Genomic DNA, 72,089 nt, shown 5'->3' on the forward strand with positions numbered 1-72,089 from the left:
TGAAGAGCAGTATCTCTTTCTCTTCAAACTTGTGTACTCCCAAGTGAATACTGGTTGCATTCTGACATATTTAGAAATATTGGAAAAAAACAAGAGATTGTGGACAGAAATGATGCTTTTTCTCCCCTCTTTAAAAATTCACAAAAATTACTGGTTTTGCAAACAAACATTTCTCCACTCAAGACACTCAAGACTTTCCCACCAACTTCATTAAACAGAGGTACATCACAATTAGACACCTGTTAAACAAAATAGTACATAAATACAACTGTTTCCTGCTGGTGGTGAGAAAAATGGTGCAAACCAAAATATTCTGTCATTTACTTCCTCCATTAGAAACTCTTACACAAATTAATCTTTTTTTTTTTTTTTCCAAGTTATTTTTAATACCCTTTCCCTTACATTTTAAAATTTCCAATAACTTATTTCGGGGCAACTACACTTTCATTATACCAATCAGTATTTCAGGACAATAACATTACACCATCTTTGTTCATGGCTTGTGTTAAATACAGTACAGAGAGACCAAATTATGGCCAGCCACATGCCTTTGGTAAAATTAAAATCTGGTGAGATCACATTTTCTTCAAACTCAGAAAGCCACATGTTGAACCCATGTCATGTTTTGAAGTTCAATTCTATACAAACTTCTTCTTCAAAGCAAAGTTAAACAGCTGTCACCCCACGCAAATGGCAATTTCTGAGCTGCTCCAGAAAAGAGATGAAAGGTTTGAACTTCAGAGAAGCTCTTCACATGCCTTGATCTCCATTAGATTTGTGTTTCAGTCGGGGGCAGAAAGTCTAGTAAATATTCACAACCCTACAAGTCAAAACAGTGATACCAGTGATAAATATTCTCAGTTTTTAAAAAACTTTCTGTAGTAACACATGTGGCTCATTTAAGCAACTGACGTTCTTCTCCTTTGAGGCGTTTTTTCCGGGGCTGTACAAAGTCATCATCTGAGTCATCACTAAGTTCTGGATTATCTTTTTCACTCTGGCTGTTTGGCTGTACAGGGAACTTCCTCTCAGGATAAAGGTTCCTTAGAAGATCTTCAAAGTAGGCTTCGAGTTTCATGCCAGCATCAGCCACTTCTGAATCAGGCTGTTGGGTGAATTAACAACATCAGTGCATCATGAAATAGCTTTGTACTTAGATCACATTAGGTCTTTTAGGTACAAACTACAAAAAACATCACTCAGCAGCAAGAATGACTATGGAGCACAGGACCCCAGAGAGCACAAAAACTCAGAGTAAGGGGAGGTGACCACAGAAGCCACTCACAAAAACCACCCAGTTTCTGAAAGCTACACAAAAATTCTAAGAACTCTTAAATCCTGACTGGGGTGGGAGCAGAGGGGCAGAGTTGTGTTGTGCTGTGAAACACATAGATACGCCCTCAGGGTGTTAGAAACTTCTCTAGCTTACAGATCTTTTTAGTAACAGTGAAAATACTACTTGGTAGACAATGACTGTAATGTGGAACACTGAGCAGTCCTAAAGTCACCACAGCCACCACAGCTATCGGTTTCCTGAGGCAGAGATCACCTGTTTAGGGATAATTCCTATCTAGGGTGACTGGATGAAAACACCACAGAGGCCACTGGGAGAAGCCTTTATTCACACTGTAATTCTCTCATTTTGTGGTCCATTCAGAACCTGCATCCCTATTTCACCACATGTTCCCTTATGTGCAGTAGGGGATAATAACAATTACTTAACATGTGACTTGAAATCATAAGGGTGAGTAAAGAGCTCTCAGAATGAAAATCCCACTGAATTTAAGATCTGATGCAAGAAGGACTAAAGCAATTTTTAGATCATAATGCCCACTCTTAACCTGTATGGTAAAAAATTTGTCCTTTTCTTTATCTGCTGTCCTGCCATTCAGCTATGTTTGTTACCATCCTCCTCCCTTCCATGAAAAGATTTCCACTGCAGAGTTATCTCAGACCACAGCAGTGTCAAATCTGATCTGTTTTCACTGTAGTCTCATCATCAAAGTAGGTTTAATACAGTAAGTTCTTGCGTTGTAAGTTCTACCCCCATTACAATCTTCCTGAAAGCAATGAAGCCAACAAAACCTGATAAAGTATCTACTTTTCTAACCTCATTAAATTCAGCACAGTTTTGGAAAATCAGTCTGAAATCAGCCACAAAATCTTCTGGTTTTGTGTAGAATGAATTGGTCACTTCAAGCCTTTTCTTGATGGTTGACAAGTCCATAGGCTTTTTGATTATTTTGTAGTAATCGGGGACCTAAGTGGAAAAAAAGAAGTCCAAAATGCAATCGTGTTCATAATTTATTGTTTTCTAAACCTTTAGATTTGAGACAGTGGGGAAGATTTAGTCTCATCTTCAAAGTACAACTCAAAGATACAAGAATTGCAGTTTTAATATACATGCAGACTGTTTCTGGAATAACAGTGATGTATGACAATTTGTTGGCTAAAACATATTCTTTCTAATGCCTATTTTAAAATCAAAGAGAAACACATAGAACTTCCACTAACTGCATATAATAGAGCCAAAGAGTTGGACATTATTTTCAGGTGTAGTCAAATAAGCTATCTATTAAGTTTCATTCTCAAGACCACCATATGAAATAAGTCCTTTGAAATGGTGGCATATTCCAGAGATCTCAATGGTTTTCAAAACCAAACTGTGGCTGTAGGATTAAGATTTTTTTTTCTTTAGGAAGAAAAAGTAAATAAGAATGAAAACCAGTGGTAATATATTTACATTTTTTCCTACTTTCTCGTAACAAGATTCACATTTTTAATACCTGAATTTAGTAACACATGACCATAATATGAATAATTAGTTAATCTCTTGCACCACTTATTATTAAACTCTGTGGAATGTTCTTCAGAATTGGAATGAAGGCTGCATAAGAATGTACTACTTTTTGGTGAACTCTTTCCCCACTGTCCTTCTCCACAGACTCACTACTGATCTTTTCATCTGATCATGGTGGTAGCTCTTTGTATCCTTGGACTTCTAATGCACCTAGGTACTGCTTATCATTTTAAAGTAACAAATTTCAAATCACTAAGAAACTCAATTTCATATTACTACTATAAAGTACCCCAATTCTCAAAACTAGGTAATGTTTAAAATCCCCAAATATATCCCAATTTACCTTCTCAGTGATGTAACTCAGGATAAGAAGTTAGCAAAGTTAGAACTTACTTTTTGTAACCATTTTTAAAGTACGAAGTAAAATCGTTATTGTGGAATTTTACTTGTAAATCCCCTGCCAACCCAATGCTTCAACTTTTAACTTTCCCCTTCAGCCAGTTTGAATAAAACTACACACGTTTAATGCATTGAATGTCTGTGGAATGTGACTTATGATAATGGACTTTAGAATGCCATTAGAAACACGGCAAATATGCTGCTAACATAAAATAGAAACAAGTGAGGTACATACTGTGGGAGGAACTGGATCTTGAAAGGCAGGACTCATTTCGTGACAGTAGAGGTATAGTAGTAGTCTTTCACACTTCTGTGGCAAGAAAAACAGATACCAAGTAATTCAGAAGTCCTGTACAGCTTATTCTAAAATCACAAACTACAGGAAATACAGAACTCAGTCTTCCACCTTTTTCTTTGTGTATATAAATATGTTAAAATGGATCTTGAGCCTTGAAAGAGATTCTAAAAATCCTTCTGTGTGATTTTATGCTTGCTGATCCCTTATCAGAACCTTTACAGAGCTTATAACTTACATTTGATACAAATAGAGCTCCTCCACACACATACACTCACGCTACTCTTGATGGGCAATATGATCTGTCCAAAGATAAGAACACCAGGTGGGAATTGCAGGAGGAACTGTCTGGATGCTTGCATAATTAATGTATTCCAGAGATGGGGGAGTGGTGATGGTTTCAATTGATCTTGGTATACATGGGCCTGCAAAAGGGTACAAAATGCTCCTGGAGCCTGGGCCAGCTGGGCAAACTGACCTCCAGGGGCTGCAGGGCAGCCTCCAGGTGGATCCCACACCTCTACATCCAGCCCGAGGATGGGAACGCTCACTTTTGGACAGGTGAGTGACAGTGGAGATAAAATCCTAAAGTAGCTCCATGAGTGCTTTACAATTGTGCTTTCTGCAAACCTGCACATTTCCAGCTGAACCTGTCTGTGTTAAAGCCCTTCAGACCTGCTTCTATTATAGACTGCATTGGCAATATTTAGATACTGTGTTAGCAATAAATCTCATCATAATCACCCACATAATCAGTGTCATACTTCTTGCACCTGACTGAGTCTTCTCTCAACTACTCTTCCATAAATGGTTCTACATGTAGACCAAGACCCCCAAATAAAATACTAATTTCAGCAGATTTACATAAGTTGCTAACTGAAAACAGGTGGCAAACACTGACAAAAGTTTCTAACACAGTTCAAAACTGCTTCAGCTTAAAAGTTTTAAATAATAATTTTATCCTTACCCTACGGTCTATGGGTGCCAAACCCATGGTGTCTTCCAATTTTCTTTTTTCAGAGCTGTTAGCAGGTTTATCACAGTCATATTCAACTTCTGGCTTGGACAAATCCCGACAGAATGTACAAATCCACTCTCCACTGAAGAAGACAAACAGACACACTGATCTCAGTGAGAGCCCTCCTTTGCCAGAAGGCTTTCCACATATTCTGGGTAAATCCCTCATCTGTGGGGTGGGTTTTCTCTGCATCTCTGTTGTTTTCTTCCTGGTGGTACAAAAGGCTGCAACAGCTGGCAAAAATGCTTTACTACAACTTTGTTTCCTTTAAGTGGCACTGGCGTCATTAATGGTGTCCTAGCAGAAACATAGACAGATGGTCTCTACCTTTGTCAATACTGAAATTTTTTCACTTGAGCTCACACGATTTAAGGATAGCACTGTGAAGAGCCCTGTACAACCATGACTACTGAGAGACTGAAGGAGTCATCTGGGCTGAACAGAAGGAAAAGTGTTGGTATTATATGGTGAGAACTACATACCCTCTACAAGCTTGATCTACAGCACATTACTAATCTACAGAGATTACCATAGACCAGATTCTTTGTAAAATTGAAAATATTTCACTCCCTAAAACTTTCAAATTTTCATGATTTTACCAGTTTGTGTAAGACAATACTGGAGATTTAAAAGTCAGCATAAGATTATAAGATAATTAGTTCTGCAAGCTACATCCACTGATTGTTGAACACAATTTATGAACTTGAAAGTTTTGAAAAAAACTGTGAAGAATTTATGTTTTTAATACAGCTCTCTACAAAAGAAAATAAACCTGCATGCTTGCATATAACCACCAGAGGGCTGAATCATCACACAATAGACAGAATCCAGCAATAATCAGTTATGAGCTCAACTGCGTGTATTTACCCAGAGGTGTGTTATTATAAACAGTGTCTTCATAAATGGAAAATAGTTTCTGCAGTACCCTTTATTTCATTTCAATAGTAAGGCAGAAGACTTCACAAATTTAAAAAGAAAATCTTACTGTTTTCTATTCAGAGTGATACAAAGGTTTTCACCATCTTCCAGTTTTAACATGCAGTGGTGAATGATGGACATTTTGCTTCAAGAAGTTTTACTTTCTGCTACCTTAAATTCACAGAGTGATTTATGACAGTGTCACCTCTGTGCCTGGACTAGCCTTACAGAAATGATGTGGCAGATACACAAAAATTCATACAGGCCATGACCTAAAGATCTTGTGACACAAGAAAACAAGGAACAAATTAAAGATAGAGGAATGATGCATTAAAATATTCAACAATCAGGAAGAATGTGGTAGGCTGGAATGAAGGAAAAAAGATGCCGTGGCCTTACGAATCTACGTGGGGACATTATGTTAAACTGAAAGAGGGTAGATTCAGAGTGGATACAAGGAAAAAGTTTTTTATAGTGAGGACTGTGAAACACTGGCACAGGTTGCCCAGAGAGGTGGTGGATGCCCTGTCCCTGGAAACATTCAAGGGCAGCTTGGACTGGGCTCTGAGCAACCTGATCTAGTTGAAGATGTCCCTGAGCATTGCAGGGGGATTCAAATTAGAGGGCCTTTAAAGGTGCCTTCCAACCCAGAACACCCTGTGACTCTCTGAACCTATGAAATTACCCGATCCACCTGAAACAGGAACAAAAAGCAACCATGAAAGCAGCAGACTGACACCGCTGACACCAAAATAACAAAATTATTTTGTGCATTTGAAGGAACTAAGACTAAGAGACTGAAGTTTGTTTAGCAGACTTACAGCTGGGGAAAAAAATGCAAGCAACCCCACAAATATGAGAACAAAAACCTGATACATCAGAAGTCAGCGAACTGCGCTCACAATGCACCTGTAGTAATATGCACCTTTTCAGATCTGAACACCTGCCATCAAAGTGGCTTTTGGCTCCCTTGCCCTCAGACATCATTACTTCAGTTTCCACTGAATGATCCAGTAAAAATGAAATTACAAACTTGTTACTTGTTATTGAAGATTTAATTTTAATAGAAACCAAGTCTTGTAATGCACTGTTATCTACCTGCTTCAAGATTACTTTTTGTTTTCTTGCCAGAAAGAATATTTATTAATTTAAGTGCTTATTGTAAACTTACTGTGTTTTCCTTATGGCATAAAGCTTTGTTTTAATAAAAAAAACCAAACACTGAAATCTGAAGTTTCAAAAAGTAACAGAAACATTTTAATGTTCCATTTCTAGTGACATTTAAAAGAATGATATACTTTCAGAAGTATGCCTGTGCAGAGTAGCACAGAGATGATCAACGTGCTAATCTAAGTTGCTATCTAAATGTTTTACACCAGTAAACTCTGCTGATATTTAATCAGAAAACCTAATATTTATAAAAGCATTAACCAATGAGCATGTTATGACCAATGTTTTTATCCTTCAATACAAACAAGCTTATTGCATGACATTTCCAAGCTGGGGCATTGCAAAATGCCGTTTATTTTAATCAAAGACGCTAATTCCACAGGCAAACGCCGGTAATGCTTATAACAATAATCTATTTAAGACTCTATTTTGAAAGTCAAGAAACTGAGCAATGGTTTTGTAACAGCCATTCAAGAAAGCTTAATGCTTGTTTCAACACTGACTGTTATAAAATATGTCAGTCACTACACATCCCATGCTGGGAATGTAGCCATGTTTAGCACTGCAGTAATATATTTAATATTATGTTAATCCAGATTTTTCCTGTAGACATTTCTTAATTTTTCTTTTAAATCATTATTATTGAGAAATATAACTATTTTCAGTCACCCTTAAAACAATTTATGACAGATTGGTAATGTAATTCTGTGTCCCAGTTTTAATAATAGATGCCCTAGATGTGATCTTGCTTAATTGTCAAATAAGTGAAGAGTTTTACTAGATTTTGTAGAAAAATATGCAATTAAGATGAAGTTTCATGAAAATTCAGGTTTTCTCCAACTAATAAAACTGCTGGATACAAGACAAGAAGACACTGCTCTGAGACTGAAATGTCTTATCCTGGATTTCACAATACAAGTCTAATGTCTTTTAGTGCAATTTTAGAGGCAACTGAAATAGTTAATTACCTTGGAAAGCTCATCAATGTTGGGACATGACAAGAAAGATGGAATACTTTGGGACACTTCTCACAGCAAAGGAGCTTCCCTCCATTTTGACATACAGCACACCAGTCTTCATTGGGATCATCCTCTTTTCTGCCCTCGCCAGCATGGGAGGAGCCCATCCATCCTGTTTTCCCAGGGAATGTGCTCTCCTGCAGTACCCGTGGCTGGTCATCCGTGCTGTCTGGTGCAGCTGTTCTTAGCATAGCTTCGTCAGAAGTAGAATTGTGATTGGTATCCAGCAGCAAGGAAGTAAGTATGGACTGCAGGAAGAAACAAAGGAAGTCAGATTGAGTATTTATGTGAATTTACATGACCCTAACAATGTGCAAATTGACCTGAATAACAGATCTACGTGCCAGCAGCCATACAACTTGAAACGTGCATGCAGAAATTACTAACACACTGTAACACAGGCAAATTAACACAAGAAATTAACTATGAAAGGCTATTTACTGCTCCACCAATAAAAAAAACTAATCTCTGATGGCCCAAAACTCTAGTGCCTTGTTTATGGATATTCCTGCACTATGACTGGAAACACTTCCTAGCAGCACCTGAAAATTTCATCTCTGCAAGTTACTTCTGGATTTCCCAGGTTTTCAGTGGATAAAAGCAGTCTGATCACACCAGTTAATTTAATTGGCAGTAGGGCTAGCTTGATTTTGAATTTCACCTCTTCCTTTTGTTTAGCTTTTTAGTTTTCCCCTGAAACAGTTCCCAGCAGAATACGAGTAAATGATTTTATTCCCTGTAAATACAAAATACCCTCCAATGAGAAAGGCAATCTTTCTAGCTGTAAATATTACATTCCGAGGCCGGGATTCCTCCTCCATCTCTTGCTTCACTACAACAATTGGGAAATCGAAGTTCTCGTCTGATGCACTTGACTCCTGTTTAATTTTGATCGGCTCCAACATAACAACAGGGACTTTGTGTGTGGAATCAGCTCCTGGTGGCCTGCTGGACGAGCCAGAACTGTAAATGACAGGAAAAGGAAGGAAAAAAGGGAAATTAGGCATCAGAACCGGGAGCTTTTTGTACACTGATGCTTTCTAAGACCTCGCGATGTTAATCAACTTTGTTTCTTTGAATCCTGAGCAGTATTCCCTTTATGGAATGAACATCCAAGCTTATTTCCTTTGATGTATACCGAAAAAGCATTACCAAATGGGAAAATTTGGATAGTGCAGTCCCAAAATTAGAGAATTACTCATAATTTGACCCATTAGTGCAAAACTTGCAAATAATCTCAGTTTCTTTCAATCATACATGAAAGAGTACCTCCACTGAACACTGTAAACCATACAACTGACTAAGGCAGATAAAACATGTATTTCCATTATCTTGGAAAACTTTCTTAGAACCTTGCAGCTCTACCAAAACTTGGACCCTACTTTCAGAACTAGATTTGTCTTTTTTCATGTATTTAGTCCTAACAGGATGAGAATAGACAATTAAACTTTAGAATACCTTATCTTTTAAAATAAAGAATTTAAATCTAACACAATTAATTCAAGCAGCAGCATATTAAATCAAAATTTTAAATGCAAGTAAAGATTCTTCAAACACCCATTTAAACTGTTCATTTAAACTATTCATAAGAGTCCTTCACAGAATTTACCATGTAAATGGAATAGAGCAAAAGGTATTCCAGATTAAAAGGCACCTGCATTTGCAGCTCAAGTAGGATGAATGTCATCTGACTTTCCTCTGCATGAAAAATTAATTTCATGTCAGATATATGCTCTAATTTATTGCAACACATTAACAGATCTGCACTCTTCAAACAACACTGTGTAAATATATTTGTTCATTAATATTCCATCAGTAAGGGAAAAAAACATTTGTGTAGACTCTCAGTAGATATCTAGTGCTCACTTAACTGTATTGCAGCAGAAAATTCTTAATAACCCTCTTTGTAACATCAGCTCCTTAAATCTGAAGTAATTTACAGTTCCATAAGGGCTTTCAATATGCAGGTTTTTCCTTTAGCTGATTTTTCTGAAGTTAAAACCTAATTTATAAATGGTATTCTTTTAATAACGCCAACCTAACCATCATTTACAGAGTCAATACATCTTTAGATGTTCTATTAATACATTACAAATGAAATTACTGCTTTTAGAATGCGAAGAGTGCTGTAACAACCATCAGGCCTGACCTGTCAACAGAGAAAGTGAGACAAATCGACATCTTTATGCATTAAAGAAAGAAAGAGACTGAGGCATGTTCTGTGGAGGAGGAAGTTACATTTTCTTCTCTCACATTCTTTCCTTACCTCTCTCTGCTCCCAACACTGGAGGCACTGGGTGAACGAATTGGAGGGTGTACATTTGTCACACTGATTCCTCCTAGGACAGAAGGATCAGATTAGAACAGAACACAGGTCTGTGCCAAATCTGAGATACAACTCAGAAGTACACATGTTTTGGGGAAAATTTCTCCTGCAGTGAGAAATATCTCATTTAATACATTTTCATGAAAGGATGAGAGGCATGAGATAGCAGAGGGAAAGAGAGGGCTAAGAAAGGGTCCATTACATGCAAGCAGGCTGATAGGTGAGTACCTTTGCCTGGCTGACCTCTCCACCTAATCACTGCAGGCTGTTTTGTCTTATTCAGGAGAACTGCCAGGAAACTTCGAGCTGGTGAGCAGGAAGAAGTCTGGGGGACAGATACGAGGGAGACCAAGGTCTGGGGCTCCAAAAGCCTTGTGAAGCAGACTCCTGAGCAGCAGCCCTGAGGAGCCTGAATGGGCTGTCTGTGCTGCCTGTGAATGCATTACCCACTGTCTCTGCCACCACGCGAGCGCATGAGCCTTGCACGAGTGCTTCCTGGGAATTCCCACTCACACGGCCTTCCCACAGCTCAGGTCAGAAAATGGGAGCGAGGAACAGCTGCTGTGGGCCACCAGCATGGTGACAGGAATCCCCTGGATCCTCCAGGACAACCACATTCAGCCACCCATCACAGTAACTTCTCTGGTCATCCTGTGTCAGTGCTGCACTACCCACCCATTTCTAGTCTGCTGTTACATCCTATCTCACTTGCTCAAATACTCGTCTCTTACCACAGGTGCTAGATCTTAATCTGGTATACACCTGAGAGTGCCACTTTTCTGTGGATTTCTATCCAATTTGCTCAAATCTACCCCTTTTTCCCCCCATCCCTGTTTTTAAGATCTGGATGCTTAACTTTGGATCACAATGCTAAAATATTATCTCAACTCTACCTTCTACAAGGGTTTCTACAACTTTGCCTTCATTTTCTAATTTCTCATCTTTCATATAAAACATTAATCTAATGTGTTAACACTGCCACATTAGATTTTTCAATTGCACTACTTTAAGAGAAAATTGAACCACATTCAATTACCTGAGAGGCCTGGGGATGGTACCGAGGAATTTGGTGACTGCACAGTCCTGTTTGAAGGGGGTTTTGGCTGATTCTGCTCTACAGTGCCATCCTTCCTTACAGCATTATCCAGTGTGATGTTTCCTGAACAATCAATCTAAAAGGTGGGGAAGCAAAGGGAAGCAGTTAGTGTTGGGAAGGGAAAAAAAACCCTCCAAAGCAACAAAAACTGAACAAAATGAAAAAGCCTCTGCTATGCTGTTATTTTGAAAGCAAAGACCAAAATGCATTTCACCAAAGTTTACCTATCCAAAAGTGAAATGGTTACTTTATAACATATCATCTTGCTTTCCCTAAAAAGAAAATGAAACAGCCAAATCCAGACAGTGCTTCATTTTAAGAGCAGATGACTCTGTAATGCCAATTTTTCTCCAAAGGCCACAGAGAAGGCTTAAATCAAACAGGGAGCTTTCACACATTGAAGTAAGTTTATCTCCATACCTTCTTTGGACATGCTCACATTACATACTCTTGAAAAGGTAATAACACTATTCACAAACTACCCCTTAATCCACCATTGTTTCACAGGACTGGAAGAAACTCAAAGGACACTCAATCCCATCTGTCTCACATACCCTCTGAACAACAACCATGCATTATTGACTCAAAAAGGAAATAGCAAACTAACACCTGTTCTTTCCACTGTGGCTCAGACCAGATAACTGAACTTTATTCTAGGAACCCCCAATGCAGCACTTCCATAAAAACCACACGTTCTGGCTTGATAAGGAGGAATGACTTTTTGAAATGTTTGGTTTCTCTCAATATGTAAAATAATGTTCGATAAGATGTATCCAAAGTGGGTGCAGCAGCTTTGGCAAGGTCAGCCAAATAGTGATTTGGGCCATGTATCTTAAAAGCATAAACTCAATCACACACAAATAGAAGAGTTCATACTGTGCACAGAAATAAATATGCTAAAATGTCTCACAGACTCAGTAGTTTTATGACCATGTTGTGTAGTTCCCCCTTTAATTCTGACAGATACTGTAATTCCGCAGTCTATGTACTCCATTTTAATAAAGAAAACACATAGTATATAGGTAAAAACAAAGCACAGATGGGAGATAAAGGAAGTAACAGCAAGCTGTAACTAGAAAACCATGACACTTCAGATATCTACAAATCTTAGACAACAAAAACCAGGTTAGGCAGTTATGTGGAAAAATAAAGTCACCTGACTAAAAGTAACTACAACATGGACCTCTGGCAAACACATACCATTCAAAAGAAAGTATAAAAGAGAAGCTTAGAAGGTTAAGAAATTATGATCTTACTATGCTATTTCAATCACCACCTCACAGGCATGATAGAAAATATATGAAAAAGATGTATGAAAAGAAGTACCAAAAGGAAAAGATGTAAGGAATATAGCCAGTATGCTGACCATTAATACCTACCCATGATAGCTCTTTCAATAAGTTAAAAATAGATTTTAAAAATGTTAAAAAACTACCAGAAATGCCGTCAGTAAACCACTGCTATCTATGGACACTGGTAAACGAAAGCTAAACTAACACATTTTTGTAAGAATCGTTATGAGGGCTTCAGAAAAATATGCAGCACACGAATCAACAAGTCCAATTACAATTACAGCTTGTAATCCTATTTTTCTTAGTTGTTCTAACAGCTGTCTCCCAGAACGGTTCTGAATACTTCCAGCAACATGCAGGCAACTCTGAATTGTTTATTTCCTAGAACTGTTCTCGTTCTGACAAACAGAATTTCTGTCTAAAAGGTTTTTATTTCTCACAAACATTGAGACTTCAAAATAGAATCCATAAAACATTGCCTCTATGTTACACTTACATCAGGGAGAGATGGCAGATTATAGGAGCTACCCACTGGGGAACTCAAATCTATCACAGGGGGACCATAATTCTTCCCATCACACCCAGCAGCACTGGTGACTGTGGGGCTGGATGGAGTCGATGTTGTGCTGCTTGCAGTTGAAGGGGTGGTTGAAGTTTGTCCACTACTGATCTGCCACTAAAAAGAAGAGACAAAAATCTGAAATTCAGCATTTTTTTTCTCTGCAACAGGTCACATCTACTGAATACACTGACAAAAGCAGAAGCTTAGTTTAGGAAGCTGAATTCAAACATTAAATCCTGATTTACTCTGAAGTTATCTCATTTCAAGAACCAATCTCACAAGACAACGTAAGATGACAAGTAGTTGAAAACTATGAATAGAAGAAATGAATGCAAATTCTTAAATCCAAAACTCTACCTCAGTGTTAAAATATCTATTAATATTTCATGCTGCATTGACAGTGTTGTGGAAGAAATGTAACAGTTTTTGTGAAATAAAAGCATTAGAGGTAATCAGCTGAATGCACAACTACTCCAGTGCTTTACCAAATAAATGGCTACAGTGTCACCTGGATGCCTTGAAGTCTTTGATGTTGTGCTTCCCTTAAAAACATACAGTCATTAAGAATTTGAAATGCTGACTGGATCTCCATCCACATAAACATTTAACACCATGATATGAAGTGCACAGTCAAGTCAGACCAAATTTCCTTCTCATTTACATGTATACAGTTTTCAATGACTTTAATGGAATTTCCTGGCAACTGCAGGCAAAATCTGACTCTCTCAATCCCTTTTTAGTCAGTCCTTCTATTTATTGGCCTCTTGTTTCAGAAAGACATTACTGAATTATGAGGTATCTTGAAAGAAAGGCTTGTAAGATGGGCCAGTCTTCTTTTCACAGGCACAGAATAGAAGTGACTTACTTTTTATTTGCACAAATTCTCTTAGATACTGTACAGCTTTCTTCCATTTAGCTGAAATTAGTTCTCTGATATCGTAAGCACTGGAAGCATAACTGGTATTACATCACTTTTCAGGTGACAGATTTGTTTGATTCTTTTCTGCTTACCTGCACCCAGCGACTCGTGTGTAATAATATGCTTTTTAATAAAGATGAGCCTTCCTAAACATCCAGAACACACATGATGTGTTTGCTTCTGCCCCAGTTCAGCTGCTGATCAGTTGGGCACTGATCAGTCTCACTCAGCAGAGGTCCCACAATTGTGGACTCTCTTTTCTCCCCTGACCTGTAAGAGTTCAGGTTTGCCATACTCTGAGGAACCTAGCAGCTCTAGATTTTTAGTCAAGGTTTTACCTGGTTCCTGGTGAAGTCACTATCATCAAGCTAAAATGGGATTTTCTGATTTGTCTACTCACTGACTGCAGTGTGCAGACAATGGCCACGCTAAGCTTTGTGTAAGCGGCCAGAAAACACAGCAAGAGAATGAAACACCAACACAGCACACACAGTGGCTAACCTCCCTAATGCTTCAGCTGCTTAGAACTGTCAAAATGAAAGCAACTTGACAGTTACCTCATTTAGAAAACTATATGTATCTTGTCACAGAAAAAAAATGCAGTCTGTTTTAACTGAAAATCACTCAAGTAGTATAAAATATAAGGCACATTTCATGCTTAATTTCTAAATGGAGAGTGAAAAGGTAAAGATAATCTACCTGTTTTATAGCTTGCTGTGCCAAGAATGCCATTTGCAGTGGGTTTGGCTTTACTGCTGGCCTTGGTAGGTTCTGATTTTGGGGAAATCTCATCTGTTGTGCAGGAAGAGCTGAACCATTGGGCTTGGGACCATGATTCTGAAAATGAATCAAGCGTGGTGGTGCCTGAATAAAAACAGTAAAAATAGTTCTGCAAGTTAGCTGAGATCTTTTCTATATTCCACACATTTTTTACTAAACAGTCCTTTTAAACTTCTGAAACTCCTCATAAATTATATGCAAATAAATAGTACCACAGCATTTATCTGAAACAGCTGAATGAATTTATCTCATTGATCTGAATGAAAAGCATTGAATTCCAATGTTAAAAGTAGTAGTAGACAGTAGTAGACTAGCTGATAGTTTTGAGTTATTTTAATATATGAAGAGAGAGAACAAGAGCCAGTGAGAGTGTTTCCAACTTTGAAAGATATGTGAGAGAATCATTGGGTATTAGGCAAAATAGATGTAGCAAAAAAAAAAATTACACTAACTTTTTGATCACTTGACAAAAACACAAAAAATGTTGCTAAGCACTGTTATATGGCTGGATATAGCAAGATTTTATTTTTTTAAGAATAAATATAGGCTGGGTGCTACCACACATTGTGCAAGGCAAGTTTAAAATTCCCATTCATTTCTCAGTAAAGAAAATGTCCCCTAAACCATCTACATAACTACATGCTGAAGATGAAGATCTCCAAAGTACCTAGATTTAAGTTCTTTCCTTTTTTTCTCATCTTTACTTTCTCCTTCAGTGCCACAGGAAAAAGAGACTCTGAAAACAGTCCTAACTTACCTGATGAGAAGCAGGAGGCTGTTGCATGGCTCCTGGCATTCTTGTGTTTGGTAGCACTACTGGTCCTGCTCTGCGCTGAGCTTGCTGTCTCTGAGCCATGACCTGCTGCTGCATGTGCTGGAGGCGGAGCTGAGCTAGGCTGATCTGTGTTGGGAACTTGGAGAGCTGGTTGGGGGGTAAGCTGCCTGGTGGCTGCAAGTTTGGTTCCATCACAGGGCTCTTGGGCATGTGTGGTGGAGTTTCCTTATCTTCAATTACCAAGGAACCTATTTTAACCAAAATAAATTAAACCAGTACCAGAGTATGGCAGTTAGCAGAAACACCATCACACTGCCTGAGACATGCAGTCTGACTAGAACTCAAACAATTTCTGAAGTAACTTGTTGCTTTACTCAGACTTTATTTTATTTTTTCTTCACTGGTTCTTATATCTAGCTTATCTACAAAAATTGAACATGTCTGATCATAAACAAAATAGCCTAAAGGTTGTGATTTCTGAAACTAGATAGATAAACATTATTTGGTTTTATCTGTCACTTAAACTCCTGCAAGAACCCCAGTGCTGGTCTATACAGGTGCCATTTGTATTGTAGCACTTTTCAGAATGTAAGGGACCATATTTCAGAAGTTCATTAAATAAACATACACAAGAAAAAGAGCCCAGCAAACACAGGAAAAAGTCAGCTCATTACAAACATCTTATCTGAGCAGCAGTTCAGAGTTATCACCACATAACCTGACAGCTGGTTTCTGGAAATATATTTCAATTCTTGTCTATAAGAAAATTATTTATAAAGAAGGAACTTGGAAAATTTCCTTGCTACCATCCAATGTCATCATGAAAAAGGAGCTGCCATAGCACTTTCTTCCTCTGACATTGTAGAGAATCATACATTTCCACCTCTCTACACTGAGAGAGCGCTTTCTGATGAAAGGCAGAAAATGCCCCACAGATATCTCACCAAGCCTTCCGCACATGACAGAAAAACAAAAATGCCCACCAAGGTAACAGTGGAGAAAGGAAGCACAATAACAGTCAAAATCCTGAAAGACTTCTAAAACTTTCAAGTCCTCCTACCAAGCTGTTGAGTTCTTAGGGTGCTTATCATCGTGGCTGAAAGCTGTCCCATGGGAAAGGACCTGTGAGTGCTGGTTGACAGCAGGAACTCTTTCTTTTGATGTGAAATAGGGTTAAAAACTGTTCCTTGTTTCAGAAGCCAGAAGTTAGAAGTATTGACCAGCAAACTGAAAGTGCTATTTTCACCATCACATATACCATTCAAACAAGATAAGTCTGTTACTACTTTATCATAGTATTCATAAATAATACTTTTCCCCATGCAATGCACTTTGTTTTTCACAGCTAGGGAAATGCATTAACAGAGTAAATAAAGAAATGAATAGCACAGAGGCTATCATCACAAAAAGAAAGCTGCTTTCAAAATAGGATCAAGACACCAAAGGGCTAATAAAAATTTATCATACCTAGATTGAAAATATTCTGAGCCCAGAAGCTAGGATCACAGTGGAACTGGATGGTATTGTTAGTCATTGGGGAAGGATCACACCTTGCTCGGAGGAGATACCGTAGTCGATATGTAATCTAGAACAAGAACAAAAATAAGGGGTTTTTTTCCTCTGGGGCCAGAGCCATGTATCTGAACAGCATGAAAAACCCAAAACTACACACCCCCACACACAACAAAAAAAGCAACCAATCAAAATATCCTACCAACAAACCCCCCCCCTGAACAAGGCCCTAGAGAATTGAGGTTAAAGATAGAGAAACTTGTCCAAGCTACAAATAAAGAGGTATTTTTAACATCTTTCCCTTGTTCCTAAAGTAGTTTTTAAAAGAAGTTAACTACAGCCTAAACAAAAATAACAATTCTTCCCTGTAGAAATACACATCCTTCTAAAAACTTGGCCGTTATATTCAATGACTTTAACTACTTGCAAGTGAAGCTCCGATTTACATAACCATTGATGTTTTTTCCCCCCACAAATCTATTTTAGCCCATTCATTTTTCTTCCAAAGTATGCCATTCGTTTGGCAACAAGAATGATCACAGGGAATTTTCTTTTGTACTAAATTTAAGTTTTCTTCAGACAGCCAAAGAACAGATTTTTATAAACTGTCTTTGAAAACTCAGATTCAGAGATATTTTCAAATTTTTCCAATGACTTGGTTCCAAAGAACTGGATTGTGATTACACAAGAGAATATTCTACCAAATGCTCACAATTTATCTACTTCCTAGAAAGAAAATGTTGTCTTGAAGTTGTTTCACTAGAAATGTCAGGAACTGATATACCAAAATATAACAGGCACTAATTTTAGAATCACACACAGCAGAGATCCTGAAAAAAAGAACTTAAGGAGTTCAGTTCTTGTTTTTCTTAAGTGCTAGATTATTTCCTGGAAAAGAGAGATACTTGGTGAAATCATCTTAACTGTTTAAAATTATACAAGTTTGAGGGGGTTTTTGCTTGGTTTTTTTTCCTTTTACAGAGAAATTTTATAAGAGCATCCAGTGTACAAGTTTTTTCTTTCAATTTTCGGCGTGTCAGTTTAAGACCATACCCAAAAAACATTTTACATGACTCAAGATTTTCAAATGACCATGGAAAATTTTTAAGTACATTATTACTATTTTGGATAGAGATCTCCTTAGGATTTTCTTGTACATTATCAGAATCAAATAGATGACACTACAGAAATCCTAGACTTTTGTCCTGTTCCTAGTACTGGTCACACACAGTTCCTGCCAGTTTGCTCCACTATTTTCCTACTACTGTGCACATACATGTATTGTAGATAAACTCCTGACTGATTACCTCCTGTTAGCAGTAATGAAAAGTACAACCTGAGAGTACAACTCCCAAGCTCTAATGCTGCCTTTAAGTCTGATGGGCATTCCTTCCTCTCTCCTGGATTTGCTGGAGCAGAAGTTTCACATGCTCCTCTAAGCAAAACTGCTTGGAAGTAAGTTTTTCCAAATGCCCACTGATAAGTTATCTACTCAACTCCCAAGCAGCACCAACTTTCTAAAGCTCAATCTGTTCTTTTGAAAACTTCTTTTCATTTGCTGAGGCTTTTTGGGCTAGATGGTCCTTTCTTTCAGCTGCCTAATGTTTATATGATTAAGATGCCTGAAACTTGTTTTCTTACTCATGTAGCAGAGCCTTGGTGGCAACACTAAGCAATTATAAACAACATGACTCAGTCTGATGTCCTTTTTCTCTGTTCAATTAAAAAAAATATGACTGGCTGAGGCAGTATAAGGCAGACCAAATTAACTTAACTACTTGAAATTGATAAAAACAAGTAATATTCTGCTATAGCTTGCAGTATCAACAATGGCTGTTAAAAAAAAAAGAAAAAAGAAAAAGCCACCACCAAACACCAATAGCAAACCCAAACCAAAAAACCCCACTGAATACTCTGCTAGGTTCTCAACTAACCAATGAGAAAATAAAGAAAAAAGCTTTGTGAACCAGTTTCTAGAAACTGGAAAAAAAAAAAAAGTATCTAGCATCTTTCCTCAACATTGCCCCAGATTGCTGCTGTCAGGCAAGTACAGTCTGGCAACCTTTGGAAAAATAAAGGTAATCTTTTGATTTGTTTTTTTCCTTTAAAATTTTCTAGGATTGCTGTCCATCATGAACAGTCAGCTTAGTGCAACAGCATGCACTCAGATCTTCAGGGTCATTATAGCAATGAAATATTTAGCTTTGTAATCATTTGTAAGGATAAACAAAAGCCTTAGTTTAATTTTTATCGATTTTGAAAGACTTTTAGTGGGAAATGAACCTGACAAAGACATACAATAATATTTACATTAAAATGCTAGATACCAGACACTATGATATACAAAACACTGTTTTCCATGAACTCAGATGCTGTAGCAAGTATTGTAAAGAAGCACAATGATGATATAGGAAACAACATTTTTTTCTGTGTTTCATGGCTTCATGGTACATAACCCAGAGAAAAGGAGTTGTTCTTACTTCTGCAGATCTACAATAGTTCTGTAGTATTGTAAAAGGAGAGAACCATGGCAAAAGAGCTAAATTAATAGAAACATTTTGTATTTATGTTTAAGAAAAAACCATGAAAACTATATATAAATATTCTAATTAGTAGAAAATCATTACAAATTCTAATACCCTAGTACTCCTGACAAGCATGGGCATGCGTATCTGCAACTGTAGTCTCTAGATGAACAGAGAGAGCTGTCTTCCTAACCTTACCAAGCGTTTACTGTACAACAGTGCTGTGCTGCTCCCACTGGAAACTGCCCATTTGGAAAAATTCATGACATGTTCCAGCTGTTTAGAGAGACCTGCCACTTCCTGTTGTTGCTGCAGAAGTTTCATCCTATGCTCTTTGGCCAGAGTCTGCAAGTAGAAAAGCAGTTCCAGTCAAAAGGTTCAATTTAAAGGTTTAATTTAAAGTAAAAAAGGCTTTAGCTTTCATATTTGTAATTCACAATGATCAAGTGGTTTCACGTAGCTCCTCTAAAAAGGATCCCTGCTCCCTGATGTAGCTATCAAACAAAAGTCAGTACACATTTACTCAAGATATCAGGACTTCCTGTGCTAATGACAAATTTTTACATATATATATATATGTATGTGTGTACCTCTCTACATACACACACACTTTTTAAAACACAACTGGAGATATTTTTCCAGGTGCCCATTCTAGATAATTCTCTCCTGTGATTTGCTACTGGACTACTGAATTTATGAAAAATTCTAATGGAACACTTTTCATGCATGATGCATAGAATTATGAATTACAAAAGCATGGGGAAAGAAACTGGCCACCCCTCAAAAAACAAACTTTCCTTCATCAAAAACCCCACTTGCTCAAGTAGCCTGTATAGGGCATCTTTCCACTTTGGAATCATCATAGGACATGCACAGGGGACTAATGCTAGAAATTTACTTTAATGTGAATACATAGAAAAAATATGAAGACTGAAATTTACTTTCTTATGACAGAAATGAAATTACCTCCAACTGATGCAGCAGAGCTTTTCCCTTTTTATTTATTTCTACCATCAGTGTAAATATGGCAACTTTAATATCCTGTTCCACCTGCTTTTGATTCTGATTCACTTCAAGAATTCTGTAAGTAGACAGTATAGAAAATAATGTTCTTTAGCTCATAAATCCATCCTCTAAACAGTACTAAAAAAAAAAAATCTCTTGCTTAGAGTACAATACTTCTTGGTCATATGCACCAATTAATACACGTATCATCAGATACTTATAGTCAGGAAAATTACTGGGAAAAAAGAGCTGGTAAGAGTGACCTATGATTAAATTAATTAACTGGTGGCAAATTCTAATACTGTAACTCTGACTTCCATCACTGATAAAAATTAAATGCTCTTTGTAATTGAAATTGTCCATTTTTAGAGCTCCGTCACTTTTCTGGAATGGTTCATGCCAATCAAAACTGCTTAAGTCTAATTTCCATCTAAAGTAGAATGGCACTGACTGAGCCATTTCAACAACTGTGCTCAAACTCATAACAGCAGAGCTAAATGTTATATTGGGGAAACCTCTACTGCAAAGATGAAGGAAGAGTTCAAGTCCCACTTGGCTTCCCTGACTGTGCTGAATCTCCCTGGGTACTGCTGCCCCTGAACTCTGCTGAAGGAGCAGCCACAAAGGCTCACTGCAGATTGTGTTTTACAGATTTATTTTTCTCCTAGGTTTGTGGTACCCAGTGAATACAGCCCCAAGCATAAATGTACTACATAAATCTTCAAATACATGTCACAAACATTATGAAAACATGAGTCATAACCTTTCACTTTCAAAGAGGGATCTACAGTAAGAAAATTAATCTGCTGATGGTGGGGAAGCATTTAAGACTGTCTTCTACAGTCTCTATTTGGTAAGTTGTTTTGTTGCACCCAAACAACTGCTGCCCATTAAGTCCACAGGCTGAGCAGAATTATTACCTAACACAACCAAGCATACTGAACAGGCAACAGTCCCTACAGTGAACTTTAGGATTCTTCTTTCTGGAAGATTCAAAGGAAAGAGGTACATAATACACTAATTTAAACATTTCAAGAAACTATAGTATATGTTAAGTTGCCTTCTGTCAGTTTTAACCTCATAATCTGATACAAACCTGTTTTGGATCTGTTTCCCTGTATATTTTATGTACTTAGTCTTCTCCATCAATTTGGTGATCAGTGTCTCAATAATAACTTTCTGGTTCTGAAAAGCTTCTTCTATAAACTGATACCTGTAATAAAAAGCAGTGAGAATTTACACATGTAAAAGGTGTGATAAACTTGCTAAAAAGCAGGGGGACTTACAAAATAATACTTCTTCAGTTGAAGAAAGAGGCTGCTCAAATCCAAAATGTAACTGTCATTGTGGAAGCATATGTCAGCAAATGCTTATATGTTTAATTTATAGTGTATTTAATTTTATAGTATATTTCCTGTCATATTGGAGGAAAAAATTATGATTTTTCACAAATACAAAAGGACATTGTGTGACCATAGCCTAATTTTAGCAAAAGAAAAGTTAATGCTTTGAGGTAGTCATCACTTTGAATGTGGAAATGCAGGTACACTATTACTTCATGCAACACAACGATGTAGAAATAGAAGAGACGACTGACTGCTGAGTTGGTAGAAGTTGGCAACATTTTAAATCAAGGAACTGAAATCTTTAACAATCTGAAGAAAAAAGAGGTGGCACATTATAAAAGGGATATAAATCCTAAGAAAAGGAGAATAAAAGAGGAAGACTGCAACTCTGCAAGAGCAATCTTTAGCCTGTTCCAAGGAGTAACAGTAGCCAACACTTCTCCACCTACTGACATTCACCTGGTCAGGCAAGTAAGCTCTCTGGGTGGTTGCACCAGGTATAGCAAGCATATTAATATTTAACCAAAGTGCATCTGTCCCAAAACACTACTATATGTGTTAACCAGCAAGATTTTTGCCTTGTACTCAGAAGTTGTATATATTTCTGCTTTTCAGCTTCAGCGACCATAAGAGATGACCAAAAGAACAGTAACACAAATATTTAAATATTATAGTGTTGTCTAAATATAGTAATAGCCAAACTGTAGGTTAACTCTTCCTTTGAAAGGGCTCTTCACAGAAAAAAAATCCCCATTTGCTCCATTCTGAAGCTGTTTGGTAATGCTGTTATATAATCTTGTTGAAGGACAAACAGAGAAATTACACATAAGTGTACAGTTGCATAACACAGCCCCTGTGTTTTTTAAGGACTCTCTGAAGAGCTCCATAGCAACAAATGCTAACCAAATAACTTGACTGTAAAAAAGGTCTTGTGCTTAAGTCACCAGATTAACAACTGGAAGAAACAGGTTTTATTCTATATGTAACACACACTCATCTGTCACATTCTTTGGGATACAAATTGCGGTTTTTTTGTGAGTTTTATGTCTGAGCAGAAAATTTTAGTTTGCACTTTTTCCACCTGACTGTGTTCCATACAGCTAGAACTACAATCACCTTCATGCTACCTTCCTGTGAGATGGATAAAACATACACTTTGCTTTGATACCTGTGCTCTTTGTGCTCTAGCAACTGACAGTCTCGGCAGGTCAACTTGTCACAGGTTTCACAATACAACTTCAGCTGCTCCTTTTTGTGGTAAGGGCAGAACACTGGCCGCTGACTGGTCACACCAACTGCCTCTGTTGAATAAAGGAAGATGTTAGTACAGTCTATTGAACTTGTTCAAGTTTGCATTCTCCTGTTTTTCCTTCTATGTACAAGTGTGTATCGGGTCACTCATTGAGACTGCAACAGCCATATCTCAAACTGCAATGTCTCACTGTTGTTGCTCAAGCATGGAGCTAGCACCTTGTCTTAATGGAAAATGTCTAGAACCTATTTTAACATAATCTCTTATGGCCTCACAAAACTATTTACAAAAGGAGTAGCCAGTACTGTGGAGGCTGCAAAAGACATTTCATAATCAGCAAGCTCCTTTCTTAAATTGAGATGAGGAGGTGATTGACTTAATTCATTCTCTGTCCTCTTTCTCAGCTGACCTGGTGGAAAGGGGTTTGAGGATATCAAGACATGGACATTCAAAGTGTAGAACATACAGAATGTAATAATGTAAATAAGGAGATATGAACTTCATTTCAGGACCCCATTCTTAATGGGTGAAGGGTCTTACTTCAGTTTCTAGTGAGCAGATATCAAAGGGTAAAGAAAACACCACCAGATCATAGAAATTAAATCTGTTTCTTTAAACAGTTTAACTGACAAAGCCTGATTTCCAAGAGGTTAGGCTGGACACTAAGTTCATAAGCATTATAGAGCCTGCAATGAAAACTGGCTTCTCACTGCAGCCCATCCTTCACTGCAGATCAATAAGGTCTCTTTTTCATACCCATTCATTTACTGTTTTCAAGAAATCTGGAAGAAGCTATTTTCAGATCTGTATCCTTCAGTCAAAATTCTTTCCAGCTCACCAACAAACTGCCTCCCAAAGAGGCCTAAGTGCACTGAGATCACTCCTCCCACCAAGTCATGTTCTGCCTAACAGTCCACCAGCCACTTCTACCCACTTTTGTCCTCTCTTGGAAGTACACCCAGGACTCACTTTTGATTAACCATATGTTAAAGTGGGATACAGCATACAGTGCATATCCTCAAAGTATCGTGGTGGAAGATACACTTTGAGCAATAGATTACCTCATAATACTAAACAGGGTGGAATGAAAATAAATATCTATTCTAATACATATATTTAAAGTAACATGTAACAATTGCTAAAAATAAAATTAAAATTATATATTTACAAGAAAAACAATGCAAGTCCAATAGATGTATTAGAACCAGTAGAATGTCAGCATCGTATAATGTTTATTATTCTCCTATAATGACACTAAAAGACAAGACACAGTGGGAAAAAAACTGAAACAAAAGAAGTTCTCAATGAATAGAAATACAACCTTTTCTACCACAGAGTAGCCAAGATTTCTCAGAGTACTGTATACAGATAAAGCCTCAGCAATTATAACTCAGAACTGAATGCCTGAAGCAGGAGACTGGACTAGATCAAGTCACTTCTAGCCTGAATTATCCTAGATCCTCCTGAGGAAAAATGCCCCAATTCATAATATACTTCCCTTACATTTCTGAGACAAAACATTTCAAGCTCAAAAGACACATAGCTAAAACATGAATTTTGGCTGTCTTTTTATCAGAATGCTGAAAAAATATAACCCATTAGTGCCCCTTTTCCTGCTGTATACAACAATAAAGCTCATATTAACGATTTGTTAGACCCCTAGTAAAACGAGAGAAGCCAAATGCCCGAAGAAATATTTTCTGCAGCTGATCTCTAAAGTCTAGACAATAGTTTGCCATCAATCCATATAAAAGATAAAATCTATGTGTATTTATTGGTAAAACATGTTACATAAAAAAAAAACACAACAAGAAAAGCAATCTGTACCACTATTCAACTTATCTGAGACAAAAAACTGACAGAAACCAGCTTTCAATTTATCACTTTTTTTAAAAAATGTGTGTTGGTACAATACAATTTTCCATTGCAGACACAAATTCTTTGTGAAATTATAAATACGTCACCTGGAGATACTTCCTCTTTCTGCCTCACAGTATGATCCTTTGTGAATTTAACCCTCTGGTGAGCTCTGATACAGGTCTTGCACAACCACTCTACACACTCCACACAAAACCCATGAGCTTCTGCATTGTCTTCACAGCTTGTGCAGACCTGGCAAGAGGAAGAAAAGGTAGCTGTTAAAATAAGTTTGGAATATACACACAGGTTATTTTTCATACATCATCAGTGCACTTTCATAGTTTTCTGAAAACCATGAAATCAGAACGGAAAACTGCCTGAGGTACAGGAACATTATAAATAACAGCACAGAAGTAACTGAATGTGACTTTTCAAAGAAACAGGTCATTTTGTCAGTGTTACCCTAAAATCTTTGCTGGACATGATGAAAGACAGACCACTACTTTCTGCCATTTCCTGCACACTTAGAAGCAATACAATGTTTACTATATACAAGATGCTGTTGTGAAATATTAACTAATGACAGAACGCAACCAGCACTACTCTGATTTTAGAAGCCTCCCTCAGTTCAAACAGCAACTTTAATTTTAACTTCCAGTCACCTGCTTCGTTTCAGGAAGCACACACCATACTGAGCAGTAAAGTTGCTCTCAAGAATCTTAGCATCATCTGTTAAAGACAGTATGCCAGTTATGTTTGTTAAAGAAGATACCCCAGAACAGATTTGCAACCAATGCATAAGAATTTTCCAACTGTGGCCTGTTAATCCCTGGGGCTCTTTGGGCTATACCAAACAGACCTGGGGGGGGAAAAAAAAAAAAGTAAGGAAAACAAACACGTCATCTGACCAAAACCTCTCTGCACTGACTAAACACATATACAATAAAAAATTGCTACAGTACCACAATCTGAACAACAGGCTGAAAACTCTGAATGATGGACAACACCATTTCACACATTCGTACTATCATTTCATTTTTACTCCCTTACATCTTTACAATGCCTTCAATGTCCTGCCTTCAGTAGGGTTTTGGTAGTAAAAAATAATGAACTTGCTTATGTAGATCCTTGTTTAGTTAACTACCACTCATTGCTGGCAATGTTTAGCACTGCTACAAACCAAAGCCTCAAGGTGTCTGAAGATTGCTACATCCTACAGACAACAGTGACAGATTTCTGCTTGCAGGAGCAACAAGGAGGAAATGTTAGGTTTTAGTTTTGTTTTCAGTTTGATTAAAGAAACCCAACCAAATGACTTCTGCACCCACACAAGGTAAATATAGATAAAGTTAAAGAGGAAGGAAATATTTCTATCTCATGCAGATAAAAATATATATATACAGAACTATGTTCCAGTTTCCCCTTCAGGAAAGAGAGGAAAATTAGCACAAAACTTGCCTTAGGCCAGATAGCAAGTTACTGACAGAACTGGAACTGGAGTTCCAGGCTTATTCTTCTGCACCATGTTATCTCTCAAAGTGAGTATCTTCTGAGAAATGAAGTTACAACACAAGGGCTGTTGACCCCTCAAACTTGGGAGTTTGAAGCAGTTTCTTTTCATTAAAGATGACCTGCAAAGGAGAAAAAATTGGGCTTGTGCCCCTTTTTCTGCTTCTTTACAAAAATGAGGCCTGGATTTTCTTTTTCTTCCCCTCCTTCTCTTAACAATAAAAATTTTTATTCCTATCCAAACCAGTAGACTAGGGAGAAATACCAGAACATCATTAAAAATCTAGAAATTGGAAGGAAATACAGCAATTAAACGAAGTAAACTGTAATCAGGAAACTGACTTTTCTTCCTTTCTGTCCTGATTTCAGCTGGGATAGAGTGGGGGGTTTTCCTTAGTAGCTGGCACAGTGCTGTGGTTTTGGATTTAGAATGAAAATAATGATAGCAACAACCAGAACATCAGTGTGTTAATGAGTGCTTATACACTCAAGGACTTTTCAGCTTCCCATGCTCTCTGCTAGTTCACACATGCACAAGGAGGGAGTGTGGCCAGCTGAGCTGAACTTCCCACAGGGGTATTCCATACCACAGAATATCATGTTCAGCATATAAACCATAGGGAGTTGGGTGGGAGGCACCAATCTCTGTTCAGGGACAGGCTGGGCATCGGTCAGTGGGTGGTGAGCAAATTTATTTGGCATCACCTGTTTGTCTTGGGCTTTATTCGTCCCTCCCTCTCTCACTCTCATTACTACTACTATTATAATTATTTAATATGACTTTATTTCATTTATTAAACTGTTCTTAGCTCAACCCACAGTTTTACCTTTTTTTCCCCCTGATTCTCCTACCCATTCCACTGGAGGTGGGATGGGAAGGGAGAGAGGAAGTAAACTGAAAGGGGGAAGTAAAAAAAGCTGCATGGTGCTTGGTTACCAGCTGGGGTTAAAGCTAACACTTGTTATTAACCCTTAAATTCAATGACATTTTGAGAAACAAACAAACAAAAAATTTTAAAAGTATTCTTAATTCTTGGGGAAAACCCAAGAACCAAAAACCCAAGAACCACTCTCTCCTTTCTCTTTAGCCAGTTGTCTCCTTTTTGTGACAGTGCAACCCTCTGCATGACTGCGATGCAAACCAACACTGATTTCAGCACTGTAGCCCAAGGCTCAGTTACATCAGCAATGCTGACTGGACAGTGAATTTAACAGCCAGGCCAGGACAAGAAAGTTTGCACATCAGTCTTGTTGCCAGAGAGATGTGATTGTGCTGTGCCCCCAAACACCCAGAACATGTTTTTAAAAGTCAGAGTGGAGAGTAACATATTGGATGTTTGGTTTTCTAGTGTAAAAAAAAAAACAGCAGTAAAAACAAAATAAGCAGAGAAAAAGAACAAAAGAGTCTTTCAGGCATTCTCTAAGTCAAAGAAGCAAAACAAAGACCCCAAAAAAATTAAAAAAAAAAAAAAAAAATAAAGGGGCAGGAACCAAATTAAAATCAAAACCAACCAACCAAACTCCCCACAACAGCCTTTCCAGATTATCTTTAGCAAAATCCAGCAGATGAACATGCCAGGGCATTTAGGTAAATTCAAAGAATTTTTGAATTATTAATTCTTCCTAGATTCCACAACGTTAATCTGTTTTCTTTTTTCAATATGCTTTAGTTGGGGTTTTTTTTAACTGCTTTGACCTGTACACGGAATGAGATGAAAATTGTGATTCAACAACCAATAATCAGGAGCGGCCAAATGAATCAAAACTCCTCCTTTGTAGTTTCAAAAATTTATATCCCACCTTTACACTCTTCAAATCCACCAAGTGGACATGAGATAGATTTCTAAAGCTTTTCATAGACATCATAACTCAAGCTGTCAAAACAGCAATGACTTCTAGGTAGCATCAGATTTGCTCCTATCCTGATTTGAAATAAGCATTTTCAGATATAGGCTTGATTTTACTAGAATTCCTAGTTATCAGAGTAAGCCATACAGCTAAAGTACATGGAAGCATAATTACTGCAAATATTTGTTATGCACTTACAAAACCTAAAACTCATTTTGTTCTTATTTTTGTGACTCACACAAGCAGTGTTTCAGTGATTTCAAAGAAAACTCTCCCTAGTTAACCTGCAAGCCTTTATTCTGGTCAGACAGACATTTCTTTTTAATTGAGTTTTCCTTGTAATTACATTTAATTCAGTTACAAGTTCTAGTATTTATAACCCTGGGATGTGTTCATTCAGCCTTCAGTCAAATTTAATGAAAACAGAAATTACTCAGCATGTTGCAGGTAAGTACTATTTGAAGTAAATACACAAGCTTTTATGGCAGAAAAAACACATTTACTTGCAAGAGTTGAGGTAACAGACCTGTCATCTCAGATACTGTAGTAAGTAACCACTCTTCCAATTAAATACACTTGGAGTATTAAAGAGATTAAATAATCAAGCAAAGGTTTCAAAGGAAGAGAGCAAAGTAGTCCAGATGAATATTCAGTGAACTGCAAACTTCACCAATGTAAATTAGATGCAATGGATTAGATGCAATTTCCCCCACTGGATCCAAACCTCACTGATGCTAATCATTATGTAATGATCTCTCACTATATGTAATTCTAAATATGAACCATGTACTGACAGCTCAAAATGCAGGAAATCTGATCAACATATCCTTCTTACTCCACCATCCCATCAATATCCACATCTCTTCAAAGCACACCAGAGCACATTGTGACTCTTCCTGAGTCCATTACCGCTGGCTTTCAAAGATGTTTGGGTCACAGGTACAGCTTTAATAAGCTGTTTAAGAATTAAAGTTCTTCTTTGGAAAAACACACAGTGGTTCCTCTGGCACCATAAAAACTTATAGAAACTTATTGTTCTCAATTTTCCTCATTAATCACCTCATTATGGCAGTCAGACCTGCTTTCCTAATATCTGGATCCAGTATCATATTTAAGCTGATACCTTGTGTTTTGTTACTGCGATGCCTTCATAAAGCTGACCTAGAACAGAGGCTAGACAGGGTTAAGAATTAAGTACGTATTTATTAAAAGGCATTAAAGGACACATCTTGGGCAGTACAAGAGCCTGGCCAAGGCTACACCCAAGATGGACCCAAAATGGTCACAAAATGGACAACTGGTCATGAGGTCTCACACTTACACATTTTGGTCCATTTACATATTGGGGTTAACTGCCCAATTACAGCTCCAGGCTATGAAGTCCCATCTTCCTTTTTTGCTCTCTTCAGTCCAACTGTTGTTTATGCTTTTGGGCCTGAAACTTGTAACAATTGTCCTTGGTACCAACCTGGAAAAGGATTGTTTTGTCTACCTACCCTGTGAAGAGAACTTACTGACACTTAATATGAAGCTCAAAACTACACACCTAGGCAGCACAGAATCTGAAAATTATGAAAGCTAAAACTTAAGGCATCATTTCCCCCCTACATCACTACATTCCCAACATCTCACATAAAACCCAGATGTTCTTCGTTCCTAATGCAGTATTTTAAACTCTCAGGTCAGTAACTGGTAAAGATACAAAAAGTTATTCTTATCATCAAAAATATTTTTACACACATTCTGTTTTGGACACAGAAGATATGAGAATTAGAACCTAGACTAAAATGCACTAGAGGCTCAGTATGCTGCACCAATACCCATGTTATCACCAAGGTCTTCTCTCTTTAATCAATCTCACATTCCTCATTTTTATTTTCATGGCTTTGCATATGCCATTTTCTTCTGTTAAAGTCCCTAAATTCCCCTCATTTATCTACCCTTTAGTCTTATTCAAATCAAAAAAATTTGCTTCAGCTACATCTCTTAGGTCTGAAGCCCCTTTCTGCTCACTCTTATAAATGAAATACAATTAATTTTTATTTTCAAACTTCTCTTTAGAAGCCAATAACTTTGCCAAGTCAATAAATTGCAATGTCAAAAAAAACCATTATAAAGCATCTGCTCTTTCAAAGTATTTATGTTCTAGCTGCCCACAACTACAATAACTACCTTTAGGAAGATCTCAACTGTCTTACAAATGAAAAGCTAGACCTGCCAATACATCAAGCAAGATATCCAGTTTATTAGTTTGTTCGATAAAAGGGTGAGCAATGACAGCACTGGGTGCACGGGGGTCTCCACCCCAAGCAACACACAAATTCAGGTCTCGAAAGGTAGTCTCTTATGCCATTCCAGACACTTCACTTCCTCAAATTTTCAGTTATTTTCTACTTGCTTTTCTTTATAATCAGCAGTTGTGGTGTTTGAAGATCTGTTGGGGAGGTGGTCCGAGATAGTCTTCTGATGTCTCTCCAGCCTCCCATTCTTCTTCTAAAATATTTTTTTTTCCACTAGCATTATTTTTGGTTATACAGTTTGTTTAAGCAAGCATATATATTCTGTTAGTCAGCATACATTTTGCAAGCCTTCTTTTAGTCATTTCACAACCTAAAGCTAGCATGTCTAAAAAAATGTCTTCATAGGACTTCTTCCTCAGTTATTACAAAACTCAAAGTCAGCATGTTTACCTTTGTAGAGTCTCTCAGCTCATGTTAGTCCTACTTCTCCTTTTTGAAGATTCTTCCATACTCAAAAAACCAATTTTTTTTTGAGTATGGAAAAATTCTTCCATACTCAAAAAAACAATTTATAGCTTGTACAAAGGATAGTTTGAAATTTATATTACAATGTAGTTTAAAGCTTATATGAATTACTTGTAAGTAATTACAAATTTGTTGTTAAAACAAACTGTTAGCTAAAAGCTTATTCTTATATAATTGTTATATAGTTACCTTGTTAAACCCTACTTCCATGCCTTACTTTAGCTGATTCTTAAAACTTCTATATAATAATGCCATGGTCTCTGTCCACATTGCCTGCAGACACACACACATAGGTAGGCGCTATTCGATTGACACGAATCACAACCTGAATCCTCACAACTGCATTTCCTGTGAGTTTCTTTTATTTTGCAAGGTTTCCTATGCTACTAGCCAGCACAAAACCTTTAATGCTAGCCAGGAAAGCTCTTGTGGAACATCTACTAGGGAGTTCTATACTTTCTTCATGCTCACTTCTTGTGCTCCTGAAGTTTTCAGTAGTAATTGCTAGAAAGCACAGCTATGCCAGTAGTGTACTGAACTGCTCAAATCAGGCTCAGATAAGATAAACATGATTACAGATAGATGGATAGCATTTTCATGGGTTCCAGTTATTTTTCTTTTCCCAAAATGCCAGGCTCCATGATATGCCATTCACTTCTGCAGTTTTAATTCAGTATGCTAATAATTGCTTTAGCATTAGTGCCATTTTGAATCTGGAACATTTCATTTGCAAGAGGTCTTTTGCAGTCTCTCTTGGACTGAAATAAAGTAGTCCTTCCTGACAACACACATATAAGGCTAATCATAGATACAGACCAATGGTTCTAAGCCACAACAATATTTGCACAAAACCCATGCCTTGCTTCCAATTCTAGTTTCTTAGCCACTGAAATAAAGCTGCAAAACTACTGAAGACAAATTAACTATCTCAGTAGAAAAATCCTATTAAATAGCCACAGTTTTGGATAGAATTTGGATGATCTCTGATGCAATATTTCCTGCAAGTGTCAGTATCTTTTCTACTTTAATTTCTCTGATGTGTTGCCTATGCTATTGGCAAATTTTCTTTCCTTTCTCTTTGCTCCTTCAAAGGCAAAACAAGACAGCCTGATTAGAAGGCTGTATCATCCTTAAACCTCGTAATATTCCCCCCTGGACAGTACACTAATCAGTTTAACTATTATTGATTTAACTTTGCTGTTCCACAACAGAGAAGTTTACAGAACAGTGTAGAGCTTTTTTTCTTAGGTACAAAGGAATGTACAAAAAGCTTCATTATTATACCAAAATTAATCTATTTGAACAAAGAGAACTGCACATCATTCATTTCCAAGAGGTAAGGTACACACTCACTTAGCAGGCATCTCACAAAACATCTAGCTCCATTTTCTTAGAAAAAGGTCAGCAGAAAAGCACATGAATGTCCTATTCAGCTGGTTCAGCAAAGTCTGTTGGTCTTCCTTCAACTGCTAAAGAAAGTGTGCTGAGCTCATACAAGGACCTTAGCTGAACAACAGACCTGCTTTTGAAGTGCAAACCTGCTGGCTTGTGTCAGGGAGAGGGAGAAACAAATATGGAATGGAAGAGTAAGACCAAAGTCTAGAAGGAATCTTAAGAAAACACAAATGTTTTCAAGAACCTCCCTGCTAACACCACTCAGTGAATGGAATTATCCACTTAACTTCCACAGGGAGAAAAAAAATATTGTAAGGGGGAAGAGAGGTTGATCAGAGACTTTAAAAAAAAATGGTTACCACTCCCAAGGGAAAAAAAAATTCCGTTCTATCACCACTCCCCAAAGAGTATCTTCAAGGACTTGTTATGTAACTAAGCAGAGGCTATGGGACAGCCCCACCCTCTCAAAAAAACCCTCCACATTTAGGACTGCTTCTGCATAACATTATTTGTTATCTTGCTTCTCTTAGTAATTTTAAAGTCACTATAAAAGTTATGATCCAATTTTCAACATGAACTACTCATCTTGTCAGTCTTACTGATACAGTATTGAGAGACTATGTAAATCTCACAACCATCTGCAAAACTCAGATACTATCCTGCAATTCCCAGGGGACAAACAAAACAACAATCCAACATTTCCCCTTGCCAAATCCAAAAAAAGCCAAGTTCAAACAGTCCTAAATTGCAAGAACACAGCTTGTACTTTCAGCAACTCACAAATCAATTTCAGTTTCTGGTAAGGTCTACCACTTCTCAGAAATCAAGTTTCAAAACTTCTTAAACTCTGAACAGTTTAATGGTTTGCAAGACACAAGTTCTCGTTCTCAGAGATGATGACACCACTTATGCCTTCAATAGTCAGCAAGTTGGCATCATGAACCTGACTGGGTCCTGTCATCTGTTCTGAAATGTGGCCGTTCACACATGCAAGGACAAATTCCAGCTAAGCCTTGAAACAAGCAGAATGCACAATGAAGGACCTTTAAGACACTGCTCCTGAAGCAAAGAGCTCGAGAGCCAATGATACAGTCCCCCCTAAAATGGGAAAGTGAAAAAGAGGAATTTTCAAAATAAAAGGAGACCACCATCCAAATACTAGGGCATGAGTTGGAATAAAAGCCACATTGATACACAGCAACCTTACTGTTCTCTTCTATTCTACTATTCTTATCAAGAACGCAGCAACATACAAAGAGGATTAATTATTTACAATATGTCCCTGGAGTTTAATGAAAAGTTCATGAGTAAAAAGATGCATGAGATACTCCCTTACTAGTTAAAAATGAAGACATGCAATATTTTGCTAACAGAGATTGTTCAATTGTGATCCTACACAGATGTGACTATTAATTTGGTATTGCTTCCACACTAGCCAGTACTTGCCTCCTGAAAAAAACATCATGAGGGAAAAAAAACCCCCAACATTACTATTCTTCCAGATAAGCAACTTTTATGAGATGGCTGTTACTTGACTGCAAAAGGAAGAAGAGGCAGACTACATAAGTAAAACAAACAAGAAATCCCTACAATATACCATCCTTCCCAATTAGCATTTTGAGCCTCCTCCTTGGCAACGGGACTCCAGCTATTTAATGCCATGTTTTGTCAGTAATGTGATAAAGTCCACTGAGATCTCCTGGTGTAGTGTTACTCAAGTCTCTGCTTCCAAGAATGCTTTAAGTACCTTACCCAAAGTATAAAAATTCCCATTCTAATGCCTATTTGTTACTTTTATCTTTTGCTATTAAGATGCAAGTTTATATCAACAATTAAAAATAGTTTAGGGTAAGATAACCACCTTTTCACATGCATTTTCATACATTTTAACTGATTTTCTAGAGTCACTACCCCATATGATGTCTAAATACTTGAAGTTCTGTCTGCATATGAAGAGCAAAAAGGCCACACAGCAAGAAGCCAAGGATATGCACACACATCCAAAAGGTGTTAACTTGATTACATGTTAATGCACTTACCTGATTTGATTTCTCTACTGTGCTACTGGGAACCTCTGTGGTATCCTTCACAAAAAAGTTATCTATGATGTGTCTCTCTGCACATTCCTGACCACAAATTGGACAGCGGATAACACCGACTGGGGGGAAAAAAAAAAATCTGATTATGCTTGCACAAACTAAGATATATTAAACAACTTCAAAGACAACTTGCAAGGATAAATATTTTTGAAAGGATGTTGTAATACCTTCCTGTCAATAATGTGTGAGCAAGAAAAAGCAAATTCTTATTTATCACTGAAACAATGTTTACCTGTTCTTCCCTGATGACATATTCTATCACCCAAGGTTAAACACTTTCTTGTTTCAATGCCATAAGGAATTTGCCTTAATCTTGTAAAAAAATAATTCTTTTACTATAATGGGAATTCCCATTGACAATTTGTTGTTATAGACTGGATTAAAGTAAACACTTATTAGTGTGGAATAGTAATAAGTGACACTGAGTGGTATTACATATACACACACATACACGCCAGCAGTGTGACATGACTGACCTTCATCTATGTCATATGAGAACACAAATGTAATACATTCAAAACTAATGAGGTGAGTTGTAGAGAGGAAAAATGGACCTGTATTAACATCCTGACTACCTTCACATTAAGCAAGGGAAAGCAAAAAAAAATTAGGAATAAATAAGCAAGGCTCTCTCCCTCCTCTCCTCTGCAAGACACAATGTGGTACAATTCTAAGACAGAAACATACTTTGGCTTCAGGTTGAAGAAAGCTGAGAACCGGTAACACAAAAGGATAAACAGTCTTCTGAACAGAATGTAAAGGACAAAGTAAAGTTCAAAACTTGGGGATGAGCTGTGAGTAGACTAGGTTGAAATGGAAAAGATCTATACAAGCATTTTTGAGCAGACACCTTTTCTAGCTGCAGAAAATAAGTGTCTTATTAGCACTGAAGCTTGTTTTTAACATTCAAGAAAAACCTCTAAAATGCTAGGCACTGACATCTTGCTTAAAGAAAATTACCATAGTTATTACAACCAAAAAAGAAAGCAATTGAAACTAAGTTAGGCTGAAATAATCATTTAGGACATGGAAGTCAAATGCAAAAAGCCTACAGTCATGCAAGTCTACACTGACATAGATTCTAGACCTTCAGCTCCCATTTGAGATGAGAAATAGATTTAGGGCCTTAAAAAAGATCTGTTTAATCCAGTGAATTCAACACCAGTATATAACTCACCATTTGTATATTTAACTAAACCAGCATGGGCTTAAATCGGTTCCTGTTTCATTTTTACAATAAAATGTAGAAGTACAGAAACTATTAAATATTTCACTTTCTGCAGAAAGACTTAATTCCTTACCCTAAGTGCTTCATACAAGATTTAGGTAACTTTTTCGTAAGATTCTTCCAACAGATGCTCAAGATTTAACTGACAACTCAGTATAACGCAGTGCTCTAATAAAAGTCTACCCATTTTACTAAAGCAAGTCTTCAATCTGGGAAATCAGCAAGAAGTTTTTAATTTGTTATCCAGGCATTTCACTTTCATCTGAACAGCTATGATGTTAAGCCTGATTTTACTCTAAATGCCATTTCACCAGTCTGCATTTCAATACACATATGTGCAGCTTCCTTTGATACACAAATTCCATTTTTTGGTGGCAATTTTTGTAACTTTTTTTATACCATCATCTGCAAGGATAATTGAGAAATTAAGTTCTGGTAAGGCAAGTAGCTAGCAAAACTGCAAGTACTGAATTTCTCCTGAAATTAAGCAAAGCAATTTACTACAGTCAAGAGTGAGTACACCTTTTAATACTCAAGCTACACACTTTCCAAAAAATACTATTTTTTACATTTTTCAACAGCACCAATTACAAACTACCCTCTCCCTGTTCCCTCACTGCTCATTCTTGACCCTGACAAAGCATAGTGCTCTGGGCTGATACTGAATTAAGAAAATTACGAAATTAAGATTTTAACTAGAATAGGATCATCTTATGAGAAAATTTAAGGTACAGAAAATATAAAATAATTTATGGTAGGAGCAATGTGGGCGATTAACAATTTCTAGGTGTGGTTAAAAGTTAAAAACAAGTCTATACACCTCATGCTTGTAGAAGGAATGTAAAGTACTCAATGACTGCCAAGGTGAAATGAATAGTCCAAGGCTATATATAATATATCATTCCACTTGTCTTAATGCTTAGTTAGAATAGGACCATATATCGTTTACTTGTCTTGTGTTTGTAGAAGGAGACAAGAAGTGTGGACTATTGTGGAAAGGAAGGATCCGTGTCTGCACCTGCAGGCAAGGAATATTAACTATGTCCAAGAGTACCAGGAGAGCTGCCAACAGGACACAGTTGAAAAGTTCAAGCCCGAGGAAGATTTCATTAACAGGACCCCAAGCCCCACTTCAAAAGAACTGAGCATGCCCAGAGGGGCGTGGAGCTCATTACCATATGAGGCAGAAGCAGGCGGAGTCAGACAATGAATATGTATTTGTATATGTACAGTATAATTGTGAATATGTATTTGCATGTGTATTGTGTAATCCTATGCATATGTGATACTTTGAGGAATAAACAGAGAATAAGGGGCAGTGGTGGAGCACACAGGTCTTTGAGAGGTGACTCCACGTGCCGCACAGCCGTAATAAAAAAATAAAGCATACCACCTTCTAACTTTAAATAGAGAGTACTTTGACCGTGATTTTACTGCTTCAATACCAAAATCAGCTAGGGAGGAAACTTTCAAATAGAATTTTAAGTATTAAAAAGCAGGAATTTTTTATTGCAGCATGCTGGATACACAGAGGGTGTTTCCTCTAATCTCCTCTAATCTGATGTGTTGCAAAACTTTACAAAAAAGATTATTTATTCCATCATGATCATAAATATTGATTACAGTGTACTTCCTGGCTGATACATACACATCACTTCTCCTAGAACTAATTTGCACACATCCACCTCTTAGTAGGAGTCCTTTTATGTTCCTACAGGGTCCTCTGAAGGGGTCTCTGGTGATTGTATTCACTGAGAGCCCCCAGTGTTAAAGGGGACTTTTCCTTGAATTTCTCTTAAGGCGTGAACTGTTGCCTCCTTTTATGTAACTACCATAAAACTCACTGTATTCCTCATTATCTATTTATCCCCTGGTTCCAGCTACATAGAGCATCCTGTGTGTCTACTTACACATTCTTTTATCTACTTCTTTAGAACACATTGTTCCCTTATTTGGATAAGTAAGGCATCATTATGTTCTGTTCCTTTTGTCAAGGTTAACACAGGTGTCTGAGTCAGTCTTTGCATGTGTTTGGGAGATGGGCATAGACACAGAATGAGACTGGCAAACCAATTCAGACATGGACGTATTTTTCCTGCTCTCCCAAACTTCACTTTCATCCCCTGTTCTGCTTCACTGACCAAATGCACTACTGACTACTGTGAAGCAACACACGAAGCAGCACAAGGATGGGAAGAGGATAACACCACCACTGAAGATTAAACATGGAGCCACTGAACCAGATCAGCAGCATTAACCAGGGTTTGTAAATCAGCTTGAGTTGAAAATATGGAAGACAAGGAAGAGGAGGCAAGAAATTAGGGAACATACTAACAAAAACCAAATGTTTCATATGCCTTTTCAGCAACAGAATATTGCCAACTACCTGTTCAAGAAATCACTTAGAATTTCTAGTATTAGATGGGAAAAGGAAAAAAAAAGGAAAAATTGCCTACATCTCTCAAAATCTTTATGAATTTTCTTTTCTAGAATTCCTTAAGCTGCCTAGCCTTATGTCACAGGTTTCTTCTGCCACTGTGTGAGAGCAAACTTGCTTTTGTTATAATCCTGGATTGATGACTGCTACACAAATCAGTTTTAACCCAGAATTAGTCAACCTTAGGATGATGAATTTAAGCAAAAGATCTCAAGTATCAGGGTTTATATTTGTCAAAGTAATTCTATAGATTCTATATCTAAGTAATTCTATAAGATTCTTATTTCTTTTTAATGGAGCAAGCACAGGAAGGCAAAAACATATGACTTAAATTGAGAGGAGTTTCATAATCATCATCATGGTAATTGTGAGGATAGTGAGTGAGCAGATCCCACATTTTTATCTGCTCCTCTGTTCCAGGTGTAAGGAGTTAAAAAAACACAGTTGTCTGTCTCAAACATTGTAACAGCCACAGAAGGACCTTGCCATGAGATAAGCATAGAATGGAGTGACAAGACAGCGCTATCTCCCGGCCTGGCAGAGGTGAGACCTGGTTAGCTCATTCTGGGTAATGCACCCAGACAAAACTTCCCACTGTGGAAACATGTGTAAAGAAGCAACTGCTCCTATGCATATCACTCGTCAGAGATCACCCCAAGTTCTGGCACAGCTGACATCTGTGACCACCACCAACCACTGAAGCTGCCTGAATAATGCCTCCCTGGATACCTGGAACTTTAACTGTAAGATAAGCCACCACAGCAGACACGTGAGATAAAAGGGGTGCTATTGCCTGAATGTTATCTCACATCTAGGGGGAGGCTAACAAAGCTGGGGGAGAAGAATGTATCACTGATAATGCACACAACTTCGGAATTTGTGGGCTACAAGGAAAGCCAGCTCAGCAACTGTGCTGAAATCAGCTTGGATTTGGTAAAACGTAGTTCCGGCAGGGGGAGAGCGCAACCACCAACTCAAACAAAGGGGAAGACTGAGTACAAGGACTAATTAGCTTTAGAAGCAAAAGAATCAATTAACCAATAGAATAGAAGAAGTGTGTAGCCAATGAGCAGTAATTTGTTTCATTGCTAGTATGTATGAATAGTGAAAAGACCTGGAGAGTCCCACTACTGAGAAGACCAGGGTGAAGAAGGATCAAAAGGACACCACTAGATCTACAGGTGGCGACTATCTTCTACCTGATCTCTCTCTTTCTGCTTTTTTCCAATTCTTTCTACCCTTCTCCCTGCCATCCCATGTTAAATAAAATCTGCATTATTGACTTCAGTGTATGATCTTGTTTGAACCTTAATTTGGGCAGAGGCACATCTCAATAGCTGGATCTTAGCATCAGGAGCATTGTTTTTTCAGCTGTAAAGGGAGCTGCGTCAAGCACATGTGGCTCTTGAACAGGAGAAGTAAAAGAGAAGACCTCCACTCTTCTTAGCAGCATTCTTACAAAAAGCAAGCAGTTGTGGAATCTCACATTCAGATTTTGCTTGAACCAGGACAGGACACCACAATGCTAACAAAAGTAGCAATGCTGGCTCCCATGCTCATTCATTTCTGTCCCACGACAACAGGAAGATTTGTGCTGCCACGCAGCAAGTTGGATTAGGGATTGATTAGGGATTCAATGGGGAGAAAAAAGTGTTTCACCCCACTGGCTACAGGCTCATAACACATGCACCTCTTTCAAGGAATTTTAGTTAGGAAAAATCAAGGCCCATTCTTAGTCTTCTTCACAAGTTATATGCTGCATTTGCAAGGGCACCGCAAGCCATTCAGCAGAATGGATTTACAGTGTATACAGTATTATTTCCAACTCTAAACTCAATTTCCTGGGAGTACATTCGAGACCACTGAAGCATCCCAAGACAATAGGAGGAGACTGCTCTGGTTTGCCCCAGTTTTGACTCATTTGCGTCTTCACTGTTGCAAACAAGTTTCAGAGCCAATTTAATAAAGCCACTGGATGATCATTTGTATATCCAAGAGGGTATTTTTGTTAGTAGATGCAAAGTGCTTTACTAAAAGGAGGACTTAATAGTTCCCTGTCTTCAGATTAAATCAGTCAAAAAATCCACCAGTTTTCTGAAAGAGAGTTCTCTTTATTAAATAGAGTGCTCAGAAGCAACCGGCAATTTTACCTGCAATGACACAGTCATTACAGAATAAATAAATTAGGGTTTCATACAGCAATCTTTCCCAGTTTTACAGATGTTTTGCTTAAAATTCTAACTAGAGATTTCAGAACAAAAAATATTAACAGCAAGTTACATATGCAGTTAAAATGTTTAAAACATGGACATGTTAAGTAAAACTAATAAAAGGTATGTCAGGGATTGAAGACAGCACCAGCTATAAAATTTTTAACATAACTACACAGAAAATTTGGGTGCATCAACTGTGAGATACAGATTCTTTTCTCCACTTGCTCTTTCTATAGATACCATTAATACTTACAAGCATTTTCATTAAAATGCATGGGTTTGAGGGTAAGCTGGTTATATTTACACAGGTCATGTTTCCCAGTTAAGAACAAGCACTTAGAAAACTTAATTTGAGAGGCAATATCATGCGCAGTATCATCTGAATCAATTTTAAAAATAATTACTGCTTTCCTCTTGCTTCTCATTAAGCCACTACTGGTGCTGCAAAATTGGCAACTTCTTCAAACCAGTTTGTTCCAGAAAAAGCTGCTCCCATCTAGTTGTGACAGCCTGCTGCTGCTAGTAGAGGGGAGATAGGTTAAACCAATAAGCAGGCACATCTCAAGGGAAAACTGGCACCTACTGACAAGATATAAACATTCCAACCAACCACCAATCTAGCAAAAAAGTTTATTAAAATTATAATTAATTAGTTGTTAATTTAAATTATTTTAAATCCTTTAAAATGCAAATAAATTAAAACCAGACAAAGACTATTAGCTGTAATCCCCCCTCTGGAAGAGTGTTACAGGCCAGTTTTTATGCTGCAGTACATTGACTTTCTTGGAAAGCACTGCAGAGCTGAATTAAAATATTTCAGCTGCGCTGTGAAATGGTTCATTGTTTTTGCTATACATGCCCAATCTTCAAACATTTTAGATAGTGTGTATTAGACTTCAAAAATTGCCAATTTTGCAAGGATTGACCCTTCAGCCACTTCTGAATACCTTAAGAAATTTTGATGTCAGAGTTTACATTCACATCCAAAGCTGTCCAATACATTTTCTTCAGCTACACAATTATAAGAAGTGTCATAATGCTAACAAAAGGAAGCATTGTTATTGTGGGGTAGACAATGTTTAAGTGCAAGATGATGAACAAAAAGTCTCACTGTCTTGCAATGAACGTGCTTCAACGACGATGCAGAAGCTGCCAACAATTAAGCCAATTGTCACTGCTGCCTGTGATGAGCATTTCTTTCATCAGAATTAAAATACATTCTTTCCAGTCCTGAAATTGTCAAGTATTTCCAAACGGTATGAAATGAATTCAGACATATAACATGCAAGGATTTTTAAGGTTTTGTGATTTTCTTGCATCGTTTTCTCTGATCAGCCAAGTATTTCATTTTGAAATAACATTTTGAAAGTGGGTTTAATGCTGTTTAGATTTATACATTCTACTGAAATACCATTTTGCAGATACTCTAGGATCTTGCCAACAGTGCTCAAGTCCATTGTATCCGTGTGTGTTTCTGGAACAAGGAAATTAGTACCTTTCTCCATAAATAGCAGCATGTTAACATGTTATAATTAATGTTTTAAAAAAAAGATGACTACGATAAAAAAAAAAAAATTGTTGTCAGAATCTCTGGTATGAAGACGGACCCTGCCTTAGAGCACAGCACAGCTAATAACAATTTCTTTGTAGCACTGTATTTCATACTCTGGTCTTCATCTTTTTGAGTTCTCATCTACAACCACCTGTTAGTTCAGCAGTCGCAGTAAAATGCATCTATTCCCAGAAATCAGTTATAAAAAATAGCAGGTTAGCAGAGTATAATTTGGACAATTGGAGCCAGTCTCAACCCAAAGAACCAAGCCCTTCTCAAGCACTGAAAGAGTTGGTTCTTTTTAATTCTTTGTTGAAAGGATGAAAACTACATTCCAACATGTGACACTCCTGAGTGTTTCACCCACTTCTTCTGTTTAGCCCTAGCTACCTTAATGTTCCCATCAACACTGAGCAGATGTGAAGGTAAAAAAAAGCCTGAAAATATAACTTCTAAGAACTGGATCGTATTAAGGGAACCAAATTAGTAGTGGGAACAATAGTAGGTAACAGGCTTTAGTCAGAGTATTTCAGTATAACTGTCATCCAAACAGAAATGATAACGCAACTCAAGGCCTTTGACTAGCTCATGTTACTCCCTCTCTTCTTCAAGGGCTCAGATGCATCCTTGCAACCTGTTCCTTCACAAGTCTCCTTCCATTCTCAATATGTTCACCACTCAGTAACTGGAAACTACCTAAGAGACTTGGCAAACTACCCTCTTGGCCCTCATTTTTCCAGCCACTAGCCTCAGGGGAGCAATTCAGGTTCCTAAACAGACATACCTAATTTGAGGGTAATATCCTGCCTGGCTTCCAACTACTATTCCAGAAGGAAATAGGGCTCCTGTGGATTGTGCAGTACATCTACCAGCCCTTTCAAAAATACTACAGGCATCCCAAAAATTCAGAAATGCCAGAAGATATTCTAGTTCAGATAACTGAATTTCAACTTACCTGCCTATTCTATGCCATGTATTTTTGATATTGTGATTTTAAATTCCTGTTGGAGAATACAACTGAGGCACACAGATCTCTGCACCCTAACAAACTGCAGTCTGAAGCTCCAAAGGAAAACTTGTTTTAAAATGCTGAAGTGTCAATATTCAGAGCCATCAACTTAACTGCAGTGTTCACAGCATCTGTCCATATTCTGCTACGTGGAGTAGCATGACTGGTTTCACTGTTAAAGCAGATATTTACACTTGGTCAGATGAATTATACCTTGAAAACATCCACTTCTTTCCAGTAACTACATTAATACTCTTATCCACTACTGGGCATTCACTTCAATTGCAAGAATTGCTCTGATATTCTAAAACCAGTCATTAAGAGAGGAGAATATCCTCCAAGTCTACTGTAAGCTACACTTTTGGGTAGCTTACAGTAGACTTTTGGAATAAAAAGCCAGCTCACTTTATATTCTTCTCTTACATGTGCCCAGTATGCCACAGCACCCTTGTAAGGGTTCAAAAAGCAAGGTGCCCAGCTTTTTCTAGTTCCCACATAGCTTTAAGGCTACCAGGCTGGAGCATTATATGCACTGTGAGATTCACACATGGTTATGCAGCCTGCAAGAACCATCATTAATTAAAGAAGCAGTGTTATCTCCTCTGACATTGTATTAATATGAAAATTACTGAATGTAACTAATAAAACATATTCCTTCTGGGTTGAAGAGATGCACTAATTGATCAAGTAAGAACAACAGGGATTTCTAACAGCTGCCCTACAGCTTTCAGAAAACAGCAGGTTACAGAGCCAGCAGTGATACTGCTTATGTTCCCATGGTGTATCTCCTTCTGTTGCTGTAATCTGCAGTAGATAACTGAACCATGAGCCAGAGCCTGTTGGCTGATGTGAATGAACATCCACGTCCACTGAAGAAATCTAGTCTTCCTATGGAAGTTTCCTCCGTGTTCTCAGAGCTAAAGAACTCCTTCAAAGGCGCTTTCCCAGCGTGACACTCTCAGCGCTAAGAAAATTCACGTTCTACCAAAACTGGTCTCCATAAGTGCCATTTACATACCTTCTGTCCTTTAGACTCACTCAATCTCTTTTCCACTTCTTGCACCATACTGCCTCAAAGGATTGAAAATTAAGTTCTTGGCATTCAATAACAGCTTGGGAATGAACTAGGATTGTATTTCTATTCCTTCTTTATTTTTAAGGAATAATCACAAGGGTTCCACCATGGCATTGTGGTTCTTAATCTTCTTGTCTGGCATAATGACAAATGAAAAGCAAAAACCAGCCACAACTTTAAGCCAGAACAACAGCGACTCTAGCTAAAGTTTGAAGCCAGACATCCTGCAGCTTACAACACCTACACTATATTCTCAAAAATTTACATCAGTCAAAAAGGCAGCCAAAGGAAACCATTTTAAATCTGACCTCCTCTCAGTGGAACTGGGAGCCGGGAAAAGGAAAAAAACTCCACACAATACATACAATCAGATTGGAACACAATACAATAATGCTGTTGCTAAATGGACTTTTAAAGGATACAAGACTAGCATTTAGCTTTTTAAAGAATCCAGACTACATTCAGCTCTTGCATAAGGGGTGGAATTGCAGCAAAGAGGACTGTCAACTGAATCCATTTGGAATACCCATAAACAAAATCATCTTCGTTTTGCCAAAACAGCTTCTAGAATCCTTATCTTGAGGAGAGATCTTTGGCTCTGTTGAGTGTCAATGTCTCTGATAATCTAGAAGACACATGAGCTACCACAAATCATGGGTTTGCTTCTAACTTGTGTCTAGTCCAGCTATAAAGCCATTTCTGAAAAGGAAAAGGCAACAGAGTACTGTCTCCCTGCACGATCCATCAAAACACACACAATTTTACTGATGGTGCCAGTGCCATGTATCAAATACTTATCAACCAAGTGATAAAAGCAATACTTGCAAGTCATTCTTATGGTAGTTATAGGAGTTATGACAAACATAAAGACTGTTTTCTTTCCTATTTTGTTTAAAATTCACTGCTAGATGAGGGAAGCCCACAGGTCTTCCCACATGTTCCATTCCAGAAACTTCTGCACACTCTTTCACAAGACTGGACTCTGCCTTTGCTATGAAGCAGAAAATAAACATTCCATTTAACAACTTGGAGTGCAATATTTGAAGAAGGAGCTGCTAGCATCTCTGGACTGCCATTCAGATAAACTATCTGAATGCCACCTATGTTTATCCAAGGAAAGAATTCTATGTGTCTGTTTTGAGGTAATACTTACTCACGTAACATTTAACACATCAGCTCTGAAACCATATTTGAGTATCTTGCATAGAGAAGGGACTGAAGGAAAGTTTAGAGCTCCTCAAAGGACATAAAGTTCCTTTAACAGTTGATTAAACTAAACAATCTAAGTACTCCTAAGTTCAGCAATTTCCAAGATATGCTAGCCAGTGGGTTATACCCTCACTGTCCCTTCTCCCTACTTCCAATGGGAAGATAAAACTGAACTACTGAAGGCCAAGTAGTCTGTAGTTAGTAAACTCAACACAGTCCATAACCTAAAACAAGTGAAAACAATAGCTGCTAATGTGTGATGAGAGGCCCCCAAACAAGATAAAAGCAAATAAGGAACAGAACTATTGAGTGCTGAAAACAAACTGCTTAAGCAAGGAAAGGTAGGAATCTGTAAACATAAAAAAGAGATAACTATAATCCAGACATACGATACCCCCAGGGTTTCAAAGTTCCCAGATATTTAGCCATTACTGAGGTCCTGCTAAGGGACACTACCCACCATTATACAGCTCTACATTCATTCAACAAAGCTTATCTGCTAAATAGACTGTTTTTATCTCAGTGTCCAACCGATGAGTTACCTACTACCCTAATTTATCACTTTGAGGCTGTGATACTGAAATCAGCCAGACAGAAACTATCTAACAAGTTTTGAGTATTAGAAAACAGGCACTCTTTATTACAATGCACTGGTCACTTGGAGGATCTTTCCTCTAACCAAGTGCCCTGAGTGTCAGGTAAACAGGTTTTCATCATAAACACTGATGACATATTCATTAGCTATCCCCATTTACTTGATGTATATGTATTACTTTATTTGATATAGTCACTTATCAGTGAGAGTCCTTTCGGGATTCTTTGGGGGTCTTTTTCAGTGGTCTTCAATGTCCAGTATCCTTTTCAGGCAGCTGTTCCTCGACCCCCACTTTTGAGTAAGCACAATATGATTGTTTTCCATAACTTCAGCCTTGCAGAACTGAGCTGGCATCCTACTTACCTTTTGCATGACTTCTGTTTGCCTAAGTTACATCCTTTATTTCTACAAGGCTGTACTGTTCTGTTCTACTGTCCTCAGACTAAAATGGTGTTCTGTTGTACCATTAGCTGGCAATGCTATGAATTCTAACTTTTACTTGAAAACTGTTGAAACAATTGTTCCAAGTCATCAAAGTTTTTCCAAAGGCAAAGAAAATTCAAAGCTGCTACCCCTTCTCCTTAAACCAACTGGTGAGGAGAGCATGTAATTTACATTCCTACATTACTTCAGCAACTAGTTTACTCATTTTAAAGCAAAGTCCAAGTCAGAAAAATATATGTGTTTCAATTCACACTTTTGCTGTTCAGGACAATTTTGCATACTGCTTATTTCTGGTAACAGACTTGGTGCTGGGCTGTTTTGTCGAGGCACTGCACCTTGCATTTAAAATTAGAACCTTGCTCCCACTTTAAAATGTCTCATTCTCCAGTCCCAGCAGTGCTGCAGCTCTCTCCCTCTTTCTTTCCACCTACTCATTCCCTGTGCAGCTGCCAGCATTCCCTCCCCTAAGAGCATCAGTGTTACAAATATCCTGACATAGCAAGTTCAGCAGCAGCCGTCTAAGCACAACATGAACTTGTGTGAGGGCTGGATTATAGCATTAGCTCAACAATTAGTTTAGCTCATACATCCTTGACCATGCTCAGACTCTAGAGTACATGCCCAGAAACAAATTAAGTCAATCAAGTAAGTTTTAATAGATACTTTCTGACCTCATGTAGCCATCCTAGAAAATACGGGGGGGGGGGGGGGGGGGAAATCCAAGTCAACATGTATGTTAAAATAGTCCTGATTCTTTTTTACGACCTACAGTCCAGACAGATGTGTTAGCTCATTGGGAAAATTATACAGTCACTTTTCAAATTAGGCAATCATTTTAGTTCAAAGGGTATTTGCACTACAGTCTTGTTTTATTCAAATTGCACTATATTCACTTGAGGGACTACAGTTGAAAGGGAAACTCTCCATTTTAATAGTGAGTTGCCTGTGGCAACTTAGTTATTAATCAGAAGCAGAAATCTTTCTACATTCAGAAGGCAAATGTCTTATTTCCCCTGTCCATGTACTCTAACTTACAGAGGACTAAGCACTAGAGTTGCAGATTTCTTTTTTGAAATGAGGATGTCTCCATGACCCAAATCCACAGACAAGGGCCCTCAAAACCCATGGGTGCTGAGCTGAGCCTTGCTTACTGTCATCCTTTTCCCATAGCCCACTGATAAACTTCAAAAATAACTAGAAACCTTGTTTAACATCAGTCCTTTATCATATTAGTAATGTATGTAAGGTAATATGCAATTTTCTCCCACATAAAAGCTTCAAATAAGCCTTTACTTGAATCACTGGAGAGACAGTATCAAGTAATTAGGGACATTCCTTGGCTCAACCTTCAGTTTCACAGTTGATTTTACAAGACTGTTTCCTGTTAAAAACGATGTTATTTTCTTACTTACTTTACACAACTGTTTCATGATTTTTTTGATGGTATTTATGGTTTTACACATACTCTCTGGCCAGTAGGTTAAAAAGTAGATAATTTGGTCAGTTCAACTATGGCACCTTCACCGTCAAAGCACATTTGAAGTGCAAGTACTTCAAACATACACAATTTCATAGCAACCTAATTGCTGAGGTGAATTTTATAAGCATCACTGGAATTTTTCTACACAAACATCTTTTTCTGTGACCTTTAAATTTGCCAAAGAAAAAAGAATGCATCAGAAAACTGCTATAGCACATAAAAGTTAAATCTAAAATAGTAACTCCAGTAGAAGATTTTGATACTATTAACAGTTCGGTGGGATCATCTGTACTGGCCCACAACCCACACTTCAGGCCATATGCACCTGAAGAACCCTGCCTGAGCAGTGTGTTATGGAGACCATGTGGAGCAGAGCCCATGGAGAACCCTGTGCTGGAGCAGGTGGATGCCTGAAGACAGCTGTGACCCCATGGGAACCCTATGCTGGAGCAGGCTCCTGGCAGGACCTGTGGATCCATGGAGAGAGAGGCCCACACTGGAGCAGGTTTGCTGGCAGGACTTGTGACCCCCTGGGGGACCCACACTGGAACAGTGCTCCTGAAGGATTGCACCCCATGGAAATGACCCATGCTGGAGCCGTGTGTAAATAACTGCAGCCCGTGGGAAGGATTCACATTGGAAAAATTTGTGGAAAGCTGTATCCCATTAGAGGGACCCCATAATGGAGCAGCAGAAACATCATGTGATGACCAGAACACAGTCCCCATCCCTGTCTCCTTGAGCCACTGAGCAGGGAAGAGGTAGTGAATTGGGCATAAAGTTAAGCATGAGAATGAGGGAGGGGTGGGGGAAAGGTTTTTTTAAAGTTTGCTTTCACTTCTCATCATCCTACTCAGATTATGATTGGTCATAAATTCAATAATTTCCCCAGAATAATTTCCCTAAACTGAATCTGTTCTGCCTATGATGATAATTGCTGAGTGATTCCCCAGTCCTTATCTTGACCCACAAGACTTTTGTTACATTTTCTCTCCCTTTTCCAGTTGCAAGAGGGAGTGACAGAGGAGCCTTGATGGGCATCTGGCATCCATCCAAGGTCAAACACTGCACTAGGGTATTAAAGTACTTCATTTTACTGCAAAAATCTTTTAAAAGTCTAAATTCCCAGTTTTGGAAATAATGGATTTTTTAACCTAATCAGTTACTCACCCTGAAATACAGTGCTGTTTAGAATTCACTTAAAGTTCCTTTTGGTTTTCCCCTGACTTGTTTTTAGACTAGATACAACAGGCAAAATACCAGCTTTACAAGTTTACAGTTACTGGGAAATTCCACTAAATAATATGGAAATTCCTCCTACAGCATCTTAGCAAACACACACAATAATGGAATAAAGATTTTCCTGCACAAAAGATAAGTTTCTTTAACAACACTACATTCAGAATCAAGAGTTTCAATAAAAGTTCTTTCTCAAATTTAACAAACTGGGTGAACTTGAGAGAACGTGGTCACTTTGTAGTACTCATGGAATTCAGGAGACCAAGCTAAAAGCCTGCTGCATTACTGAGTAGTTCTTCAGGACATTTTTCCTAGGAATAAGCTAGCCCACAAAAACATTCTTACACTTGCCTCTTCATGAACATATGCACCACTGTTTTCCCTTGCTCTTCAGACACGACATTTTCTGAAGAGGTATCTCTATTATAAGCATTAAAACAACCCCAATACACTTTCCATTAGACACACACCTGAAAATTTTTAATACATTAGTATATATATGCTGTTCTTATGATCCTTTCACCTTATGATCTAAAATTCCTTTCCACTGCTAAAAGACTAATTGCTTACCAGAGACATTATAAGACGATTTGGTATTGAAACAGAGCTAGGTTGGCCTCTGAGGATAGAAATAATCATCTGGAAAGTTTCACACAATGACACAGCTATTTTGATAATTTCTACAGCCTAATTTCTCTAAGGCTTCCAATTGGAATGAGCTTGGTAACTGCAGTTGTTCTAACACTCAACTGAGGTTCCTGATGGCTTCAGCTTTTCAATCTCCCACTTTCTATGTGTGAAAGAAGCAAGAACATAAATGCATTCAAACTATCCTAGAAATACTATTCTGCGTACATAAGACAATAAACATCTATTACATCTATTAATCATATATCAGAGCAAGCAGGATTCAAGTTTATTTCCACAACATGCAGTTGCCTGCCTTAATAAAGGCTGCATAGGTGTGCCTCCAGATTTTTATGAAATTCCTAGTAGAAGAGAAAGCAGTAACTTTTGGCAAATATATCCCTACTTCAAATTACACTAGTACAATAAGTATCATATCCCATTGCATACATCTTGAGAGCATACTTTTTTCATAAAAGAAGGGTATTATAACTAGAAAAATAAGAAATTTCTCTAGGTAGTTCATTAATATTTTAAGCTTTTAATAGCTTCATAACTTTTTAACCAAGAGCTTTGTCCGTTGCAGGGTGTCAAAACAATAATATTGTATTTCACCTGTAACAATGCTAAATGTATTTCACATATGCAATCCCTGGGGCTCTGGGAATTTTCAATTCAAGGTAAGCATAAATCCAAGTAAGAATGAAAACTAGACATATCTTTCCTATACATATTCCTATGACATACACTATTTCCAAAGATTAGCACTCCCAAATGTCCTTATGTTGGAGGTTAAACAATTCACTTCTTGATGCATCACAGCAGAAACAAGATGATCCATGTGAAAAGGATGCATAGATGTTTGTGAAAGTGAGAGTGTATAGCCACACGAATAAAACGTGGACTCTTTGTAATGGCAAAGATGCAGAGAATTCACTTTAAGCAAGTGGCAATATCAAGGATAGAATGGAAATAATCATTTGTAGCAGAAGATTTAGAAAAAGAATCTTAAGTCTCCTTAGACTACCAAGACATAAAAGAAAAATTGAACTTCACTATAAGAAACCTCAAATGTAGTTATTATAGCCTTCAAACTAATAAGGGTCTCAATCATTATCCAGCTAAAGGAGGGAAGTAAGAAAAGAGACAAGTAATAAAATTTAAGTTGATGTTAAAAAGCTGTATTTTCAAGGTCAAATGAAGTGATGACATCAAAAAGTCCAGATATAAAGATCAGATGAGAAGCTGAAAGCATTTGAAGCTATTTGTAAAAGGACTGTGGTACATAAAAAAGTAGCTGCCATCCGCGTATGTGAGGAGATGTCCAGAGTAAGGCCTTTGTTCCATCATCAGAGAACTTCAAACTCTACTGCCAAGCAAATATTTCTGGGAAGCAACAACCTGAAACATGAACATCTCTGAATCCTTGTTTAGTAATTTTGAAGTATTTATTCCTCAATTAAGAGCATGTATTGAACATATTTGAAATGTTACTCCAGACACTCCCCAAGCATTTAGATCATGGGACTGTCCAAAGATTATATGCTTCTAACAGCCTCATATAAATTTGTCTGTTAACAGGTTTGCTACAGAATAGTTACAGAAAAAGAAAGTTTCCCTCTACTGTTTTGGCACTGACACTGGTAAGATTTCATGATTATGCCTGCATAAAACTTTGCTATGCAGTTCCATTCACAAGTATTTCTCCGCACCAGTTCCAAGTCTATTTTGTGTATAGATTCATGACAAAGAACAAACAAGGCTACTTGAAACTTTAAAAATTTTGAGAAGGAATAGAATTTTGATCTCTAACTTTGCAGCTCTGATGTACCTATTTCACATTTGAAGATTCCAGAAGAGTACTATGGAGGTCTGCACATTACAAACACCACCCTTTAAGTACAGGCCACTAGTCACTCACTGACTGAAGTGCAGCCCAGACAAAATTTGGGCAAATGGCAGACTTTTAATAACAGCCTTTTTTTGTGTATGCTCCAGTTGTAACTCACACAACTGGACAGTAAAGAACAGCCATTTGAGAAACAAAAAGAAAACCCACATGAACATAGCCAAATGGTTAATAGAGGTAGCCATAGATACTTGCTCACAAGTGAGTGTCACATTTACAGAGCTGCTCTTTCAGCACTCTCTGCAGCTCATAATGCTCTGTATGACAATCCATTTTTTGGCAATGCAACACCAAAATTCTCACCTATAGCAAATAAGCTAGCACTGGACATTCAGAAAGCAGATGATCAACTCTCCAGGGCTAAAATCACTGTTGTCTGACACACTGATGATTCTTCAACACCTCCAACTTCAGGAATGGTAGAGAAATCAGAAACTCCAGGGTTTTTTTTCCACAGTTCTTCTATTTCAAAACTGAGTGCATGTGGCAGTATAGAATATATCCATGCCAACTGGCCCCTCCGATTTGCCTTTACAAGAGGAGTACTAGTTAACATTTATCACATGAAATTCCTCTGCATATCTTGCCACTTGTCTGCTATTGTCCATGTTGAATCTTGTATTCAAGTGAGCAGTTCCAGAATTCTTAATTCACTTTAAGCTTGAAGTCCTTTCTTTCACAGTTCCTTAATTAGTTGTTAGAATCTTCACAGAAAGAGAGCAAACTAATCAACTCCTCTGTATGTTGCAAGTTGAAGGCATACTTTAGTAAAGTGAACAAATGTTTCTTCTTGGAAACAGTTTAAATGAAGACAAAAAGCATCTCCAGATTATACTTGGAACTCAACCTCTTTCAGCTACCCGTTTCTCAGCTAATTTCAATACTCATATAACACACAAGGCTAGTTTGGTGAAGCACTTCTCAGATCATATTCTCTCTTTTGTTCAAGACAGGCTCCATTCTACTAATCTTTCATCAGGCTCCTTTTTGTGCAACTCAAGAGCTCAGCACTGGTGCATAAGCAGCCTGTCTACTTATCTCTCAGGACATTTTCATAGTTTGCAATTCTATTGTGTTCCTTACTCAGGACATTCCTTCCAGCAAAAACTGCTTCCTTGATGTTTGTTTCTTCAGTTTAGTCATAGTAATTTCATAATTTACATCATAAGAGTAATTTGTTATCCAGCTTTCTGAGATTATATTATTCAGTTTATTTCTTCATGTCATTCCTCATAAGCATTTTGTACAACATATTACCAGAAGAGGTGACAGTTTTGCACCACTCTGGTCCTTCCTACCATCTTAGAATTTAAGAACTCCTCCAGCTGTAACAAATTTCCTCTATATAATCAGCTTTGGACAATAACAGGTGGGTTCTTTCCCAATCCTAACTTCGAATTCACAGGGTTGTTTTTTTTTTGTACCAGCTGGAAAACAAAGTAGACAATGCACTTCACCAAGTCAGGCTATAGCTAGCTAATATACAGTCTGTGTCATTTTAACCAGGGCAAACACATGATAAGTAAAGATATAAAAAATGCCTCAAGCTGAGTGTGAGTTTCTTCTTCCTACTGGACAATGCACTCTAGTATGGAAGCATGAAAGCAGCTTGGTAGAAAAGTGAATAGGGTAATAATAATTGTCACCAAAAATACAGTATGTCAGTGAATGTGTAGAATGAGGAGTATGTACTGTGAAAGTCATTCATACAGAACCAACTCACAATCAAAAGGAGGGAACAGAGCTACAAGTTTACTATTGCTGTGACTCATTATCAAGCAGATGTTTGAACAGCACTAATCTTTTAATTCTTATGATGCATCTCATTTGTCATTCAGCTACAGATCCCTATTTCTGCTATATATACAGAACATCTGGGAATGGACCTGTGCTGTTCATGACCTCAGATCTCAGAAGACAATGATGCTATTGCCTCTTACACTACCTTGCAAAAAGTTCTGAGCTTGTATCTATGCCCTTTCCTACTTCCAAGTCTGAAAAACGAGGTTCCCATATTTTTTAAATAAAATTTTAAAAGTTTAATAGAAAGACAATTAGGAGATAGAAATAAAATAAAATGTACAAATATGGGCAGGTGCCTCAGCATTCAGCCAAGAGAGCACACCTTACTAAAAAAGGATTGTCCTTTAAAAACAGAACCCTATTACATATTCATAAATTCTCATACATGATTCAAACATTCCTCTTAAGTTTTAGTGTTCCTTTGTTTAGTTTTATCTCAGCCCCTCCCCAATAGATCAATCTTCTTGGCTCTGATGAATTTCACACTCTCTGATAACAGAGGTTCAATTAATTTCTCCCTTGGAGCACTGGTCACTTCTGTCCTCATCTGGATAAGATAATCTAAAAACGCAGGGGGGTTTCTAACTATCTTTGCAGTCTCTGGGCTACATGAACTAAAGCAGGTTTTTTTATTTTAATACCATGCCACAGCCTAACATATATATGTATTATACCACTATTTTTAAGTTTCATCAATAACAGAAATAGAAGGAACTATATTAATACAACAAAGTTTTCTAACCTTATACATGTAACATTCCTTTTAATATTTGCAAAAAGCCAATAATAGAATATGTATCTATAACACAAGAATCTCATCTTGAAATATCTCATCATACTCCAGTCCGTGTTTTTCTGTTCCTCCCATGCAGAATTTCCCATTTCTACTCATAGACATATAAACAATAACATGTCCTGAATCAATCAAGCTGAAGTATATAGGCTTTGGGTCTCACAGACTTTCCCTTTCTATAACTTTTGATTAGGCAGTCTGACTAGGACATACTTTACATGCTAAAATTAAAGACTGAATGAATATACTAACACAGACATTCACACAGATGATGAGGCTCAGCATATCCTGTTAACATACTTCGGAGTTTCTCAGATACTCTGAGGCGAATATTTAACTGTTCCAAATATTTCTTTCTCTGAAGAGGGTGTTTCCTTTACGAATTGCTGCAAACACTTTACGTATTCAAGTGGTAATCTTTGGTCAGAACTCTGGCAGGATGGTGAAGTTTTCCTAAAGTCCATTTAAAGGACTTAAGAATGGTCAACCTGGAGCTACTCCTTTCCACCTGAGCCCCCACGACACATTCCAGCAAGTATAACCTCCACTAATACCTATGGATTAGCTCGATTTCCATCACACTTCCTCCTTCCTATACAAGTTTTTCCGAGACCTTGACCAGCTCCCACTACAGGATGCCTGTTTACACTTTTTTCTAAGACAAAATTGCCTTTAACAAAACTAAGTGATCCACCAAGAGGGCTAGTAGGGAAAAAAAAAAATCAAAAACATTAGGAAAGTAGTTTCAAACTGGAGGAGTTTATTCCATATCTTCTACAGAGATACGTACTTTTCAAACACATTGACACAGGCTACTATGTCAGTACACGAGCTTAACAAAACTTCCTCGCGGCATTCTCCCTTCGGCGCGGTAATTAGCAAGTAAGTGGTGCATGAATGCATTACAGAGCCATCCAGGCTGCCCATGGCGCGGACAAGTGTTGTTATTAGTGCTCGGCCGCCCCGCTCCCCGCCGAGCTCCGCGCACGGCGGATGACACCTGCCGGACTCCCCTCCGGCCGCGCTCCACGCGGAGAAACATCACTCAAAAAAACTCTGTTCTCTCGCTACCTTTTTGTGCCTCGTTATCAGCCCGTGCTCAGGTTTTCCGCCGGCCGGGGGCCAAAGCCTGCCGGCTCCCCCGAGAAGGGCTGCCTGGCCCCGCACCCACGGCCCAGAGCGGGAGGCCGGCTCTCACCGCCTCTCTCCATCCACACAGAGAGGTCCTGGGAAAGCACAATAGTTCTGCCTTCCCTCCGAGGTGGGAAATTTAAAAAAATAACGATTAAAACAAACCAAGCCAAAGCAGAACCCCGCCGCCAGCCTTGGCGCTGGCGAGCAGCGCCCGTCCCGAAAGCTCCGTGCCCCGGCAGCTCCGCGGCCGGGCACCCGCACCCCGCCCACGGCACCCGGTCCCCACAGTTCCCCGTCCCCCCAAACGCGACCTACAGGCCTCCGGGCTGCGGGGTGGAGGGGACAGCACCCCCAGGCAGGGGGTACGGCAGAAGGGTCACTTACTGGGCGTGCAGTGCAGAGGTGAGGCTTGCGAAGAGACGGGCGAGGAGGGAGGCGCCGCCGGCGGCGGCGGTTCCTTGAGGGCGGCGGCGGCCGCGGGGGTCAGGACGGGGGGCAGCATGAGGTACCGGTCGGGCTGCGGCAGGCAGCGCTGGCACACCGAGTGCAGGCAGGGCAGCAGCTTGGGCCGCCGGCTCTGGATGGGCTGCCCGCACACGCCGCAAGTGTCCAACAGGTTGAGCGGGGCCGCGTCCCCGCCGCTCTCCGCCGGGCCCTGCCGGCTCTCGGCCTCGTTCTCCCCGCTCAGCGGCGCCGCCGCTGACGCTGCCCCCGGTCGGTCCGCCGGGCACGGCCCCCCCGACGCCACCACCGCCGCCGCTGCTGCTAACGCCGCTGCCGCCTCTTCCATTGTCCTGCGCCGGCCGCCGCCGGAGAGCCGAAGGGAGGCGGGGCGGCCCCGCCGCTTCCCGCCCGCGCCGCCGCCGCCGCCTCCCGGCCCCCGCCCCGCGGGTGTTGGTGCGCCCGCCCCGGCAGCGGCTGCCCCGCCCCGCCGGGACCGCGCCCCCGCCCCCGCTACGTGCGGCGAGCACTGCCCCGCCCGCCCCGCGGGAACCGGCCCGGCCGCCGCGGAGCCCCGCCCCGCCCCGGGAGCCCCGCCCGCTCCCCGGCACCGGGGACCGCGCTCTCTCCTCTGGGCGGCCGCCTGGAGCTGTCCCGGTGAGAGGGAGGACGGGAAGTTCCTCTTGAATATGAGGAAAAACTTCTTTAGTATGTGCGTGACCATGCTCTGGAACAGGTCACGCAGAGAGGGTGTGGAATCTCTCTCCCTAGAGATGCTCAAGAACCGTCTGGACACAGTCCTGTGCCATGTGCTCTAGAATAACCATGCTTGAGAAGGGAGGTTGGGCCACATGACCCATTGTGGTCCCTTCCAACCTGACCCATTCTGTGATTCTGTGAGAGTCTTTGTCCCTTGGACAGGGTGTTAAAAGAGGTCACCCTTCTCCCTGCCCTATGCGCAGGTGGGAATCTGTAAGTTTTGGCTTGGCAGATCACAGCAATACCACCACATGCAGCCACGGTACCTGACTGAAGCTAATTGGTGATCGGTACAATTAAAAAGATAAACCAGAAAAGTACAATTCTTGTTTAGACACAGCATTTTATTGAATCAAAGGCCTTAAGAACTGCACTGGTGAGACATTGGAACAGAGAATTACGGATGCCCCAACCCTAGAAGTGTTCAAGGCAATGTTGAACTGATACTGAAATCAGATACACAACAAACTTCCTAACAGAATTTTGAGTATCAGACAGCAGGCATTCTTTATTGCAGCGCTGGACACATCAGCAGGATAGCTCTGTTAATCTGACGTGTGTCCAGAAGGTACAACAAGGAATTGATTCCATGGTGATCATACATATTGATTACAGTATACTTCTGGTTAACACATAAACATCACTTTTCATAGAACTAATTTGCACGCAACTGCCTCCTACTGGAAGTCCTTTAATGTTCCTAGAGAGTTGTTTGTACTCACCAAGTGCCTCCAATGTTACAGATGACCTTTCTTTGGACTTGTCTTAGGACATGCGCTGTTGCTTCTTTTTACATAATTTTCCCAAAAAGCCACTATATTCCTCATTATCTGTTTATCTACTGGTTCCAGCTATGTTTATCATCCTGTGTGCACACTTCTACATGCTTTTATCTTTTTTTTTTTGTTAGTTGGTCTTTAAGCTCCATCCAGGAGCTTCTGGGGAACTGAAAATATGTATTCTGTGTTATCTATCAGGGCAGGACTTTGAGCAGCCTGGTGCAGTGGAAGGTGACCTGCCCATGGTAGGGTGGGGTGGAAGCAGATAAATAGTTAAGGTCTCTTCCAACCCAAACTGTTCTATGATTCTGTGAGCTTCTATGAAGCATGCATGCAGATACAAAGCATTGCTTACAGTTGGTTGCTGATCAACCATAAACTGTTGCAAGCTCCTCAGAATATTCCAGACAGCTGTGCTTAAATTCCCAGAGCACCTAATATACTTCCCACTTCCTTGCAATTTCATCAAGACCCTAGCATCACTCCTGTAATAAATAGGACCATAGAAAACCTATATATGACAAAATACTGATTTCTTCAGCACAAGGAACAACCGTGTACAGGGCCGTTGTCATGATTCAGCATGTCTCACATGCATAATTTATCACGGTAACAGGAGAACAATACTACAGGTTGTTTTGGGGAGGAGGAACGGATTTGACCTTACAATGAGGAATTGTTAAGAGGGAAGTGTCATTCTCTGATTAAGAATATCAGTGGAGGGGACAAGCCATACATTCACACCCCTTGACCTGCCGACACATAGGGAAAAAATGCCTCCAGAAGCAGTCTCCTGAAGTACACCTCCTGCCTCCCAGTCCAGCTGCCTCTGTCCCTTCACTAAGAGGCATCAAGTGGTAGGAGAGAGTGCTGTAGTCCTCTTTCCTGCCCTCCCCCTATGATGATGTGCTAACAATCCATTGTGACAGGAGCTAGCAGGCTGAGAGCATGCCAAGTGTGAATGAAGAAATGGGTTCCGGAATTAAGCTTAAGGAGGATGGTACAGGTTCTGCAAGGTGAAAATTACCAAAAATGCCATTCAAAAGGGTCTGTTGAGGAACAGGCAATAACTGAAGAATGGTTGATTAGTATTGAGAGCAAACATGATCAGAAACTCAGTAAATAATACATTTGTGAGGAGTAACAGCAAGTCATACGATCATCAAAATAGATAGTTTCTGTAACTACCTATTATAGTATGAACTATTTCTCTAACAGATGTCAACACAGGAAAATAGCAATACTGTGTAATGGTACAAAGATCATCCTGTGAAGGAACTGAGTAGAGGCTTTGTTGCAAATGATGATCCCCGTGAGGCAGTGTCCCAAATATTAGTAAAATAACAGGATTATGTTTCCTGCCGTTCGTTTGCTTGGAATGTTTGCAAAGCTTGCTCAAACTGTCCTGTAACGTCTGTAGTTGCATGGCATCTGAACAGCATCTGATTTAAAATGAAAGTTTGAACTTGCATAATTTGAATTTGAATGTAGAGCCTTCCTGTTAGTGGTAGGCTCATATCAGGGGTACTTGGGACAGGAACAAAAAGGGCATGGAGGGACAGAAAAAAACCACCCTGAGAAAACCAGCCGTTCAGTACATGTAGCAAGGGAGTGAGTGAAAAAGCTTTTAAATGTAACCACATTGTCTAGACAAAATGTGACGAGTGAAAGAAGTGGCATCCCATTATACTGATCTGGGTGCGCAGCTGTTGGCCACAGCTACACCACACCTGGCCATCAGGAACACAGGCAGAGCTGGCTTGGAGCTGTTGGAAAAGCTCATGTAGACAAGCCCACCACAGGGCAAAATGTGCTGTACTGGCTTTTGTCTGAAAACAGCTGATGGTTTTGTCTAGTTTCTGATGGAAGGCGACTTGTTGGGCTCTCCAGTGTTTACAGGAATGAGTCAAATCAATGAAGAAAGAATGACAATGGTCATTCTGGAAATCATGATGGCTAGCTACAGGAAACATCCAAAAGGTGAGGATCTCTTCCCCTGCTTTGCTACTCATTACTTCTGTTCACAATTTCTTTTACTACCTCATCTGCTTCTTCTGGACATACCATTTAATGCAAATTCCAGAAGCATTTTGCCTTCTGTTCAGATATACACTTTGTGGCTGCAATCTAGATATTTGCCATTTGTAATCTACATTCCTGTGATATACTCCACAAAAAGTCATCATTCAGAAACCTCAGCTGCAGAAAGAAATGGCTGCCAGCTGCACTAAAGAACTTCTCAGTGGAGATCTCATAACTAGAAGTTCCTTGCACTTAGAATTTACTTGCTGGCTCTAATTTCCTCCTTTTGTCCCTGGTTCAGTTTGTCTCTTTCCTGTATTTCTAGATTTTCTAGCAGTCACTTGGCCTTGCAAATGCAACAGATGCAAATCTTCCCAGATTACTACTAAACATCAGCATGTACATTTCCTCCTCTTAAAATAGCCATGTGACACTAAACAATCTCTTTTCAAAGTTTTTTTTTTACAGACCAAAATAAAGCCATGTGCCTTTGCAGTGTGCCAGCCCAGTTTAACCTTTATGTGGCAACATTGAAGGAAGTGGGGAGGAGAGACTCAGCACTCCGTGTCATTAAAGAATGCTTTTGACACAGTAGTCATCCAAGAGGTAGATCTGGCAGCTTTTTGGCCAGACTCTATTACAGCAACATGAAACAGTCACTGGGAGGATGTGTCCCAGAATATACAGCCTTTACTATTCTGTGTTCTTTTGAGAAATGGACATCTTAATATGTAGTTGGTTTTTGAAATCTGTAAAACATAAAATATGTTCACTGGAAGCAAGATGAATGCATTAGGAATTCATGGTTAGGGAAATGTAATATATTAACCTTTCCAGCAGCAGTGAAGTAGGAGAACTTTATGTCCTAAAACATCTGGAACAAGCAATGAATGAGCATAGTGCCTCAAAGCTCTGAAGGCTGAATTAGGAATTGCTGTAGAATATAGCTTAGATCTGTAGGCTGCCTTTTGGAACTCCACAACCAGAAGCCCATTAAGCTATAGTAAACTACTTACTTGTCATTTCAGTAAGGAAAGAGTGAGAAAAACCTGGTTCCAGTAATTTTCTTAGGATTTTCAACTTTCTGTTTTCTATACTTCACTCACCTAACATATACAGACACACACATAAAACTTTCCCAGATTGAAGGATGGTTTCTTGGAAACCTTTTTTGTGTCCTATTGTACATGCTCTTTACCCAAAGAAAATATTTCTCCAGCACCTGGCAAATAACAACTGACACTTTCACAATTGAGAAGAGATTTGCTTGACCAGTTTCAGCTGGAAGCTTACCAGAGATAAGGCTGGGTCCAGCACTCTGGAGTGGGCCAGCCGCCATGTAATGTTTCCAGTTCTCCATGCAGCATGCCTCCACTGTAAACTAGGGAATAATATCACCTCTTCACAGTTTCTATTGGTCTCATGGTCAGAGAAGACACTCTGCTTTTGTAAATTAACCCATCCCGTTAGATTCCCTTTCAGGTAAAAGGAGCTTGCCTAAGGTGAGAGGAAACAGGCCAGCTCTGAACACCCAGTATTAGATGAAAACTGATGGAAATGACTGTGGTGTTCACAACCCCTTTTTCTTCCAAAGATGAACCTTATTTTTTAGGGCTCACTTTCATTGAAAATTCCACAAACACATGGAAACAGCCTAGATATGCACAAGAATATTCCAGTTACTGTCTCCTAACAATATTCTATCCGCTTGTTTTATTGGACACTTACAGGTCCCATCTCTAATTCCCAGTGGACCTTTGGAACCCTGTGTCTCTCCTAGGGATGAGTAGGATGCTACTCCTGCTCATGTAGAGATGCTGTGGTTCAAAATTTAATGTCTTCCCCTTCCAAGTCCCTGGGCTCCCTGGCTGTGCAGCATCAATGGAAGTGGGGCGTCTCAGGGTAACAAGCACAGATCCGCCCTGATAATTTAAGAATGCAACTGCGAGCTAATCATTGATGAGTTAAACCCAGATACTCAACCAAATAATCAGGCCAACAGACCATATTCCTAAATTATCACAGGCCAGCTCCAAATCTGTCACATCCAGTTTCTTTTCTGACACATAAAAGGCCAGAAATATCTTTCTGCTGCAGCACAAGTAACCTCATTGGGTATTAGACTCATTTTAAGGAACTTGGGAATTGCCCAGTGGGGGCCACAGCTTCTGTTGATGAATCTCAGTGATTATAAAGCAGGGGATATAGTGGTATCGCCTGTGGGTTTGAAATTCAGCAATAATTGACTGCTTAGCTCCTTACCTGCCTAAGGACTTCCCTTGCCCTGTCTCAATGATCCTTGTGGGTCCCTCCCAACTCAGTATGTTCTGTGACTCCTTATCTCATGAGGGTTTCCTACTCAGGTTCTTGTTAGCATTGTTGCTAGAACAAAATGAAGCTCCGCCAACTCCTGGCAATCTATGAACAAAACAGCGTTTCCTCAAGTCACCTGGCTCTACTGGGACACTGTAATCTAGCAGGATGAGATTCTGCCCTGACTTCATTCCTGAAAAGGGAATTCCTAGTCTTCTTTTTGAGGGAGGCGGAGGAAAATGTTGCTTTAACAGTCAGGTTGCAGGTGAATGTACATGGAAAAGAAGCCCTGCATATCTTTCCACTTCCCTAGTGTGAGTCTTCAGCTGCAAGAAGAATCAAAGATTCACTTAACTAAAAGGATCCCAGGTTTCAAAATGTGTTTCCATTCAGATTAGGAAAGAGTTTCCCCAAATATAAAATACTTTTAAAAGAAAAGTATTGTGACATAGTCTGGATTTGATTAGAAATTATGCTTTCAATACATATATTTTATTTGGATTTTGATATTTAATTTATTACTATGTTAAATAAATTATATATTGCCACATGAAGTATCTGGAACTTTTTCCCTCCAAAACAGCTAAAAGCCACTTAAAAAATTACTAAAACTTTTTACTTTAAATTCACAGTTTGCTGAAGCATTTTTATCCGAAAAAAAAAGAAAAAAAGAAAAGAAAAAAAATCCCCAAACCTCTTCAGACAGCAAAGGAAGATGGTCATTACCTCATTACTGGTATTCTTACTGTCACCTCCCTTGCTGACCCCACCTGTTTTTCAATAATGCCTTCACAGACTGTGCCATTTTTTGCCCATAGAACTTTAACTGAATACCCACAGTAAGGTACAATTTGTTCTCTTAGTCTTATTGAGCATCAGAGGTTTGTTTTCCCTCTTGTTGACAGCAGATCACATTAAATTACTAAAAACAGCCCAGGACCAAAACCACATTAATTTTCACTTCTGTTCTGAAAATTAACCATATAATGGAGTTGTACAATAACATATTTTTTTTTCCTACTGATTTTAAGGTCAAATATCCTCAGTTTAAAGGTAAAGGGTATTTTTTTAAAATATTATACCATCTATTAAGCTACTGCAACTTGCAATTTAAAGGTCATAATATTCCTTCCCGATCAACACTACTCCTAATGAGCACTTATTTTTGACCAGGAAGTCCCTTTCTTTAGACTTAGGCTTTCAGGAGCATCTATATGAATCACATAAAGTAATCGGGAGGAATAGGTGTTGGGAAGGATGAAAATTTAACAGGAAAGTTTTACAGATATGAATGTTTAGCAGAAGGTTCTCTCAAAATAAAAGCAAACTTTGATATATAAAAGTTGTTTTTAGGGACAGTTGTTGCTGAAACAGCTGAGAGAACAAAGGTTTAGTCAAGTTGGAAGGTTTAGAACCAAGGTTTAGTGAAAGGTTTAGTCAAATCTTTAGAAGAAGGTTTTATGGCTAAGGTCCAACATGTTAAGTGGTCTTCAAACAAGTCATGTTTTCTACCAAGTAAAAAAGAATAGGCAGACAGAAAGGTGTTTACCAAAGCAAGAAGAATTTTCCACTGCAAAACAAGTTTCAAAGTTTAACACGTAACTACTAACTCAGATGACTGGTTAGTCACTAACATAATATGGTAATTTTAGCAGTTTCAATAGGTTATACATAAATGTAAAGGTATTGTGTTTGATGCTGATTGGTTGTTATGTACTAAGATGCACAGCAAAAGAAAAAGATACAACGCTTTGTAACATGAACAGAAAAGGGGCTTCAGGACTCATGGCTTGCCTACAGCCAGCAGCTATAGGCTCACCCACAACCCCCAACTGCTGTGACCCAGTCTAGGCAATAAACAGCATTTTAAAGGAGAGATGACTGAAGTCCCCATCTCCCCATCAGGCTCTTACAAATAGGCTCTCTCTCTTTCCCTTCATTTTAAATATTGCGTATATTCAGAAATGCCCTACTTTGCACACAGGCATTACATCTGTGTGAGGGATTTGCATCAGTGTGACTAAATTGATTTTGCTGCATCATTGCACATTTGCCTAATGTCAACAAGGCCTTTACTGTCGGCTATGCTGAACTAACAAGAATAGAAAAGTAGCATTGAAAACTTTCCTTAAGGTTATTTGGAGATAGGATTCTGACTATACCTACAGGGAAAATAAGAAGGGTTGGTTTGCTTTCACATGTTGTTGTTTTTAGACAGTTGGTTTTCAAAGAAGCAAAGCTTATTAGAAAATTCAGAGTATATCAATTTAAGTCAAAGGACCATGCTAGCAATCTCCTAGCAGAAAGATAAAACTAATCTTATCTTGGGTACTAAAAATTTTATTTGCAGTGGTAACTGGCTAGTAAGTAAACTGTTCAGCTCTCCAAAAGCCTCTGAGTATTTTGAGTTTCTCTCTCATTGTGTCCCAAGTGTTGTCCCTGTTATAAATGCAAAGGCAATTTCAGGATAAAAATAAAAAGAGAAATTTATTAATAAACAACAAAGAACAAACAACGAGAAAAAAACACAATAAAAATGGTCAGCGCAGCGCTGGGTGGACAGGACCTACACCGGAGGTGTAGGGTTCCCAAATCCACCCTGAGTGTTCTCAAGCTTGGGGTTTTATAGAGATTTTAAGTCCTCAGGCTAGAATTCCAAGCAGGCTCCATTCACCAAGTGTCCTTAATTGTCCGGTGAATGGATTTCCTGGCATGGAAAAATAGAACTAACCAGTGTCCTGGACAGAGTCTCCTCATATGTAAAGAGATTCTGTATGTCTTTCAATTTGTGTCATCAAGGCAAAAGTGGTGTGATCCGGGGCCGGTGCCGATGGGTATCTCGGCAGAGTCTTTCCTTTTGTTTCCTTTGATTGCATCTCCAACGCTGGTTTGACAGGTGAGGTGTTCAGGTCTGGCGACGACTACCTTTTTCGGGGCTTGTCTTTTGTCAACCTGATTGTTTCCCAACAGAGATCTGCAGGGACGTTGGTCAGGTCCGGAGATGGATATCTCCTCCGAGCTAGTCCTTTTGTTTTCCTGATGGCCCTCGTCCTGTCTATTTTCTGAGCTGATGTTCGTTATCTGGGTGTTGGCTGCAATCTGTTGCTTCTGGGAGGAAACTCCCGGCCAGACTTGGAGAACGGTTTTTGTACATTCTGGATTTTATATTACAACACATACATATCTTATTTATACCTTTACGAATTTTTATTTACAGATTAATTTATTACATCCCCACTACTAAACCAAACCCACATTGGACAACGGGCACCAGGACCAGCTGGAGCCAAACCAACTCTTCTGTGTGTTATGCAACTTCCCTGAACAGCCCTGAACAGAGGGTGGGACAACAAAATAGAGGATAAACAAGTCGCAATCCTGGTTAAAAGCCACAGTGGACAGACATAGGACTGTGTTACTTGGAATAACACCTTCTGAACCCTTCAACCATCTGTGTCTGGACAGACCTCAAGACTGCTGCACAGAAATGTCAAGGCTCTTGCCTGGCCTCTCAGCTATGAAAGTATTCTTTGCCATAGGAGACATGGCAATATGACTCATTTCAGCCCCAAGACATAAGGGATGAGGTATCCCAAGCTTCTCTCCAATTTGTTCATTCTGCCATCACTATTTTTGGTATTAATTCTTAGGGGATTACATGATAATGGAACTATTTATGGTATTAATTCTTAGAGTATAATAATGAAATTAAAGGGAGTAGATTATATATATAGGAACTTTGGATAGATAATATCTAAACCCCACACATTTTGCACTTGGTTACCTCAAGACGTTTATGGATCTAGGGAAATGCTGAACATCTAAGAGCATTTCCATTTTAAAAATATTTTTGTTTGGTTAATATCTGGGGGAGAAGGGTGGGAGATAGGCAAGGTTCACTTTACCTTTGCTTACCCACATGCAATTTCCAGCTCTGCAGAAATTCCTTCCTGGGCTTACGTTGTAATACACAACTCTTTTGGCAACAGTGCCAGGGATGAAGTGGTGCCACTCGAGCTGCTCAAATGTCCAGTAATGCCCTGAACACAGCACTGCTAAGTGTTCCAGCTTTTTTGTGGGGCAGGGGGTTATCATACTTTGGTTGGCTGCAGAAAAGAGAACCTTCAAAAATCCATGACTACGCCAGCGGCAGCTCTACCGTGCCCCATCACAAGAGAGTTACAGAGTGTTGATGGTACCATGATGCCCACTTTTCAGCTTCTCAGTAATGCTCTCTTCTGGATTTAAAATAAAGGCATGACTCTTAATTGCATTTATGATCAGAAATTGAAGGTGTTAATACTGATACCAGCTATTATATTTGTTGACTCATTTTATTTAAAATTTCTCATATTAATAGAAGAGTCAAAATGAGGCTTCAACTATGAGCCTTCAGAATTCCTGGTTAGGAGGGATAAATAACCATGGAGGGATAAATAACCATTTATCAGGCATATTTTAGTTAGATTTCCCATAAAATCATGAATGTGCTGATAGACCTCTTAGAAATATTTCCACCAAACATTGTCATATTCTGCCTCTCTTAGATTACAACCTTAGTACATATTTTTGCTCATGTTTGGAGCAGTCAGCACTGTGTACCCATAGAATACTCTGACAAAACCTGTTCCTTCACTCATGCACATTTCCATCCTAAACCAAATGTGAGAAAAGCAAGCAGAGTTTGACCCTAAATTGGGGAGTTTTGCCAAAAGAAGATATGTATTACATTCACAGGAACCTGACCTCCATATCTGTGGAGCTGCATATTTATGATTCTCCAGTGCTTGAACAGATTTTAAAATAAGCCAGTCTGTAAATACAAGGGAAAATCTAACTGCAGCATTATGAAGTTGTGCAATGCAGCACTCCAGATTTGTTTTCTTCATAAATCTGTAGAACTGTGGGCAATATGTAAGTAAATAACTGTCTAATTTACTTCTTGTACTTCTATTCAAACAAGTCATACCCCAAAGGAATATTTTAGTAATATTTCTAGAGTATAAAGCATTTTAATATATTTTTTGAGGGTATCATTTGACATTTCAGGATACAGGATCAAGGATTATGGTTCATGCATCAGAGACATATTCTGGATTTAAGCACAACTGGATTGAGTTTATAGATACGCACACACACACATGCACACACACATATATATTACATACATATCTGTATTTTATGTATATACACATGTATCAATCACATACTTCCCTGGGGGAAACAGTCTATAACTCTTGTTTGCATTTGCACAGAAATTGCATTTTCCTGTCCCATGGGCCTGTTGTAATAGACCTCAAATACTGAGATATCTCACATATTGTTGTAATTGGAAATCATATTAAATGTGCAGCAGGCAGATATCCTAAATGTTAAAATTAAGTTGGAACTCGGAAGTAATTTCTAATTCGCCATTATCATCATCTAGTAAAAGATTAAAATAAGGAGAATATTGCAATTTTTTTCCTGGTCTCAAGTAATAACTGAGTGTATTTTTGCCCTGGGAGACAGCTCACAGCTAATGACATCATTTTCACTTTAGATATTGACCAAAGCAAAATTTCCCCAACTTATTACTCCTACAGAGATTATACTGTATTATGAAGAACATAGCAAGGATACTTAAAATTCAGATTCTCAGAAAATATGGTTCAGCATAACTCCACCAAAGTAGCTAGAACTAGACCAAGCTGGAATTCCTGACACTCTGTCACAGTGTTCCTACCCACAGTTTCAGTTACTGAAACCTTAGTTCACCTTTACAAAATACATAATTTTATTTCTTAGTTTCTGCTTGATTAATCACAGGTGAGTGACAAACTGAGAAGAATTAATGTAAAACCAGATCTGAATAGCAGCAGTATCAAGCAATGAACATGACAACTCTTTTTCCTTAGAAAAAAATTGAAAAACCAAAATAGGAGTGGTCAAAGAAAAGTACATTAGCTTAAAACCCCTCACCATTTTCTGATAAAAGGAGTTAGCTATGATAAAACTACATAACAGCATAATCAATTGTCCACTGATTTTTAAAATACAGAATTTGCTTTAAATTATTTATAGTTATCCAACAGACCAGTGCAGAATCTTTTCCATTCTGTAGTTTTCTACAGTTTTGCCCTGATATGAATGCTAAATAGCTCAAGTTAATGATTCCTGCTCTTGCCACTGGAATGATGCCAGTCCAATTCCTTTCACAGTTTCAGGTGCATTTGTTAATCTGTTCCTTTCATTTTCCTACCTCATTTTTCTTACGTACATCCTTTTGTATTACAAATGAAAAAAAACAATTATCTATTATCATTGTCAGTATCTATTTCCAGTATAGAGAGTAGGAGCCTTCACCCTCTGATATTTTTTTCCCCGAGTGCATTTACTGTTAATATTCTACTTCAGTCTTTCCATTCCTTTTACTCACATTTTGCCACACTTCACTGCCTTGTTCCCAATGTTGCTGCATTCTTGTTGCAGCCTCCAAGATTTCCCCCCAGTGTTGTGGTAGCTCGGTGCTGACTGCCGTGTAGCAATCACATCCCAATAGCATTACAGGGCTGTGTTGGATCAGTCACACAGGAGTCGTGTCAGATACACCACACTCCTCTTATATGGTTACCTGTGAGGTGCAGTAGCTGAGGCACAGAGTTATATTAAGAAAAACGCCTAAGGACTTTTAGAGGAAATATAAGGAGCTGAAGAAAACCAATGTTTCAAATAAAAGAGAAGGGTCTCTTCCATTTAACAAGGTAGTGGGGGAAAAAAAACCTGTGTTAGTGATATTTCAAGCCAGTGAGAATTTAGTGATTCAGACTTAGAAGCAACCAACCTCTCATATATACCTTGGTGAAAACAGTATTTCAGTTTTTCCCTCTTCAGGCTGCAGTCCTGTGGCCATCATCAGGTTGGCAGAGGCTGGAAATATAATCAGAGAAATGAGGCAGATGCACACCTGAGCTTTGGGGTCCCTAAGAGTTGGTGCTTTGGCACTGAAGAGCACTGAACTTTCTGTAGTCTGCTCAGCCATAGCCGATGGTGTATGTTGGGTTAGAAGTCCTTCCTCTTGGGTTGCAAAGGAGCATGGCTTAGCTCAAAGGGGAGAAGAAGAAAAGGAAATTACAGTCCAGGTAGAAACACTCCATCTGTTTGCCCAGACTAGGAGCCTGGAGATCAAAAAGGCTGCACCACACATTTCAAGCAGATTTCTCTGAAACAGGGAAAGAACTGCTTTATGGCATATGGTGATAGGCTGCTTTTCATGGATTCTCATGTTTAACACAAAATGGAGGAGGGAGAAAAAAGAAAACAAGAGAGAGAAGGAAGTCCTTATTTGACCAACCCCTAATTCTTTTCCAATGGACTTAAAACTTTTAAGTGGAAAGAGATATCTCTGGCTTCCATAGCCTGAACATGGAAATAAATATAACTTTCCTATAATGATTTGCTCCAGCACGTCCTTAAACAACTGCTCTGTTTTGTTCGATAAAAAGTAGATATAAATATTAAAAATAAACCAGAGACAAAATAAAATCTGCACATGGTTGTATAGCATAAGGGAAGAGAAAACCATGTTGATTGAACAGTGTGAAATAAAAAGAGAATAGATTTTCTTATTGGCAATCATATGGAGAAATCTTTCAAATACAGAAAATGCCCTGTCTTTTAGATTTTGTTCTAGAGCTTGTCATTACAGAACAATTTCCCAAATATCAAGTAAAAATAAATTTGGAAAAAAAAAAAAGATGACTTCATGGTATCCACTCAAAAATTTTGCACAGTAAAATGACAGTAGACTGCCATCCCCTTACATAAATATATAAACTATGCCAAGGAAAAGTAGTGTTGGTAAACAAAGTAGTTAATACACATTCTATTGTTCTGGTATTCACTGAGCCTCTCATAGAAATTGGGTGCATTTCTGTACAACCATCACCATTTTTTTTTCCATTCAGCCTTACGAATATTAACTGGAATGTTAGGGCAGGAGTTGATTATGCAGCTTTGGTGGTGAATTGGTTTGTATCCAAACATAAAATGAGTTGTCTTACAGAATGATAGAAGAGGATTTAACTTTGCTGAGTCAAATTTCAGTAAAGCAAACAGAGCCAGTGGGTCAAATGAATTAAAGGTCCTGTGTCACTGTAACAAAACTATATTGCTAAACAAGCTTTGGATAGGGTTTGGGGTTTCAAATGCTTGTTTATTCCTGTGGCAATATGGATCACAGGAAATCTTTTAATCTTTTAATCTTTGTTAAAGATAGAAAAATACAAGGGAAAAAAGAAGAATAAAAATATTTAGAACCCAGAAAAGTCAGGCTTTCATTTTAAAACTCCAATTTGCATCCATTGTTTAAAGTCTATGTAAGAAAAACACCATTATTTAACAGGCTTAGATATAGTAATATATAGTAATGTAATATAGTAATCCAAAGTATTGGATTTTCTACTTCAGAAAAGAGAGACATTCAGTTCACTGAGATGGGCTGGAAGTTCTACTGGAGCTGTTGACAGAGCCCAGTCCTTCCCTGGAGAGGCAGAGCCATATGGGAGAGGGACAAAGACAGCTCAGGAGCTGTGGGGGAAGGGAACTCAGCCTCTCTCTCTGGTATTGGCACTGAATAGCAAATTCATTGCTAGAAAACTTCAGGACAGCATATTGTCTGTTGGTCACACGGAAACATGGAAATTGCAGCAATGCCCTGCTGCCTCTAACACAGCTTTTTGGATGTTTATTAACAGCATCATAGCAGCTCTCCAAAGGACAGCTTTAGAATCTCAAGCAGATTTTTCTCAAACAGAAATCAAAGGAAAACACATGTGAAAAAGGAAAGAACCAGGGAGGGAAGGAAAAGTATAAACCTTGTGCTTCTGCTGCCTACTTATCTTTCTGCAGTTTGGGTCAAATTAAGCATCTTTGCAGCTCAGGATTTGGTTCTTGAGGTTCTTACCAGGGAGTAAGAATAGCCCATCGCTCATGATTTTGCTTATGAACAAGGTTTACTCTACCATCTCAATTTTGCCCCATTGATGGTGACAACAAATAGTCAGGGGTCATGGAGTGTGTCCTCCACACACATCAGCTCCCTTGCCCATGCAGTCTTTGAATATGAACTGTCCAAAGACAAGAACACCAGGTGGGAATTGCAGGAGGAACTGTCTGGATGCTTGCATAATTAATGTATTCCAGAGATGGGGGAGTGGTGATGGTTTCAATTGATCTTGGTATACATGGGCCTGCAAAAGGGTACAAAATGCTCCTGGAGCCTGGGCCAGCTGGGCAAACTGACCTCCAGGGGCTGCAGGGCAGCCTCCAGGTGGATCCCACACCTCTACATCCAGCCCGAGGATGGGAACACTCACTTTTGGACAGGTGAGTGACAGTGGAGATAAAATCCTAAAGTAGCTCCATGAGTGCTTTACAATTGTGCTTTCTGCAAACCTGCACATTTCCAGCTGAACCTGTCTGTGTTAAAGCCCTTCGGACCTGCTTCTATTATAGACTGCATTGGCAATATTTAGATACTGTGTTAGCAATAAATCTCATCATAATCACCCACATAATCAGTGTCATACTTCTTGCACCTGACTGAGAGTGTTCTCTCAACTACTCTGCAAGAGTACTACTGAGTCTAGTCTCACATTTGTTTTATCTTTACTGGAAATGATTTCAGCATAGTCCTTGGAACTTTTCACTGAGTCTTGTTTTCTTGAAGAAGCTGTCATTTTGTGTTTAATTTTCACTGATCTTTGCAAATTGTTTTATGTAACAGTCTGAGCAGTACACTGGTCACCTTGAACTACTTAGAGCATAGGCCTTGGCACAACAAGATCTAATTTTTCTTGTTCACAAGGACATGCCTTATCTTTTCTGCGGAATAAAAGTCTGTATAGTGATCACTAAAGATATTAAAATGCTTTTTATAAGATTAAATGCATCAATACTGCTGTCCTGTCTAAACAATATGAAATTGTATCATTCAGGACTTTTTACTTGACACATTCTCAAGGGGAGAACAACTCAGACATCTCTGACATCTCTGACATGTCTGACAAGTTGTAGGGGGAAATGTGCTGTGGTTAAAAATTCTGGTGTCTTCTGTGACAAAACCTACAACTTTTAAGTTTGGTGTAAGGACTTAAAGGCTGATAGAAGACAGCTTTTGTGTCAGTGACAGGTATATGAAAAGTCATGGTGCATGTTTAATAAAGATGATGTTGATTTCAGCAGAACACTTTCCTAAAAGATCCCATTTGCTACAGGTGGACATGAGCTGTAAGAGGTTTAGTCAACAAAAGAAAAGCAGGAGCCTGCCTTCCTTGGATCCCAGAAATACAGATGTTTACATCAAGAGGACTGAGGACAGAGTTGTTCAAATGCACTGTGAAGAATTTCTCAGACAGAGATACTGGATACCAAACCTATTCTAGATGAGAAATGGGATCGTAAGAAGAAATTGGGGAGTTAGGGCAGTCCAAATCCAGCCAAGTAGACTGGAAGGAAAGAGTGTCATACTGGGGAGTGAGAAAAGAGCTAATCAGATTGGGAG

At 38.8% G+C, this 72,089-nt stretch overlaps 1 protein-coding gene across 1 annotated transcript; it reads right to left on the bottom strand.

Moving 5' to 3' along the window:
* Positions 1–357: 357 nt before the first annotated feature.
* LOC131592612 (transcription intermediary factor 1-alpha-like) lies at positions 358–56,116 on the bottom strand. The gene is made up of 19 exons (XM_058864228.1): positions 55,617–56,116; positions 34,426–34,544; positions 24,974–25,121; positions 22,926–23,058; positions 21,508–21,624; positions 20,373–20,487; positions 19,605–19,751; positions 16,837–16,954; positions 15,352–15,617; positions 14,514–14,678; positions 12,830–13,009; positions 10,982–11,117; positions 9,886–9,958; positions 8,414–8,582; positions 7,569–7,867; positions 4,462–4,594; positions 3,435–3,509; positions 2,111–2,260; positions 358–1,105 (listed from the first exon to the last, which is right to left on the bottom strand). The coding sequence occupies exons 1-19, from the start codon at positions 56,020–56,022 to the stop codon at positions 896–898; spliced, it is 3,159 nt and encodes a 1,052-aa protein (XP_058720211.1). The 5' UTR covers positions 56,023–56,116; the 3' UTR covers positions 358–895.
* Positions 56,117–72,089: the final 15,973 nt, after the last annotated feature.

Source organism: Poecile atricapillus, chromosome Z, assembly GCF_030490865.1.
Source record: "Poecile atricapillus isolate bPoeAtr1 chromosome Z, bPoeAtr1.hap1, whole genome shotgun sequence".
NCBI classification, from domain to species: Eukaryota; Metazoa; Chordata; class Aves; order Passeriformes; family Paridae; genus Poecile; species Poecile atricapillus.

Coding starts and splice junctions, on each gene's coding strand:
- LOC131592612 (XM_058864228.1), bottom strand. CDS start 56,022: ATGGAAGAGGCGGCAGCGGCGTTAGCAGCAGCGGCGGCGGTGGTGGCG. Junction 19,752..20,372: donor CTCTGCTGCATCAGTTGGAG/GTAATTTCATTT, acceptor TTCTACTTGCAG/ACTCTGGCCAAAGAGCATAG. Junction 8,583..9,885: donor AGTGTTGGGAGCAGAGAGAG/GTAAGGAAAGAA, acceptor TGTCATTTACAG/TTCTGGCTCGTCCAGCAGGC.